The sequence below is a fragment of the Salarias fasciatus genome, chromosome 6 (assembly GCF_902148845.1).
Source record: "Salarias fasciatus chromosome 6, fSalaFa1.1, whole genome shotgun sequence".
In the NCBI taxonomy this organism is placed as follows: Eukaryota; Metazoa; Chordata; class Actinopteri; order Blenniiformes; family Blenniidae; genus Salarias; species Salarias fasciatus.
The window spans coordinates 28,125,311-28,197,399 of record NC_043750.1 but is presented as its reverse complement, the minus strand read 5'-3'; the positions used below and the strand labels follow the sequence as shown (position 1 = coordinate 28,197,399).

Here is a 72,089-nt window from a genome sequence, read left to right as displayed (position 1 = left end):
GCAGTCAAGCGTGTCGAAGTCACAGTTTGTGTGGCTGATACGCCCAAACTGTACACTTCATCTGTTGGCTAGAAATAACTGCAGTGTAACACCAAAGTAAGACAGCTTCCTAAAAATGTTCTTGACACAACTGATTTCTCTTCTCTTCATATTGTAGAATACAAGGACGTTGGCTCAGTAATATTTATTTAAAAGTAAATATCTTTTCAACAACTTAAACTTGTCTGATCTCATAGTAGCATGTACAGTAGGGCTAAAACTGATCACTAATCAATCATTTATGCTGAAAATATTGACACCTATCAGTTTTAACTTGTAAGAAACTAGAAATTTCTAAAGTTACCTGGTGAACTTCATTTTTAATTAAACAGATACAAATTGTACATATATTTATTTAAATAGTTAAAAAAGCAAAAAAAGGATACATTTCATATAACAGGATAGAAATAGAATACAAGTCAACAGCAGAAAAATCTTTTCATTTCTTTAAGTTACTTCTTTAAAATGAGGCATAACTGGAAATGAAAAGAAAATGACAGGCGTGTGAATAGCTAATTCCCTGAAAACACAGACAGTTGTTTTCCAATATGGATTTTGACAAGATGAAGATATGTATACTAAAACATAAAAAAAAAGAAAGCACTTGTGCAAATAAGTAATAGAAATAGGGACGTAACAATTACCGATATAATGATCATGACATGAGCATGCTGAGCGATGGTGGCCTCCGTTGTTGTCTGATCTGGAGAGCACATTGAGACTGCTGAAATGTATAAATCAGCTATTCACAGTAAGTGAGGTTGTTTTAAAATTGATTGGTGGACCTTCCAAAAACTGCTCTCCAGACATGGTTCTGTCAGATGATTGGATGTTTTGCTGCAGACAATTAAACAATTTTGGGTGCTCATCGCTCCTTCTGACGTGCATCCATTTTATTCTTATTTACATTAAAATATGATGAAACCTTAACTTTGTCTATTTCAAACATTCATGCTGTCTGTGAGAACTGAACCAGACTGTAGACACAATCATTTCCACGGTTTCCTGTTGGACTTATTTCATGTTGCTCTGCGTCCCGGGGAAACTGAGGAACACAATAGATCATGTCAAGATTTGTTGCTCTGCTCTCTGCACAAGAACCTTTTCTCCTGACTTTAGAGGGACGTGATGAAATTGAGGAATCATGTTTGTTTTTACAGTCGGCTTCTAATTCAGGATCTCGCAGATGAGAGTAATTTGCATAGAGACTGTTGGGGTTGGAGTTGGTGGAGAAGTGGGCTGCAGACTGGCACTCAGTTTGTTGATCCTCAAGTCTGATTTCACAGTATTCAGCACCCTTGAAAGTACAAACGATCAGAATAACAGAAGAAAAAAATATTAGAAAATACAAATGGAGAGGAAACAGTGAAAAAAAAAAGAACACATTTTAAAACAGAAAGCTTCGATTTGATCACATATGATGATTGAAGACAGCATCAAGATCAAAGACTTTTTTAAGAGTAACTGAGAAAGATCAATGTAATGGAAGTCATGTCCCATTTATATCACAGTTCTTTAAAAAAAACCTTATCTATGACTTTAATCATGAACCCAGGGATCTTTTTTAGTCAGAGATCATATTTCATAAGTACATAAGCATCAGGTAAGTCAGCTGCATGGACACATTTTTCCTTATAGACAAACATTTTACGGAGTTCTCACACTGTGCATTGTTTTTATCACGCCAAACTGTTACCGTTGAAAAGTGTTGGGCTCCACCAGCAATAAAAGACACAACTCTTCTTGAACAAATGTCTGACTTATCTTATTCCAGTTTGAGTCATAAGTCATGAGCATATTTTCCAATCGAATAATTACAAATCATAATTTTGAACACAAAATAAAACTCACGGTTTGTGCATCTACTTGTGGTTGGTGAGTAAGGTCGAGGTCAGCTTCTGAAAACATGAACAAGACTAACTTAAAAAAAAAACCAAAAAAAACCTCATATCCGTCCTGCGACAGACTGGCGACCTGTCCAGGGTCTGCCCCGCCTTCGCCCACAGCAGCTGGGATTGGCTCCAGCCACCCGCGACCCCGAAAGGGAGAAGCGGTAGAAAATGAATGAATGAATGAATGAATGAACACTCATATCCATTTATGGTTGTCTTCAGGTGTGTATGTGTAATGTGTCTTACTTTTCTTTCTCATCACAGTTCTCATAAACGTCAGCAGAAGCATCAGTGTGGTTATTGCAAAAATCAAACCAACAGTCAAATATGGTATCATCCCTGTTCAGAGAAAAAGACAGAGGAAGAGGGGGAAAAACAGGAAAGTTGAACACACCCCACTGTATGTAAAGAATTTACGTCCCACATTCCTAATGAAACTTCAAGGTGAATTTTTAGCAGATGGTTGAATAATAATTTTGTGTTTGTCAAATGTTTCCACGATTCTGACAGCATTAGAAACTGACACAATGACTTCTGTAGTCATTAAACGTTATTAATATATCGATGGCTGTATCATAATACTGCTGGTTGTGAAACTCAAGCTTTTTCGTTTTGTTAATTTAATCTCACAAAGCTAACACCTAACAAATCAAATCTTTATCTTTAATTTAATGATCAGAGATGTCCAACAAGTCGTAACACATTAGTCCTACAAATTATGTGAAATATTTTGATGTTATTGAACCTAGGAATAAACTAAACAACTTATTTTAAACTGAAGGCTTGTTTTTTTAAAAACAAATAATAAAAATAGTGAAGTGATCATGTACTACACAGGCACATTTCTGATGAATAAAATGCACATTACTGTTAAAATTAAAATAAATTAGGGTGAATTTAGAAATTTTAAGACATGATTGTTTAATTTTCTATTGAAATTGAAATTCTGACGAAAAAAAAAACATCCTAAAAACTTTATGATACAAACATTTCCAGGTCATTTTCTTTGGTTCAGATTCAACAGTTTAGGTCAAACTGGTTGTATTTCATACCTGCTCCTTGTGTTTCTGGTCTCTCTGTGGTAATGCAAAGGGTAGAGGAAGTGACAAAGAAGGTGTTAGCATCACCCAAGTCACTTTGGGACATGTTGGAGGAGTTGATGACAGCAGGAGACACAGTGGAGCCGACAGAGACTGTTTCAGCAGGTTTCTGCACAGCTGGAGAAAACAGGTTCTCTGTTTTATGGAGTCATTTTAAACAATTTTGAAAAAAGGAGGATGTTGTTAACAAAAAGAAGAGCTCACACTTACCTCGTATAACGGTGAGATTCACTTTTATGTAATCATCACGGAGGACAGTCCAAGAAACTCCACAGTAATATGTTTTGGAGTCTGACATCTTGAGATCAGTAAAAGTCACAAATAAACTTTCTCCTTTGTTAGAAATCTGTATTCTGTTTTTCTGTGCTGTCTTCTTAAATGCTGCTGTGAGGATGACGTCTTTGCCATATTTGCATGTATTTTCACAAAGGTACTTATCATGTGATGTTATGTCAAACCGAGTTTTCCAGTCTGAACATTGAAAGGTCACGTTTGACCCAACACGTCCCGTTACACTGATAGTCTTTGTCTTTATCACAATGCTCAACACTGGAAGCAAAAACAAAACAGATATTCTTATTGAGTTAAGTGATACATCAGTTTGAATGTGAGTGTTTCTATTAATATTTGATCATTTGAATGAATTACTTAGAAATCATTGCTTTGCAGAAGAAAATTTTGACTCATTGAAGAAAACCATCAAAAAGCTGCTGCAACAAAGATTCATTGGCAAATGATGAAAATGAAAGTCAACTCACCAGAAAGTAGACAAATCTGGACACGTATGTCTATCATTGTAAGAGTCGAGAAAATAAAACAAACTGAGAGCAGAGCAGACCTATAGAGAGAGTCAATTTAACTTCCCCTTCATGATGCTCTTGAGTGTTTCAAAGAAGGAAGCTCCTCCCTCATAGCATGCAAACACACACACACACACACACACACACACACACACACACACACACACAGCCCATTATTTCATAGATGAGACACTTGATTAAAAAATAAAATGTCATGGTACCATTGCGAAAACACATCTATTCGAAATACAACACACATTGGTTAACTGAAAATACCTAAAAATACTTCCAAAATTGAACACCAATCAGCCAGTTACAGGAAGGCATCGCTGAGCCATTTTGAGAACTTTGCAAGCTCATGTACTGTATGGCAGGGTGGCTCATGCTCCTTTCCGAACAGAAGTGGTTGTTTTGTGATAACATGTTTAGATATTTCAGTACTGTTTATGGTAAATACAGTAAAGTACACTATATACAGTACAGTATAAAAGAAGCCAACCATGTCAATTTGCAGTTGCATTTTCCTGTAGAATGGCTAGAAGACCTTCTGGGGGTGGACTCCAACTCGTGTTCACCTGACAGCAGGAAATTTCCACAGTGAACCTAGGGCCAATCCCATTTCTCTTTGTAGCCCTCCCCCTTAGCCCTACCCCTTTGAAACGGAGTGCTAAGGGGTAAGGCCGAAAGTAAACCCCTCCGAATTGGAACACCCCTTCGAAAATCGCGTACGTCATCAGTAGTCGCCGCTGCCAATGACGTAGGCAGATGCGACAATTGTTTGCCGAAGAAGAATGTTTTTCTTGCATTTTAAAACTTTATTAATTGCCAAAATACTTACATTTATGAACTTCTTTCATTGCGGACGCCGCCATCTCGCCGATCTTGGAAGGCTTTCTGAGAAATCTGTCAACCAGTGGCGGCCGGTGGCGAGGGGCGCTTGTTTTGTCCGCCTACACAATGACTGGCGGGCGGGGTTAATTCACTTCCGCATTGGCGGGAGTGCTCATTTCCGCGGGTGTGGAAACGATCGCTCCTGCCAATGCGGAAGTGAATTAACCCCGCCCACAGGTCACGATGTAGACTGACAAAACAAGCGCCTGAAGCATGAAGTGAATTGTACAGGGACCCATTTGAGAGGAACAGCATCAGGGTCAAAATATTTTTAGAATGAATATGTACAGTTAAGTTTTATAGTCATTTACATTTACATTACAGAATGGGTGCAGTCAAGGAAGAACTGAATGTGTACCACTGAGTCAGGAACATAGATCCTGTCAGAAAGCTTCACAGGTACCTGTGTGGTGGGGTGGGATGGTTCTGTTTGTGTAGTAGTGTAGTTGTATGCTATGAGTAAAACCATTTACAATATGTATATTGTGTTGCAGAGAATCTTGGACATGTATGGAGCTGCCCAGCCTCATCGATGTAGCCTGATCGGAAACAGACAAATGGGGGGCGTCATATAATTGGCCGGTAAGGGAAATATCACATTGTGTGCTGCAATAAGTCTTCAAGGGCTACTGCACTCTTATGTCAAACTGGGTCCCTGTAATGCGCAACATACAATCATATTTCTAGATGCGCCTCATGATGCAGTTGTACAGGAGGAAAAAGAGCAGCCCAGGCTTGCTGTTGTCTGGGATCATGTCAGCGTCCATCTGCTCTGATCCAGAAGTGGTTCACCAACATGATCAGTTCGAAGTTGTGTACTTGTTCCCTAACTCACCATTTCTAAATCCTTTGCAGGAATTTTTTTCCACTTGGAGATGGCACGGACGCCAACCACATGCCTCTTCTGCAGACAATGGAACAGACCTGTGGGGTCATTGAGGCAAGGTCAATCCAGGCATTGGCACACAAGGCGATATTTTTCCCGATGCTTACCCTGTATTTCCTCCGGACGTGACTTTAATTTTTTGTGCGATAAGTTAAAGTCAATGTAATTACGTGATTGTCACTCAAACTTGAGCAGCGAGCGGTGAACGTTTCCAGCGAAAATTCGCTCGAGTTGAAATAATTGAACTTTTCAAGCGAATTCGCAACAGGACAGCCTGTCAGCATGGAGGTCGTCACGGACGTCACGGCTTGGAGTGACGTGATGCTGTGGCGAGCAGCGAGCGGCGCGGGTTTTTTGCAGCGATAAAACTGAGCGTCTAGCGCGGCACGATTTCATTTTTCGTGCGAATGAATTTGCGTTCACCGTGTCCGGTGGAAATACGAGGTTCGTGAGAGAAGACATTATAATGTTGATTAGATGCTGTGGACAGAACGCAACAGATGGCAGGATCCATTAACTCACACCCTTGTTTTTTTGTGTTTGTTTGTATTGTTTGTCTATTTTTGCAGTATCTGCAGTATTTTATATAAAGTAGACTAATGTGTTGCTGCTTATCTGAAAGTTAATTCACAAGATGCCAAGTGGGTATGATTTTGTCATCGGAGTGACATTTTGACAAAGGATTGTTAGGTTTTGATGGCAGAGTTTCAATTTGACATAGATGACAACGTTTCATTTCCACATGTCGTGTCTTATTTGCTTCGTGGCGACTTTTCACACAAACTGAATTTTGCACAATATGTTCAAGCAATGGGCAAAAAGTGTAAAAGAAATGTCATGCAGCGTATACAGGGAGAACAGTGGAGGACCAAGAACTGACCCCTGGGAACCCCACAGGTCAGAGGGGCCACTGAGCAGGAAAACTACTGAAACTGCACAGAGAGAAATCTGTCAGTAAGGTGCGACTTGAGCTAGTCCAAAGCGGTGCCTTTAATACCCACACAATGCTCAAGCCACGATAGGAAAACAGTGTGATCCACTGTGTCAAACACTGCAGTGAGATCTCGAAAAATGAAAACGGCATCATTACCAGAATCATGGTTTAAAAGTGGATCATTAAAAATTTTTAAAAGAGCAGTTTCAGTGCTGTGAAGAGGCTTAAAACCAGACTCAAACAATTCACCAACAGTGGACTGTTTTAAACCTTGAGAATAAAAGGGGGTCTAGAAATAGCCTGAAATTAGACAGAACCAAGGGATCCAAATGTTTCCTATGCAAAGGAGACTGCATCATGGTGTGCCTAAAGGAGGATGGAACACACTGATGACAGATGGACAGTTAGAAGGACGTTGATGTTCAACGATTATAGTGAGTGTTGAAAGTGAAACAGACTCAAATGAGTGAAAGTCAGATGACCCTGCTGTAGGAATCGAGGGCTCCTGAACAGCCTGATGCAGTGGGGATCTAAGAACAGGGATCTTATTTAAAAAAAAAAAGCAAAATATTTTCACACAAAGAGGAAGAGGGTTTAACAGAGTCAGCATCACAAGCAGGAATGGGTGCAGAATCTGGCACTGATATAGCTACCTACCAAATTCCGTGAAATCAAACGTTACCATGTGTCAGTACCTAAACACATCCTTTGTGACTGTGAGGAAGTGGGAGAGTAGGCAATTTTCCATGCAGTATATGAGCACAGCATTGCATGCACAAAAGTAACGGTGCATTCAGTCAACAGAGCAGCATGGTGGACAGAAAGCGCTCCAAAGCATGGCTCCACTTTTCAAGATGCGATGCAGATTACATTCACTGCAATATTTGTTATGAAAAATGCAAGCCCAGTGGAAGGTATACTTCTAATCCTAGTGTGGCAAAGCGGGGGTTATAAATATTATGCATGTTGCCGGACAACGCCACCTGGGGAATTTCACCCCAGGAAATAAACTAAAACTGATAAGAGGCTACACAGGTTCGGATCACCACGAGGCAGGAGACAGTACTCAAGTTTAAAGGAACGAATTTATTAAACAATTGTTAAAATGAGGTTCCAAAATATGGTGAGGGCACCACACATAGATACAGCACTGAATGGAGTGGGGATGGACTGTGTTGGGTACCTTTGGACGACCGAATAAATTGAGGGAGGGGAATCAAAAAATATCACCTGTGTCACCGCGCGCACACACACAAACTGAAAAGTGAAAAAAACCGCCACCAGAGGGAGGGTCGCCGTCCGGAGCCCACAGCACCTGTCCACAAAGAAATATAATAAAATGACTGTATTATGCCAGTTGGTAAGTGGCACACCCGCACACATACACACACGCACACAAACACACACACAGGAAACAAAAGCAGAACACAGAAATCAGATTAAATGAAACAAAAGTACAAGTAGCTAATAATAAATTAACAATAAACCAAACAGCATCAATCGAACAGTGGAACCCGCAGGTTAAAACAAAATAACATAAAATCAAGCCAATAACCAAAAAACAGCAGTGTCGTCCAAAGAGCTGTTTCAGCCAATTACACTCTGCAAGGATCTCACTGCAGCGTCACAGCAGGTCAGGCCGTGGAAAGGCTTGGTCCAATCATATTATCTATTAGTCGGGAAGTGAGTGTAAGGAGAGGAGGGAGAACGGACAATGGCACTCGCAAACCACCCACGGTAGTCTCCAGCGGGGCAGCCCAGCCCCGAGGACGCATCACCCGCACGCGGGAATCAACAGCGGGGCAATCCAGCCCCGCAGCAGCAGCGGCCAGCAGCCTGTAGCAGGGAACGGGCTGTCAGGATGCGCAATATGGCACGCCAAGTGGTGGGGATACAGCCGTGCGCCTACCTTTCAGCTGCAGGAAGAACATGTGCCACAACAACTGACACGTTCACAGCACGGGCAATCAATGCCTCCGTCTCAGCTGATCACGCCACAAAACGTCACCGCGGACGAGTGATCCCAGAGGAGAGGAGAGAGAGATCCAGCGGCTGCAGCCCGACCCGCATATAAAGGTGTGTAGCGCTGCCCCGCAATCAGTGAAATGACAAACCCCTGTGCGGGAGTAGGAGGGGCGATGGGCAGCGCACCTGTTACACTGGGAAGCACCTGGTTGAGCACAAGACTTTTCTCAAGGCCGAGGAGGGCAGTATTTTTGACAGCTTCAGACCTCTGGCTGAAACTCTTGCATTCGGCACTATTAGTACACTAGTATCTGGCACCATGTTGGGATCCATTAGAGATTAGTCTGCAGCCAACAACAAATTGACATTTATTAAGACATAAACACTCACAAAAGTACCCAAAATTGGTCCTGATTCCCAGGTACTGGGCATTGGTACCATATCGGTTCAAATGTGATCGGTACTCATCGCTAATCTCAAGGATTCACTAGTGAGTCAGATACATTCAGAAGGACCCGAGGTTTGTGAATATTTTTGGAGACAATTGAGGAGATGCCCAGAATCATTGGTGCAATAGAGTCTTTTTCACAAACACATCCATACAGTCTTTGGGAATATGACATGACTTGACAGGATATGAGAGTGAGTCTATGCTGAGGTACTGGAAAGGAGACTCTAATGATAGTTGTATCTCTGATTGAAGAGTATCCTGTCCTCGCTGTGGAGCAACAGACCAACATGCCCCCCTGGAGCAGTTTATTGTTGAAGCTTGTGGTAATAGAGACAGTGCAGTACTGCATCAACTTCATCTGTGTGCCTTTTTGACATTCCCTTTGTACTGTTGAATAAAATTATGATATTGGACATAAGGAACTCCTAACAATCAAGCACTCTACAGTAATGGAAGATTTAGACAGCTGAAATATCACTTGTAGAGAGCACAACAACCTCCAATATGTCCAGACTGTGATCAGGTTAAATTGCCAGCAGACACAGATCTGTCCTGTTTAGCCATTTCAACTTGTCACTTTCCTATTGACTGGACTCAAACCTGCCTGACAGTAGTGTGTCTCCCCCATGTGGAGAGGAAGCAGTTACCAAGGAAATAGAAGTGCAACATGCCGAAAGCAAGCCCAAGTCACTGCCCATCTCACTGTTTCCGATACTGTTCACTTTTCTCTCTGGTGGAGCTCCAAGTGTGTAGCAGTACACTTTGTTCACCTTCCTTTCCTCTGGACATCTGGACACACATTCTGCCTGATTTATCCACCAGAATCTGTGCTTTGCTGATCAACAGACACCTGCACAGCCCTACCGTTTTAGAAATGGTAAATTGATTTATCTTATGCAGCACGTTTCAACAGCTTCAACAGCCTCAAAACACTTTATATTCACATTCACCCATTCACACACACACACTCACACACCAGTGGAGGCAGCTGCCATGCAAGTTGCTCATTCCATCCATTGGGAGCAGTTTTGAGGATCAGTGTCTTGCTCAAGTACACTTCGACATGTGGACAGACCGGGGGACCAAACCTGCAACCTTCCAATTGAGAGACGACCACTCTGCCAACTGAATCACGGCTACGATGAAAAGACAGTTTCAATTCCTTTGAGCACGTGTCTTGATTGCACCAATCCCGACCCTTCTGAACTGAGTCCTGTTGTAATTGGTTTTGTTATCATTTTCTCTCCTGTCAAGTTAAAGATTCTTTCCTCCATGACGACATCCCATTTTCATGTTAAATGTTTGACGTCAATGTTTTCAAGTGTCTTCATCCTGGTACATCTCTCATGTGTCACTAGATAACGGCCCTCATTTATCAAACAATCTTTCAAACGGGTGTATATCTGAGCGGTGAGCTCATCGTACGACGGGGCTTGCATGCATTACTGAAACTTACGTACCTCGCCGATCTCAGCGTTTGAATGATTGGTTGTTGATGAATGCCGCGGCTGAATTTCATCGTTATTAACAATGTTACGTGCAGAAATATGCATGGTTCTGAAGCTGCGCCCACTGAGGTCAAACCAAGCGCCAACCTCCGCTCATAAAACATGAAGATAATGCTGAAGTGCAAAAAAGCTGTAATTCCAGGGAAATTCCAGCAGGGGGCGATGATGCTGGTTTCAAAAAGTGTCCCTGTCTCATTGGAACCCATTCAAAAATGCCGATTTTCAGAGTGAAAATAAACATATAAAGCGCCCGGTTTCAGAACATGTTTTGGTCTCTATCACTAGTTTCTACAACCGTGCTAGCTTCACCAGACTCTGATTTTCACATATATCATCTGTTGATTTTATATTACAAGTTAAAGTTTTGCATAAATCGCCCTATCACAGTGCCTCCTCTGTCCCTGTGATGCGGTCACGTGACGGGCTGGACCAATCACATTTACATTCGGTTTCAAATGTTCAATATGGAGACGTCCTGCTGGACTCGCGAAAGTCTGCAGAACAGCATTTGGGAACGCAATGGCTGACGTCACGAAAGCTCTATCCATTATATTAACAATCTATGGGTCAAACACGGAAAAGGAGCGATTTTGGTGAAAAAAGAGCTTTTTCAGAGCTGGAAATCGGTCCTCTCAGGTCTGAGGTGGAGGTAAATCAGGATGAGCTCTGTGAAAGAATTAAAACTGGAATTAATGGAGAATAGAAAAACACTGTCTGGAGGACGATCATGGCAGCAGTGACCAGCATCGCCTGGACTAACGGGACACCGACTGAGGTCTGAAGAGAGGATGGTTATGTAGGTTATGTAATCACGTCGGTTTGTTGGTTTGGTTAGTTGGTTGGTTGGTTGGTTGGTTGGTTGGTTGGTTGGACTGGTAGCAACATTACAGAAAAAGCTATGGAGGGATTTCAATGAAAGTTTCTGGAAAGGTGGGTCTTGGGCTAACTTAGAATCCATTACATTTTGGTGATGATCCGGATCACTGTCTGGATCCAAGAATTTTTTAAAGGATTCTTTATCATTGAGAGATAGGGCAGTCTTTCACATAGTTGGGCAGGCCCGCCGACAGGGGGGGGAAAATGCCTGGTTTACACAAGACGCGCCGCGCACCGAGTTTCAGAGCGGTGCCCCTGTTAACCTATTTGACGGTTAATACAGGAGGCGCGGGGGAGCGCCATGTGTGCACCGTGGACCGCAGGCGCTCCGCTCCTCTCTATTTTCTCCACGAGCTGCGCGCGCCATGGACCCCCAGTTGTAAAGCTGGACAGAGCAGATCGCACCAGACAGGAAGTCAGAAACGGAAAATACGAGAGAATCCGGTCAATTTTCAAATTACAATGAAGTAAAATAACGTAAATTATCTTGCTTTTCGGTTTTCCTTTTCAGATAAACACACACACACACACACACACACACACAGGGAGAGAGGGCGAGAGAGAGAGGCACTGCACGCCGCAGCGCTTCGCTCCGATCACACCCCCAATCACAATGTTGTTTTATTACCTCTGCCAAGGAGGTTATGTAATCATGTCAGTTTGTTGGTTTGTTGGTTGGTTGGTTGGTTGTTTTGTTAGCAAGATTCTGGAAAAACTTATGGACGGATTGCAATGAAACTTTGTGGAAAAGTGGGTCTTGGGCTAACTTAGAATCCATTAAATTTTGGTGATGATCTGGATCACTGTCTGGATCCAGGCATTTTTTAAAGGATTCTTTACCATTGAGAGATAGGGCAGTCTTTCACATAGTTGGGCAGGCCTGCCGACAGGGGGCCTGTGCGGCATGTGCGCACCGCGCCGCATGCATAATGTTATTTATGTGATTCAATGTGCACCTCGCCGGGCCAGTGTTGATTGTTGCTTGAGCGCTGCAGCACGTATTGTGGTAAGAAACCTGGGAGTTGTGAGCGTTCACCAGTGTTAGCATTCGGCTAGCGGCGTTAGCATTCGGCTCGTGGTGCTAATGGCGGCCTGAACCTGTTTGTTGTTATTGCTCGGTGACTTACAACATTGGCAGCGGCGTGGTGCATGGTGTCGATCTATTTTCAAGTGATGTGCTTCAGAGATGACAGTTCATATTCACTTTATGAGCACGTGACGCTTTGTTTACGTTTGAGAAGACTTGTGGATGCGGGGCACAAACTACGCATGCCCAGTAGGCGCAAGGCATTCTGGGAAATGTACGTTTTCATTGATTTCAGACGTCTTTGTTATTTAGATAGATGTTGCAAGCTTTCTTTGCTTGAATAATGATTACATTCAAGTAATTGTATTGTGATGGTTTATTTTTTATTGTATTTCAGGTTTATGACCTGTGGTCATTTTGGTTGAATACACAAAACAATTGACAAACACGAGTCATAACATAGTGTGCGTCCTGTTATATATGGTGTTCTTATTGTTGTTGGTCACTGATTTGACCTGTGGCGGAGGTCTGCACTCTCTGAGTGCCAAATTCTAGTTATATATGGTTTTCTTATTGTTGTTGGTAACTGATTTGAGCTGTGGCGGTCTATGCATTCTGAGTGCCAATTTCTAGTTTAACCCTGATATTACAAATAATGAGGATGACTCATGTTACAGCTCAGATTTTTATTTTTTCATTTCATTATGTCTCAGAGTCAGACAGCAGCGGCACCGCGACCAGGTCTCCTCCCCACAGCGGTGACGGTCCCACCGAGACACACACCCAGCACCGGACCAAGCAGGACCCGGGACTCAGGCCACGAGGGCGGAGCATGCCATCCGCTGCCGGTGCTTCTTAAATGAAACACAATTTATAGAAGTCTTATAAAATGTTTGAATAAATGTCCTCTGTCTGTATTCGTGAGGAAGGAACTGGCTTCCGAGATGACATGTTGTTGGTTCGCTAATGTAGAGCACACAATGTCACTTCGGAAAAGAAAAAAAAAATCACTGCGGGAATTACTACGTAGCTCATAAGTGTTTATTATGAAGCTTATTGAACAACTTGCATGCTTTTTCTTGAATTTAAAGCTTTAAAGCAATGGGTTTGGATTCATAATGCGACTGTAAGTAAAACAATAAAATAGACATTACTTCAGGAAAGAAGGAAACTGATGGAGAGGTCAAAGGTGGAAATATCAGAACTCTGAACCCGACTTCCCTGAAAACACAGATCCACCAATATATCACCTGAAAAAATAACATTGAAGTAAATTCCATGTACAAACAAATATTTCTCGGAATTGGCATTTCAATCCCTGATGTGTTGCAGTCCAGATGTTTTATGACTCATATTCACATTAAAATAAGCTTTTTTGTTTTTCTATCATTTGTATTCAGATTTCACATGGTGCCTCAGGAGTGTGATCTCTGGAACATAAACAGTCATTGCCACTGTATTCAATCTGAGTTGTTTTAGGCTGTTTTGCATTTGCAGTATTGAACAGCAGAATAGATGCCGTCGTTTAAGAGATCAGAAACTGAGATCTCTTCACAGGCATCTCTTCGGACGACTTCAAAGCTGCATGTTGAAATCAAGGAAGCGTCGAGGTTGCCGGTGAGCACGTGGACAATCAAGTCGGCTGCAGTTCGGCACTCAGTTTGTTGATCTGCAGATCTGAGTTCAGAGTTTTCACCGTCCTTAACGATGCAAACAGAAACAGAGAGGGGAAATGAAAAACAACACAAAAATATGGACAGTGATCTAAAATTGAAAATAAAATTACTTGTTGACGGATATTGTTTCATCATCTCTTTGTTGAAGCTGCGATCAAAATAAAACAATTTGAATTTCCCATATTCTAATTTGTTGCTTTTAATCATGGATGGGAAGGACCATAGTGGGACAGCAGATGCCACATGTATTTAATGACCAGGAAAGTTCATTAAATAACTTTATGAGTTGATGAAATAGGCCCAGGTGTAAAAACTTGTTTTTCAGAAAGTTTTGCGACAATCGTCCTAATTTTTGAATTGGTTTATATAAATTTAATTCTGTTTTGTCCAACCGAGCATCATGAGACACTGGAGCTTATTCCAGCTTCTAACAGGTTAAATTCACACTCAACACTTTGCCAAAAACCAGTCTGAATAGAAAAATAGATTGAATGAGGTATGTGGGATTTTATTTAGTCTTCACTTGTCAGAGTTGTACTTTCATTGTTTTAGACTCATGCTAATGTTCCAAATTTCATTGATTTCTCTTCCACATTTTTTTCAACCATGTTTGTTTCACTAATTGCCAAGCTTCATGTAGTACATACTGTATCTCTTCAGTATATATATATTTTTTTCCAAAAATTAGAGGGAACTGATTCTGCTATGCATCCAATACCTCCAACTACGAGTTCAAATGGACCAGACGAGGTCAAGTGAAACATTTCTCACTTTCTTAAATCCACAGTTTTATTCAGATGAGGCTTATTCGTCAACACAAAATTATGAAATACAATTTGGAACACAATGAATCTCACAGCTTGTGTGTCTTCTTGTGCTGAGTCAGCACATCTCAAGTCAGGTTCTGAAAACACAAAGAGTCATATTTCTCTAACATATATAAATATACTTTACATATGATATATACAAAGATTGTGGATTTTATAAATTGCTGTGTGTGTATGTCGTGTGTGTGTATGTCCATGTGTGAGTGTGTCTTACTTTTCTTTCTCATCACAGTTCTCAGAAGAAGAAGCGGAAGCAGCAGTGTGGTTATTGCAAAAATTAAACCAGCAGTCACAGCTGCTGCAGTTCCTGGAAGCACAAAGATATGGTTTAAGCACAATTACACACAATATCTAAAGAGTATCAATGTTATATCCTGCTTCTCAAGAGTAACAATGTAGTGTTTCTTAAATTCTGAAATTAAAACTGACACATTGACTTTTGTGGTCATCAAATGTTACTGATGCCTGTATTTTGTTTAAAACTTCTCGTTGTGAAATTCCTGCTGTCTTCTTTATGTAAGGTCATTTTTCCTCATTGTGTATAATCATAATAATAATAAGAATGAGTATAGTAATAGTAATAGTTTCACCAGAAGAGAAAATGCAGTCCTTTTTAAAATGTTGGGAAAGAGTGAGCAGCCCGAGTTCTGACAGCAGTAGAGTCAGGATGGATCTCATAATCAAAGAATTAAAACTACGTTTTTGTGGTGATTCTGTTTCCACTGTATTGGATTGTTTTGCAGGTATTGAAAAAGGCACATAAAATCAATATAAGCATATAAAATCCTTGTAGATGAGTAAAATAAGAATAATGTCTGAGTTTCAAACAAATCTTCCAACAAAATCAACTAACAAATTAAAAATTTTCATTGTCCGTGATTCAGGGTTCATAGTTTCCATCAAGTTGCAACACTTTTATTCCCATAACATACAGTGACCTTCAAAACAATATGGTATTATTTGAATTATTTCACTGTTATTGAACCTATTAATAAATGTCATAGTTTCTTTTAAACTAAAGGTTTGTTTTTAAAGAAAAAAAAAAAGTGAAGTGGCCATGCAATAAAAACAAACATGTCTGATGGAAAAAAAATGCACATTTGTTAAAACTAACATTGAACTCAAAAGTTTCAAGAATGTCTTATTTAATTTTGTGAAGGAAAATAATAATTCAAAAACAATCAGCACTTAAGGTCAAACTAAGCATTTCACACCTGCTCCTTGTGTTTCTGGTCTCTCTGTGGTAATGTGAAGGGTAGAGGAAGTGACAAAGAAAGTGTTCGCACCACCCAAGTCACTTGGAGACATGTTGGAGGAGTTGATGACAGCAGGAGACACAATGGAGCCAACAGAGTCTGTTTCAGCAGGTTTCTGCACAGCTGGAGAAAACAGGCTCTCTGTTTTATGGAGTCATTTGAAATAACTTAAAAAAAAAAAAAGATTTGTTAATAAAATGAAGAGCTCACACTTACCTTGAAGAACTTTGAGATTCACTTTTATGTAATTATTGCGAAAAAACCTGTCAACTCCACAGTAATATGTTTTGGAGTCTGACATCTTGAGATCAGTAAAAATCACAAGCAAACTTTCTCCTTTGTTAGAAATCTGTATTTTGTTTTTCTGTGCTGTCTTCATAAATGATGCTGTGAGGATGACGTCTTTGCCAGATTTACATGGATCTTCACAAAAGTACTTGTCATATGATGTTATGTCAGTCTGAGTATCCCAGCCTGAACAATGAAAGCCCACGGCTGACCCAACACGTCCCGTTACACTGAGAATCTTCATCTCCACAATGCTCAACACTGCAAGTGAAAACAAAGCAGATATTCTTAATGTGTTTAAATAATACATCAGTTTGAATGAATATTTGTTCATTTCAATGAACTACTACTGCCTCACAGACGAAAGTTAGGACTCATTTAAGAAATCCATCAAAAAGCTCTTGCAACATTGATTCGTTTGCAAATGATGAGAATTAAAATGAAAGTCAACTCACCAGAAAGTAGACAAATCTGGACACGTATGTCTACCATTGTAGCAGAGTGGAGAAAATAACACATAAACTGAGTGTCAAGCGGATCACCACTGAGAGTCGGTTTAGCTTCATGATGTTCTTCAGTGTTTCAAAGAAGGAAGCTCCTCCCTCACAGCATGCATGCACACACACACACACACACACACACACACACACACACACACACACACACACACACACACTCAATGCAACAGTATGAAACTTCATTTTCCTCTCCAGCCAACAATTTAACCTAAACCAAACAAAGATAAAAAGACAAAGACTTACAGCTGCAAAAAATACAGCTACTTGCTCTGGCAAATGTGTGATTGTTTTACAGTAAACAAGTAAACGTAAAAGTACAATTCATTGTTGATTTTAGCGACACATAGCCACTAGAAGCAGAGGGATACAGCAGCCTGGCTCAACGGCCCACAGTGGTGGTATTTTCAGATTCAAACTCGCAACATTCTGTTCAGCAGCTCACTTCTCCAACCTCTGGACCAGTATGAAGCTGTGTATTTGTCAATTTTAAGAAATACTGCAGTGTTTGTTGTACAAGGATGTCAATGTCAATGTCTGCTTTATTGATATAGCACATTTTAAAAAGGCCTATGGCCAGCCAAAATGCTTTATAGTGCAATAAAACACTGAAAAAAACAATTAAAGCAAAGCAATAATGCAGAAAAATAAAACAAATAAAAACAAATGAAATATCCAGATGTGACTCTTCTCAGTCAAAGGCCAGGGTGAATAAGTTGTTCTTGAGACGAGTTTTAAAAATGAAGAGGCTATTCGCAGACTGCACCGAGAAAGCCAAAGCGTTCCACAGCGTCGGAGCCGTGACGACAAAGACTCGATTGATTGAGGAACATCCAAGGTTCTCTGATCAGCTGACCTCAAAGCTCTGGAGGGCATCAACAGACACCTGCACAGCCCTACCGGTTTAGAAGTGGTAAATTGATTCAACTTATATAGCACATTTCCACTGCTTCAGCAGCCTCAAAACACTTTATATTCACATTCACCCATTCACACACACACTCACACACCAGTGGAGGCAGCTGCCATGCAAGGCGCTCCTTCCATCCACTGGGAGCAGTTTTGAGAGCCAGTGTCCATATGTCAAAGCATTCTTCGACAAGTTTCAAGTGATAACACACCTGGATGGTAACATTTTGAAAGCAAAAGGCAGGAATGCTGAAAACAGTGTATTTCTCATGTTCGGCCACTATTTGATGCTGTTTTAAATGGAATAAATACACCCATGTATCCACACAGAGAACAGTATCTCTCTCAACAATGAAAGATATTTAAACGTTCTTTCTTCGTTGTTTTGCTGCCCTCAGTATCGGCCCTGCGAAAGAAAAAGACCTCCTATTGTGATCAAGACACAAGTGTAGCAAATGTACACTTTATTCTTATGCTAACAATTTCGTGTTCACACAAATCGACTTTCTTCCAATCAAAAGCTTTAAAATGTATGGCTCATGTCGCGCTGACAAGTATTCAAATGATTCACAGAGCAAACAATAACTTGTTACCGGTGAGTGCTGCAAAATTATTCTTTGAAAGAGAAAACGGTTAAGTTTGAAGCTGAGAGTTACAGTTTAAACCTCTTAAAGTCCGTGCCACCTTGAAAAATGTTTGGATTGTAATTTGTGGTGTGAAATTATGAAATAAACTTCATGTGGTGTGCAGAGGAGAAGATAGTAAAAAGAGATATGAAGGGTTGATTCTGATATTATTAAAACAAAATGCTTTATTAGAAAAGCATCATGAAATTCAAGATTGAACCGCACACACCACATTCAGAGTTATGAATGAAGCCTTGTCGAACCTGGGCAGAACTATTCACTCTGCAGTGCACATTTACAGTTTGTTTCAGGAAAGTTCCATTTAGAGTGAGGGACTGGAAGAGTTTTCAGTGACTCCAAACACCGCAGCGGTATAAAACGGACCCTGAAAACACAACAGAAATTTACTGTTTTTACTTGAAAATGATGTAAACGGGACATTATTCTTCTTTGTTCTTCTCTCACCTCTAAGGATCTGCGATCAGTTCACCTCGTTTATTCCTTACATGCTGTCTTCTTCTGCTATGCCACTTAGAAAAATCCTCAATACAACACTTTGTAGCTCATCAGTATTTATTTTGATGTTTATTACATCGTTTGCATGCTTTTTCATTGACTTTAAAGCTTTGAAGTAAATCTTTTCATCATCATGTAAATGTAATACAATAAAATGAAGACGTTACAATAGTAAAAAGTAAAGTCATGGAGAAGTCATAGGTGGAAATATCAGGACTCTGAATGCTTCTTTCCTGTAAAGACAAGTGGATGTATCGCCTGAGAAAACAATATTGAAAGAGCAGTTCTGGCAATCAACAGGTTGGTGGTTAAATTGATTCCCATATGTTGCCCTGAACATGTGTTTTAATGTCTGTAAGCAAGACACTAAAGCCTCCATTTATTACGGTGGTGTATAAACATTTTTCATGTCTTCTGCCATTATTTTTTGTGAGTATGTGTGAGTGGATCATGTCTACTCTGCCTCCAGCATTGTCCCGCCCACAGCACCATCTGATTGGTTCCACTCAGAGCTGGCAGAGGAAACAACCAATCAACAGTTAAAGCTGCATGCACATAGATATATGCAAAGCCATAGATATATGTGCATGGAGGAGAGGAGTGAAGAAGCTTTGTCAGTGAAATAAACTCTGGAGAGAAGAGATACGTCTCCTGACTGGCGGATTATTCATATAAAGGCTGAATTATGCTTTCCACTCAGACGTGCAGGCTGCAAAACACAGTTAATCACAACATGCATTAAGAAAAAAAAATCCTGCTAGCTCAATACTAACTTGTATGGGAAAACCCATTGATATGCTATCAGTTAGCATAATTAATGTGGAAGTTGCTGGAACAAATTATGCTGAGAAACATCTCTCTTATTAAATACAGAACACAAATGCTAATTATTTTAATACTAACAGGCATATATTTCCCTTACTCAGAAAAAGACGAACAATAATGAAAAACTGTCTAGTATAATCACTGTACAGCTCTATTTGTAGTATTAAAAATTTTGACAAAAAAATATTTCCACTTTTATTGCAAATGAATATTGGCTGTAAATATCAGTTATCAGTCTCCTTGACTACTGATAATCGGTATCAGTATCGGCAGTGAAAAAAACTATATTGATCTATCTCTGGTTTGCATGCAAGATATAAGAAAATTCCTTACACATATTTCTCATAACTTGCATTTACATCTTTGTTGTTGGGCTGTTAATTTTTTTCTTATTTATTTATTTTTAGATCATTTTAATTCATATTTACATTGAAATTTGTTTTTTGTAATCATTTGTGTTCAGAATTCACATTTCCTCAGGAGTGTAATCTTTGGGATATGAACAGTGATTGCCACTGCATTCAGTCTGAGTTGTTTTAGGCTGTTTTGCATTTGCAGTATTGAGCAGCAGAATAGATGCCGTCATTTAAGAGATCGGCAACTGAGATCTCTTCACAGGCACCTCTTCGGATGACTTCAAAGTTGCATGATGAATCAAGGAAGCGTCGAGGTTGCTGGTGAGCACGTGGACAAGCAAGTCGGCTGCAGTTCGATGCTCAGTTTGTTGATCTGCAGGTCTGAGTTCAGAGTTTTCAACCTATTTAACGATGCAATCAGAAAAATACGGGAAGAATGAAAAACAGCACAAAAATATGGAAAGTGATCTAAAATTGAAAATGAGATTACTTGTTGACTGATATTTTTCTTCAGCTCTTTTTATTGAAGCTGCAGTCAAAATGAAACAATTAGAATTTCCCATTATCTAGTTTGTTGGTTTTAATCATGGATGGGATGGACCTTAGTGAGACAGCTGATGCCACATTTATTTCATGACGAGGAAAGTTCTTTAAGCAACTTCCTCAGTTGACCTCTTGCATCTTTATCAAAAAATTCCAAATTGCTATCCATGTGGTCATCCTAGCCAATTCCACATCCCTAAATTTTACCGATGAAATAGGTGGAGGGGTTAAAGCTTTTCACGCTTTGTTGAACAACATTTTCAATCACAATTTGAACCCAAAATGTAACTCACAGCTTGTGTGTCTTCCTGCGGTGAGTCAATACATCTGAAGTCAACGTCTGAAAGCAAAGTGCCGTACATCGTCAATGCATGTCATGGAAAACACACTCAAGCTTTGACATACAGTATGCACATTTTAGAAGTTGCTGAATGTGTGTGTGTGTGTGTGTGTGTGTGTGTGTGTGTGTGTGTGTGTGTGTGTGTGTGTGTCTTACTTTTCTCTCTCATCACAGTTCTCAGAAACTTCAGTAGAAGCACCAGTGTGGGCAATGCAAACATAAAAAAACAGCAGCCACGGTTCCTGTGGCTGACAGAGTTCCTGGAAATCCAAAAATATGTGTTTAGCACACATCACAATACCTAAACAGTCTGACTTCCACATCCTGTTTCTCATGAGTGAGACTTTAAATTGAATTTGTAGCAGATCGATAATTTTGAGTTTCCTAAGCAGATCCACAAATTCTGACAGTATCAAAACAGACGCAGACAAGGATTTTGCACATAAATTTAGGAGCATTTAGTATGTACAACACTGAGATTCACTTAAATTATCATTGAGTTTGGCTTTTCGAATAAACCAAATATCAACCATGGAATTGATCAGCTGATCTCTCTACGCAATTGATATGAGTTTTTCAACAAAGAGCACAGGAGCGGGGAATCCTGCCTGTCAGGACGGGACTCGGCATGCTGGGTATGTGATGGACGCCCGGGAGAAGTGGAGGGGTGTCACATGCCTGGCTCCCCTGTCCGTTGAGGTCATTGTGGATGATTACATTTTCGGATTTATGATGATCGGCCTGCTGCTGATTGGCTTGTGCTGCGACCTGATCCTCTGGAGGATTAAGAAGACCGCCACCACAAAAGACGTCCAAGGGAGGACGGTCTTTTCAAATCAACGGGCAAAAGCTGAGACTGACCATTTGTGCGAACTCTTTCGAAAGGTGGACAATTTGGGTTATGGATGATTGAGACGCAAGTTGGATGTCACCATCGCTGAGAGGGTTAAGCCAGTTTCTGTCTGAAATGTGGAGATACCGAGCAAAGGAAGGTCAAATGGCTCCTTCCACCGAAACAAGATAACTTCTGATTATGTCTGGCGCCCCTGGAAAACTAAACATCTCCCTGAAAATTCAAGGACAAGATTGATTGCTCTCTCTACCTTCCCTCTCTCTCTCTCCCAGCTGGAACCCAGGTTCACCTTTGGACTGCTTCGTTCAAGGCCGTCACCGGCAACTACCATCCGAGTTGGAGCGCAAAGGGGAGGCGGGCCAAACCACACACACACGTACACGGACTGATGAACTGAAATGCCACATATATGCCACACACTCTCCCTCCCCCACTCACAACGTCTCCACCACACTTTTCTGCTGACGACTAGTGGTGATGACGTGTTGCGCTGATGTTATAGCTGCGACTGCTTGTCTGCTAGTCTGATAGCATCTTGTCTCATGTGTCTTGCTGTATATGTGCAAAGGTTGGCTTTTTTTTGGTCTCTCACTTGTAATCACGACTCCCTTTTGGAACCGTGATCTGAATTGATGTATCTTTTTTTTAACCACCGTCCCCTCCCCCCCTCCCCCAATTTCTGTCTGAGTTTCTTTAACTCTGTTTCTTTTTCAAGACGGAGCGCCGTAATTGGCTGCCTGTGCGTCTTTAAAACCCAAGTAATTTCGTTGTAACTTGTAACTTCGGTAACTTGCTGCGATGACAATAAAGGCTATTCTGATTCTGATTCTGAGTAAAATCATTTCAGTTTCACAGTTTGGAGTTTCACTTTTTGAGATGAAAGTCACAAGTAAACATTGTCCTGTTAGAAATCTGTTCTTCTGTTTTTCTGTGCTGTCTTGCACAATGCATGAATTTTCACAGAAGTGCTTCTCTTTCTTCAGTCATGGTTTCCTGGTTCAGACTGAACCGAAACTGAATGTGTTTCATACCAGGTTTTTCTGCTGCTGGTCTCTTGATGGTCGTCGCATGGAGGGATGTCTCAAACAAAGTGCTCACGCCCCTAAGTCAGGCAACACAGTGGAGCCAACAGAGTGTTTCAGCAGGTTTCTGTAAAGCTGGAGATAACAGGCTCTCTTCAAGGTGTCATTTTAAACACGTTTGAGAAATTGAGGATTTTGTTATTAAAATGAAGAGCTCACACTTACCATGTACAGCACTGAAATCCATTTTTATATAAACATCAAGCATGGGAGGCCCATCAACTCCACAGTAATATGTTTTGGAGTCTGACATCTTGAGATCAGTGAAAGTCACAAGTAAACTTTGTCCTTTGTTCGAAATCTCTATTCTGTTTTTCTGTGGTGTCTTCTAAAATGATGCTTTGAGGATGACGCCTTTGCCAGATTCCCACGGATCTTTACAAAAGTACTTATCATTTGATGTTATGTCAATCAGAGTATCCCATCCTGACAAATGAATGGTCACTGCTGACCCACCACATCCCGTTACGCGGATAATCTTCATCGCCACAATGCTCAACATTGAAAGTGTCTGTGCTTTGAGGATGATGTCTTTGTTGAATATGCATGGATTTTCACAAATGTACTTTTCATTTGATGTGATGTTAAACCAAGAATCCCAGCCTGAACATTCAAAGGTCATTTTAGACCCAATATGTCCTGTTAGAGTGTTCATCTCCACAATGCTCCACACTGCAAGTGATAATAAAGCAGATATTCTTAATGAGTATAATTGTTACATCATTTTGTGTGTGAGTATTTCTGTTTCTTTGTGTACATTTCAATGAACTACTTAGACATCATTGCCTTTCAAAAGTAAAGTCGGGCTGATTTAAGAAAACCACCAAAAAGCCGCTATGACACTGATTCATTGCAAATGATACAAATGAAAAGTAAAGTCAACTCACCAGAAAGCAGACAAACCTGGATATACATGTATATAATTATCATTTTGAAAATGTGCATAAAAACAAGAAAATCAAGCAAAAGCTATCAGGTCAAGACAGGTCATGTTTAACTTCCTTGCGAGGGTCTTCAGTGTCTCAAAGAAAGAAAAGCTCCTCTCTTTCTCTTTCTCTCTCACTCACTCACTCATGCACACACACACACACACACACACACACACACACACACACACACACACACGCACACGCTAACATAATTTCCTGTGTCTGGTGAATCATTTTAACCACATCCAAACTCTTCTGCTTCAGTCTGGCAATACTGAAAAAAAAAAATAGATGTACAGAAACCAAGAGCTGGAACAACACTAAAAAACAACATTCCAGCAGCAGGGTTCTGAACTTTTTTGGCCACTGGGTCCACTTTTCCTAGTACAAAGCAGGACTTAAAACTTTCATTTCAAATGATATCAGTCTCAGTTTTACTTGTTTTCAATAAATAAATCAAGTCCACTCACAGTTTAACAACCTAAAACCTTGTAAAAGGAATATGATAAACTGTGACCATCTTAAAGACATCATGTATGTAAACTTGCATTTTCACAGGCCTTCTCAGTCCTCGAGGTCTGCTGTCCTGCATCTTTTAGGTCTTTCCCATTTGCAGGTCTGGATAGGCTGACCTTGGCTGCAGCCTTGGGGCCCTGCTTGTGGAGGGGACCATTTTTGGAAATGTAAATATACTTCAGTAGCAACTTGGATTGGCTTAGACCTGATTGGTCATCATGAATCAGCTCTGTCCAATCACCAGCTGCTCTCTTAGAAGTGAGTCTGAGGGATAGACCTGAGCCACACACCAGCACGTTGTCTCCAGTAATCCAGGAATTAGCCATAATGAGCCTCCAGCAATCAACCACTGCTTTGTGCACATTTTATTTCAACAACTTTGCATCCTTCTGATACAAGATTTCTATTCAAGGAGCAGCTGATCTCCAGAGGAAATAAACAGGTGATCACATCAGTGATTCAGTGATTTTACAATGACAAAAATTTGAGTCTCTCAAGAAAAAGGTTGGGAATCGCTGATCAGAGGAAGATTTAGTGAATGAAATTGGACAATTCCCAAGAATTCATTCATAAGAACATCTCAGCAGGGTCACTAATCTTGTAAGAGGACTGAGGCAACACTCGGTGTTTCTAGATGTTGACATCACACTGAGACTATTTGACTTTACTGAATGCCACTGCTGAGCACTCAGTTTCAAACATTGGATTTATGAAAATTAAACTGAGATCCACAGTGGGCCAAAACTGACCGAATCACCTGATAGTCATTTAGAGAGATGCTGAATTGAATATTCTGAGTTGCCAAGTTAGTTCATCTGTTATTTATGTAAAGTTGTGAAGGAGTCATTGCACAGATCTTTTATGTTATGGGGTTTATAATGTTATTTAATTGTTTGTTATTTTTAATGCAAGTGGGCCTTCATTTTGTAATTATTTTTTATTTTTTTTAGCAGCTTGATAGACTTAACTGTCATTGCAGAGTTCAAATGTTTTCCTTAGAATTTTGAGGGTGTTCACTCAAAGATTTTAAAATTCTTAAATATTTTATTACTTGAATATATTGTTTTAATTAAGTAAGCAGTTTTTCTGTTATTTATGTAGCAGTCATCGCACAGACCTTTATGTTGTCATGGTGGTAATTTTATTTAATATATTTATGAGATTATCTGGCATTACTAATGCAATAGAGAGAGCTAACAAATGCAAAACATTTCCAATATCAGACGCATACCAACACAAAAATAGTGAGCAATCTAACAAATTAAGTTGCTACAAGAGCAAATGATACTATGAAAATACAATCAGTAATTGCAAAATAATTCCTTTTTGACACTCAAAAAACTAAAGAGAAATTTTGATAAATAAATAAAATTCTGCGTTAATAAAATTAATTAAAAATAGTTCAACTAAAATGAAAACATACCTGTAAACAAAATTTCAATGAAAGGAAATTTAAAATTATTGACAACAACAACAACAGCATCAATACTACTACTACTACTACTACTACTAGTCTAGAAGGAGTGTTGGACAGGCTCACTCTCAGTTCATCCTCTAGTGGTTCTTTTGTCACCATTGTGGCCACAATAGAGAATCCTGATTCTGCCGTGAGCATCACGTCATTCACGGCACCAACCAGGAAATAAAAAGTATTCAATCTTGTCAAATATACACTGCTTGGCTGCAGCACATTTAAAGGTGCGGGGGATTGTGCGCTAAAATCACAAAATGCGCCGGACAAACCCCATTGGAGAGGCACAAGGCAGGAGTGCTGCGCTTGTTCCTGGTCTACCAAAATAGAGCCATGGTGTTGACTTCTTTATATTGTTTAAGTAATTGGACGACATGCTTGGAATAAAAGCTCCGAATCTCATGGAAATATTTGCAGTTTGAAAAAAAAAATACATATTATCCCTCAGTCTTATACTTAGAGGACCATGTCTTCTCCTCTGAAAGTTTCTGTTCAGGATTATTCATCTCATCCTCCTGACAATATGGTGAAGTGTCTTTGAGCACAATAAACTTCTCTAAATGATGTGTGAGCACTTTGCGCAGCAGCTGCCTCCATTATTGTGCTTCTGTGTAAGGATGTATCAAATGGTTGGATGCGGCTGATGATAGAAAGCATATTGACACTGCAGAAATGCATAAATTGCCTATTTACAGAAAGAGAGGTTGCTCTGTATTTATTGATAGTCTTCCTTAAAATTGCTCTCCAGACATGGTTCTTACATGCATCCATTTTATTCTTAATTACCATTCACGTTGTCTGTGGGAACTGAGCCAGACTGTAGACACAATCATTTCCGCTGACTCCTGTTGGAGTTGTTTCATGTTGCTCTGCATCCCGGGGAAACTGAGGACCACAATAGATCAAGTCAAGATTTGTTGCTCTGCTCTCTGCACAAGAGCCTTTTCTTGTGACTTTAGAGGGACGTGATGAAACTGAGGAATCATGTTTGTTTTTGCAGTAAGCTTCTAATTCAGTATCTTGCAGATGAGAGTAATTTGCATAGAGACTGTTGGGGTCGGTGTTGGAGTTGGCGGAGAAGTGGACTGCAGACTGGTGCTCAGTTTGTTGATCCTCAAGTCTGATTTCACTGTATTCAGCACCCTTGAAAGTACAAAGAATCAGAATAACAGAGGAAGAAAAAAATATTAGAAAATCCACAATGATAGAAAACAGTACAAAAAAAAAAAAACATTTTAAAACAGAAAGCTTAGATCACAAATGCATCACATATGATGAATGAAGACAGCATCAAGGTGAAAGCCAACATAAAACACACCATACAATCTTCCTGCCAACTTTAAAATGGGAACCTGACCTGTCCAGTAACTTTGATCAAAATGCATGGACACAGCATCTGACCTCTAGGATAGCTGCCGGTTGTCGGGACCTTGAGGGCCTCTCTGGCCTGCCTATTGTCTTTTCAGGGGTCAGAGGTCATGATCACTGTCACATTTGCATGATCACGCTGATCTTTAATCACTCTTCATATTCTGCATGTGGATTTGGTCACCTTGTTGTCTTGTGATGGGTCAGAGTCTGAATCCAGTCTCTCCTGATGCTCTATAATTTGATACTGGATCCTCAGTTTGTACATCCGAGATCACTCCCAGCTATGCTCTCCAACAGCAGTCTGTAGGATGCCCTCTGCCATATCTTTATGCAGGTGTAGCAGTGGGTCATCTGGAGTGTCGTGATTAAATGAAAGATCGTTGTATCTTTGCACTCTCTTCCTTCTCTTCACTCTTTTTTTTGTTCACTTGTTTGTTTCCTTCACTCTCTGTCTCTCTTCCTGTCTTTCTGTCCCCCCCTGTCAGGTCCAGCAATATCATCAGTACTCAAAATAAATAAAATAAAGGCAGAAACCATGTTAACAAGAGGAGCTTTATTATTACAAGCTACTCTTGGAACAGCAAATCCGTCGGGCGCAAAACAGCAGCTAGATTTAGATTCTGCTGCTTCCATGCTGGACAGAGCAGTTTTAAATTAAAAAAAAAAAAAAAATGAAAGCCCTTTTTATATAGTAGTGTAATGGAACTAACATCACATTTATGACAGTTCTTCATCTATGACTTTAACTAATGAACTTAAGGATGTTAATCAGTCAAAGTCCATATTTCATACATGCTGCTGTGTGTTTGTGATCAGAATTTTTCTGAAAGATTTCTCACACTGCGCATTGTTTTTATCATGTTACCGTTGAAACGTGTTGAGCTCTGTCAGTAATAAAAGACACAGCTCTTCCTGACCAAATGTCTGGCTTATCTTATTTCAGTTTGAGTCATAAGTCATGAGCATGTTTACCAATAGAATAATTACAAATCATAATTTTGAAGACAAAGTAAAACTCACAGTTTGTGCGTCTACTTGTGGTTGGTCAGTAAGGTCGAGGTCAGCTTCTGCAAACATGAGCAAGAGTATTTCTTTTTAAAAAAAAATAATCAATCACTGATGGTTGTCTTGAAAAATATGTGCAAAGCTTGTGGGTTTTGTATGTGTGTTTCTGTGTATCTTACTTTTCTTTCTCTTCACAGTTCTCATAAACTTCAGCAGAAGTATCAGAGTGGTAATTGCAAAAATTAAACCAACAGTCAAATATGGTATCAACCCTTTTGAGAGAGAGAAAAAAAGATGTAAAATGTTAACTCCCACTTCCTGTTCCTGCTAAGTGATTTTGTAGCAAATAATTCCAAGTTTCTCAATTGTTTCCACAATTCGTATAAAAGTTCGTAAAAAAGTATAAAAAGTGACACAATGACTTCTGTAGTCATTAAAAATTAATATTTCAAATTAATATCAAAAATACTGATGGCTGTGTGTGTGTGTGTGTGTGTGTGTGTGTGTGTGTGTGTGTGTGTGTGTGTGTGTGTGTGTGTGTGTGTGTGTGTGTTAATGGAGAGGGGCACCAGTCTTTGAGGCATGTTCTCGCCAAAACTGTGTGATTGCATTTTACTGCCTCTGGTTTTGCAGTTGCTGCTTTTGTATGTAAGTACACTGGTTTCTCATTTTGAGTGATGTAGTTTCACCAGAAGACACAACCCGATCCTTTTTAAATTGTGAGGAAGGTGTGAGCAGTTCTGACAGCAGCAGAGTCAGGATGATTCTCATAACCACAAAAATAAAACCATGTTTTTCCGTGACCCTGTTTCCACTGTATTGGATGGTTTCAAAGGTTGAAAAAAAGCCCACAAGTTTCCATTAAATTCTCCCACGACATGCAGTGTCTTACAAAACAATATTATATTTGAAGACATATTTTGCTGTAATTAAATCTATTATTAAACTACATGGTTTCTGTTAAACTAAAGAAACAAGATAAATAGTGAAGTGACCTTGCAATCAATACAGACATGTCTGATGGAAAAAATACACATTATTGTTAAAACTGTAAAATTAAGTACAGTAAACTCAGAAATTTCAAGAATGTCTTATTTAATATTTTTGCAGGGAAATAATAATTCAAAAACAGTCTCAGGGTCAATTTTTTGGTTGAGACTGAACAGTTGATCAAATTAAGCATTTCACACCTGCTCCTTGTGTTTCTGGTCTCTCTGTGGTAATGTGAAGGGCAGAGGAAGTGACAAAGAAACTTCTTGCGCCACCCAAGTCACTTGGAGACATGTTGGAGGAGTTGATGACAGCAGGAGACACAGTGGAGCCAACAGAGTCTGTTTCAGCAGGTTTCTGCACAGCTGGAGAAAATAGGCTCTCAGTTTTATGGAGTCATTTTAAATAACTTTGAAAAAAAAAAGATTTGTTAATAAAATGAAGAGCTCACACTTACCTTGTAGAACTTTGAGATTCACTTTTATGTAATTATCGCGAAAAAACCTGTCAACTCCACAGTAATATGTTTTGGAGTCTGACATCTGGAGATCAGTAAAAGTCACAAGCAAACTTTCTCCTTTGTTAGAAATCTGTATTTTGTTTGTCTGATCTGTCTTCATAAATGATGCTGTGAGGATGACGTCTTTGCCAGATTTACATGGATCTTTACAAAAGTACTTATCATATGATGCTATGTCAGTCTGAGTATCCCAGCCTGAACAATGAAAGCTCACGGCTGACCCAACACGTCCCGTTACACTGACAATCTTCATCTCCACAATGCTCAACACTGCAAGTGAAAACAAAGCAGATATTCTTAATGTGTTTAAATAATACATCAGTTTGAATGAACATTTGTTCATTTCAATGAACTACTACTGCCTCACAGACGAAAGTTAGGATTCATTTAAGAAATCCATCAAAAAGCTCTTGCAACATTGATTCGTTTGCAAATTATGAGAATTAAAATTAAAGTCAACTCACCAGAAAGTAGACAAATCTGGACACGTATGTCTATCATTGTAGCAGAGTGGAGAAAATAAAACATAAACTGAGAGTAGAGCACATCAGTACAGATAATAGGTTTAACTTCCCCTTCATGATGTTCTTCAGTGTTTCAAGAAGGAAGCCGTTTCCTCACAGTTTTCAGAACACACACACGCACACGCGCGCGCACACGCACACGCACACGCTCACACACACACACACACACACACACACACACACACACACACACACACACACACACACACACACAATTACACATTGACACTCAATGTGTCTGACGCTACAGTTCCTCACTCTAGCTGACCATTTATTGTAACCACAACAAAACTGAGATCTTACTCACTCTCTACCTTGAAATGACTCTGATATCAGTGTTGTTTTCTGAGAAATTGATGCATGACACATTTTGCAGAAACTATCAGATATCCTCATTACAGCTGCAGTTTCAATTTAATATTTAAATTATTTTGTAAAGGTTAATATGGAAACTGAAGAAGTTAGAGTACATGTGTTATGTTGAAGATTAGACTCACTCCACAGCAGCACAGGATGAAGGTGTGTGGTTCTCTTGGCACCTATGAAAAGCGTAAAGGATCATCTCAACAAAAACACCACTTCATTGCTTTGCTATATTTCACAATGGTGTCTAACTAATAGACTACATGTCCAGAATTAGCTTCAGCTGTTCATGCAAAGCTGACTGACCGAAAGATCCGTCTCTCACTGCCACAAGCTTTTCATAGCAAACTGAAACTAACACTTCACCACTTCCTCAACCTATTTTGACGGTGCACAACGGTGATGTTGCTCTTCAGGTTAGAGAAGTGAGCTTGTGACTAAAATGATATTGTTTCAAATGCCTGCACTGGCAAGAGGTTTAGTTGAGGAAAGTCAATATCCTCCTCATCACTGCTGGAGACTCTCAAACCCCTGACTGCAGTAGCCTGTTGCTCCTAACAGCTGTTTGTATTTATAGGCAACTGTGAATGAGCTGGCTCAAAGGCAGAGGAAGATTTTCTGCTTTCCACAGTATATTTGTCTATTTGAATGTTCCAGATGTTATGTGCTGAATGCTGCAGTTTACAGTGTTACTGTGGCTCTTGGTTTCTACATATTTTTTTAAATAATTTTTTTTAAGCTGCACTGAAAATTTAAACCTCTTCATCAAAAACACTTCGAAACTCAACATCCTGCAAGAGTGAATGTTGTCAAATTATGTCAACGTTCAGCGTTGACAGATATACAGTTTGGGATCTATTTTGCACGGCGTCAACATGGTGTGTCCGGTACGTTTTGCAATTTCTGTGAACAGCACACTCGGGCACAGAGCGGCTCATCCAAATCTTCATCCCTTCCCCTGGCGCAAGTGGGAAAGAGGGATGAGAGAAGGAGTGACTGGGTTTGAACAGTCACGCCAGTCAGAAACTCTGAAAGCCTGGCTCGAGGGCGTGGAAACCCGGCTCTGTGACATGGATGTCCATCTCTCCTCTACTGGCTCCAGCCTTGTTCGACTGGCGGATGCAGCCGAATGCCCCCTCCCACAGACATCCGCGCCTCAAAAACAGCAGTCCAAGCATCAAACCCATGAGTTCAGGGGTAACATGAAGCTCAGTTTAACTCCAGATTAATTTCAAAACATAAATGCAACCTGCAATTTTTTGGTTACAGTTGTGTTGACAAATTGACTCCGCACAGCATGTCCTGACTTTTGGTACAAATTTTGTGGTCATGATCAAAATGGGCGAAAAAAAAAAAAAAAATCAGCACAATGATTTTCTTTGTATTAAATTTATTACAGCAGGGAACTGTGACCATATCTTGGATGAGGATGGTTAAAAACATGGTGCATTGTATGGTATACTGGAATTGGAGAAATAACAAGACACTGATGGAAACTGAAGACTAAGAGACTGAAAGCTTAAAGTGAGAGACTTAAAGTACAGCATAAGCAGGATACCTGACATGAGCAGAGAAGGGAGGAAACCAAAAGACCGTCGTTTCAACCCTATGGGCTCTAATTTGACGGCGCAACTTGGCGATGATCAGCGGCGGAGGCAGCGCATTCCTATTTTCGACAGGCGCAGAAGAGGGTGTCTGGCAGGTCCGCTGCACTTGCGCCGAGATGGGCGTGGCGGCGCACCAGGGGGAGGGGTCGACAGAATCAGCTGGGCGCAGTGATAGTTTCGTGCAGAAGGTGTGAGCAGGCTGGGGAGCGGAGGATCTAATGACACTGACAGCTTGTCAGTGTCATGAAAGATACACACAATCACTCATGAACCACATAATTGTTTTTATTATCTTCTTTAGCACTAGAACATCCAAGACAATCTGACAGACCATTTGGGTTTTTAGAATTCAAATAAATCTGTTAAAAATAATTCCCCTGTCCTCTAATTCTTTGACTTTTCCTAAATATGTGTCTTGTATGTTTTTCTGAAGCAAATAAGGTCCTAACAATAACACAGATAATATTACAAAGCATTTATACCTCCAAAGGCCAACAGTGGTCTGTGAGACTTATTATTTATTTATTTATTTATTTATTATTATTATTATTATTATTATTATTAGACTGATTAAAATGATGCACTTCACGGGGCTTTTTTTTCTTCTGTGATTGATTTGTTTTGGTTCATGCGCGCATCTGAACAGGGGGCTAGCTCTGACAGCAGACAATCAGACAGATGACCAAAAATATCAAGCAAATCCCAAAAGAAAGATAGTAAAAACAGGCATAAATAAGAGATATAAGGTGGAAGAAGCTTTAGCAATGATACAGGAGGTCAGTGAGGGGGAATCGGATGGCGGAGACGTGTCGGACATCAGCGATCTTGACTGGAGTGAAGAGAAAGAATGTTCTGAATCAGAGTCAGAACAGTCGCGGGACAAACAGCGAAACAAATATAATGCTGCTGCCCCAAAAATACCCGACCGACCTCCAGCTGCTGTACAGTCCAGCGTAGAACCTGCAGTGGCGCATGGAAGCGCTCACGCGTCACCTCCAGGTAGAGAATTACTGTAGGCTGCTGTCAGTTTACAACTAAATAATAATAACATAAAATGGTGTAAAATTATTATTATTATTATTATTATTATTATTTAAACTAATGTAATAAATCTGAGCACAACAGTGAACACGGTATTGACAGCAGGGGCACTGCAGCGTCTCCAGATGTGCCAGTTACAGATTCAGGTAAAATATTATATCCTCCATTAAAGTACAGCAAACCATGTATTTTTCGTTTCCAAAAATTAATTTTAGAACGAACATATTTTCTGAATAAATACCTTTGTCCTGTTGAGCCTGCAGTCCCAGAATAAAATGAGCAGGGTGAGGACGGGTCGGTGTGGGAAGGTGTCCGTCCTGGTGCGCAACCGGGGAGACTTATTTTACTAATTTTAATATGTTCTTGATTATTATTGACAGTTAATAATACAACTATTTTGTGTGTGTTGGCGTGTGTGTGCGTGTGTATCAGGGAAACGAGTGCGCGGAGTGTGAATGAGAGGTACGCTGCGCAAATGCGCACTGTAAAAAGTTCAATACATTTTAAAACCTGATTTGAGGCATTAATAAAGCAGATATGAGGCAGATGTTTTGCTGATCCACTTGATTTAATATTTTGTTTCTTTACCTTAATTTCTAATGCATTAGATTACAGAAAAGCAACCTGTTGGTGTGCTCCTGCGCAAAAACACTGCATATGACAGCCTGGCTGACCATAGTGGCCTTTGGAGGGGGGTAAGAATGCTGGCAACACGTGAAGCAGAGCGGAGGACGGAGCAGATAGCAGATGTCGCCACCATTCTCTCATAAATGATTATCCTTCGTCTGGGATGGCCGGAATGCCATGTGTGTGATAGGAATTACAGGGAATCATTTCAGAGGACATCGATCTGATGACAACTGAACCAGCAGTCCTAAGTAGACTCACCCAGCTCCGCTGTGCAGCTGCGCTGAGTGATTGGCACCTGTAATTCTTTGTGCTTTCCCAAATGTATCTTTAAGAGTTATGATGCACACAAATAAAAACAGATTTTCCCTTTCCCTACAAAGTCTGTATGTAGCCGCTAAATGCAGGGTGTCTGCATTTTTATTTCATTTGTCTGGCTCCCCAAGCTCTACAAGAGATTATTTATTTCAAAATGCAGTCATATACATTGTTGCTTCACTATGGTTTAGTATTGAGGCCAGGAAATAAAATGTATTTCATCATGTTAATGTAGCAGTGTCCTTCTTTGAAAAAAAGGAGAGGTGTTCATTTGATTGGTCAAATTGCGCTCAGCTGGGTTAAACCCACTTTCTCTCCTCTCTCTTACGCCACCTGCGCCGGTGGGCGGGATGGAGGCGTGACTGCGCCTGGTTCACGAAATTGGGACAATTTTCTGGACACGCCCCGTTGACTTTATCCGCCGACGGCGCACTCTGCCCTCCGCTGACAGCGGGCGGATTCGGCGCAGTCTGCGAAGTTAGAGCCCTATGTGTGAAAATGAAGACACAACACCCTAATTTTTAGAGGAAGTCTTGACCGGTGTATGCTGCTTCCTGTGATGTTATCAACAGAGGAAATGACAGGAGGAACATGTTTCATTTCTTGTCCGATGCGCTGAAAAAGCTGTATTACATTGTATTACTTCTTAATGAATATTATTACTGGCAGTTAATGTATATATATATATATATATATATATATATATATATATATATATATATATGTCACTTTAGATATGTATTTGAAGTAATGAATACTCATTTTCATGATTTTCATGATTATATTTTTTAGAAACAGAAGTCTCTAAAAACAAGTATTTAAAAAGGAGTTCTGTTGCTTTAAGAGGGAGATGGGAACTAGTGTGATCGTGGCCTGAAGGCAGCAAATACGCAACTAATGCATTTTGAGGGATGTTCCAATCTTAAAGTTGCAAAGCAAAGATGATGCATGCTACTCGAGGTTCACTTTGAGGGGGCAACACTTGATCAACATTCAATGACATCCATCATTACACAATTGCCCACACACACACATACACACACAAATGTTGCGAATATGACTGGGCCCATCGCACCTCTGACTCATTTCAGTTAAAATGACTGATTAACGCTGATCATCGACCTTCTCACCTCCTTTGTCCGAGCACCCACACTGCTCCACCAGCTGACTCACTTTTTTCTTTTTATCATCCTGGAATCAAAAGGTGAGTTTCACCCCTCAATCCATTTGATGCTATTTATTAAAAATTAACTTTTTTTTTCATTCAATATCCAATAATATGATATAAACTGATTATTTTCACTGTAATTTTCAGACATGGCATTGATAAGGCAATCTACTGCATCATCTTAAATCAAGCACTTTTTCAGACTCTCTAAACTATTTAAAAGGAAACAAATCTGAAAACAAACAACACCCACTTCATAGAGCCTCTTTCTATTGATTGAAGACAAACTGCAGTAAGAATTTGGTGTTTTTGTGTATCTTACGTAGCTCGGTGTTGTTGCCAACAAACCCTTTGTTTTACCTATTGAGGTTCATTCCTTAAAATTCCCTCCTTAAAGGTCATTCCTTTAAAAATCTCAAAATCAAAGTATTGTTTGCTAAACACATGACAAACATGTTTCTCGTCTTATAACTCAAAACTTTTTCTTTTTTATAGTTGCCTCATGTCCAGGCAGCCGCCTGGCTACAGCATGCTTTCTCCAGGAGAAGTTCTTCCTGTGAAGATAAAACCACTACGAAACAGATTTGAATTAACTTACAACTCATCCACACAACTCAATCAGCTTGCCGCTGTGTGGAAGGGACTTTAAAGTTTTTATATAACCAGTTTGGTTGATAAATGCATTGTGTTCTACTTACATTTACTTTTTAGATACTTCAAGTCATAATGCTTAGCTAATGAATTCTTGAAAATTTATTAGACTGTACATTGATAGTCATTTCAAGAAAAAAAGCATTTCAAATATATTTCCTCTACATCAAATATTCAGAACCAAAATATTTTTACTCTGCAGTCTCCATTTATTAGGGCAGATTTTGGGTCAAAGCAAACAGACAAAAAAAAAAAAAAAAAAAAAACAACAAAAAAAAAACATGTCAGTAATTCTTTTTTCTTATTCAAACTGAGATCAAAAATCAAAATTAGTCCCCAGTCATGTAAACACAATTATTTTAGGAAGTCATCAGTTTTTCTCATAAGTAGATAATTTGTCCTGATAAATCCTTTTTTCCTATTAATAATATGGTATTGGTATTTTTGCAGTTTTGTCAGCATATAATGCCAATCCTAATCAAACACACGCCAAAAAATCATCGACATGATCACAACTATACAGTATAAAACGGTAAGCATTTCATGCCTGACGTTACAGAAAGCAGTGGGGAAACTCAACAGCAGATAGTACACAGTGCAAAAGACCTGAAATGGATCTTTGTAGCATATTTGAGGAGCTGCATTATCTTTTTTGTTTTTTGTTTGTAATGTATTTCTGAAACCATAATCTTGCTATAATTCCTTCCATTTTATCTTCAAGGCTAACATTTGGTACTTTTTCTCCTTTATGACACCATCAGCATGCTTTGGCAGTCATATTTACAAAATGTGAAATAAGCTGAGTGAAGCAGCTGCAATTGATGCTAACTCTCATAATTTAATGTTCTCACTTCAGCCTGCCCTACTTGGGAGATGATGCCTTTTGTTATAAGAATATTCAAATGTCTGCTGCCCTTTCATGAAAACACAGCAGCTTATCTCACCTGTACGTCGTTCCTCTCTCACTCTTCTCTATGTAGTGATTGGACAAACCATCCGCCTCTCCTCATTAATGTGCCTCAAAGTGCACGAAGGAAATGAGAGAACATTATCTCTCTCTTCTGCGAGGGTTTAACAATGCCTGATATTCAAACCCTGGCAGAAGCTGCTCTGTCTTTTCTTTTTTTTTTCTGATTCATTTTATGTTTTTAATATATATTTTATTCTTTTATTGATGACAGGAGTGTCTCTGCCTCCCCTAATTCTGAAGTACAATCAAAAGCTTCCAGCCATTATTTTTAACCTGCTTGTCCTTTTCAGGGTTGCAGGGTCGCTGGACCAAATCCCAGCTGGATATGGGTGACGGCAGGGTACACCCTTTACACAGGGCCAACACAACTCACATTCACACCTCAGGGCCATTAAGAGCCAACAGTTAACCTCGCTTGCATATTTTTGGACTGTGTGAGGAAGCCGGAGCACCCAGAGGGAACCCGCACACACACAGGGGAGAACGCAAACTCCACACGATCAAAAGCTTAATAAAAGCAATCGTCAATGTCATCCATTAACAGTACTGTGCATACTATTAAAAGTACCGATGAACAAGCACTCCTTTTTCTGCACAGCTGCTTCCTCTTTTAGTAAGAGCATCACTTTGATATGCATTTGCTGCACCCCAGTCCAGGAGCCGCTGGGGCTGTTCTCTGTGGGTGGGAAAGGTGGTGTATTTATTTTTGTGCATGATTTTGTCCTTCTGGTCCCATGGGAAGTGCTTGGAATGAGGATCTGCACTCCAAGTCTGAGAGACCATGGCCCTCTTGTGAAAGAACAAGTTTTTGCCTCTCCACCGCAACTCCCTGTGGACGAACAAAGTAGATATATGGGTAGATCGTACCTCAGACCTCTTGTAGTGCTGAGTTACTGCTTTTTAATTTGTCTGAGTCCGAGTGATCTATCTTTTCATTTAATTTCTATATTTACTCTGGCCAGAGTACGGTTTGAAAGGGTTGACGAGTCTCCCACCTTATACTGTGTGTAAGAGAGGAACAACTTTGACTGGTTGCCAGTCGATCAGATCACACACACACACACACACACACACACACACACACACACACACACACACACACACACACACACACACACACACTTTCAAAGTTACAAATTAATCCAGCAAAAACATCTTGGGATGGTGGAAGGAAGCCTGACGACCTGGGAAAAATCCATCAAGCATCCAGGATGTCTTTGTAATTTCTATTGAAAATCAACCCATCCTCCAAAGTAACAATTCGAAATAAGGGTAACACTTTACTTGAAGCACCCGATATGACACATTGTAAGTAGTTATAAACACTCATAAATGATCAAAATGCTTTATTACCCCATATACAGCATAGGGTTAGGGTTAGGTCCTGATGTTCTAAAGCATTGTGATCATGAGTGTTTATAACTATAGTTATACAGTGCTTTAATGTACTTATAATGTGTTATACGGGGGCTTCAAGTAAAGTGTTACCGAAATAAGATTTTAGAAGAAATTCAATATGTTGACCTTTATTTATTTTGACCTCTTATTTAGAGGTCAATATCTAAATCCATTAATCACACAGTGGAGTTATAGTTCAAAGATTTAAAAGAGTGTCCTGTAAAGGATTAATACTATACTTTTTGGAAGATACACTTTAGATGACAGTTTTTTGATTATCTAGGTTCAGTATGCCTTTAGTTCATTTGTAAGTACTCTCTTTTCTTCTGTTCTGGCAAGAAGGTTTTTTTTCAACCTACCTTTTTGACATTTTTCAGCAGTGTTGTCCCATCTTCATCAGAAACGTCAAAACTTGAAGCTCTCACGATCAACAGGACGATTGGTACAATGGGCTCATTCAACTGACAGTCAAATGTGTTTGTGATTCAGCCGTCAGTATATTGTACAGTATCCTGGTAGAAAAGCATCCACTGTGTTTTAAGTGTAAAGGGGAATCTTTGCAATTTGTATGTGTAGAAATAAATTAAAAATCATATCTGCAGAGAAAATCGTTGATGTTGCATCATTTCTGGAAGGCATGAAGCCATAATGTGTGTGTGTGTGTGTGTGTGTGTGTGTGTGTGTGTGTGTGTGTGTGGGCGTTCTTGTATTTCTATCCTTGTCGGGGCCAAATGTCCCCACAAGGATAGCAAAACGTGGAACGACGTGCCTTGTGGGGACCTTTTTCCGGTCCTAAGTAGGAGAAACAGTGTTTTCTTGACCATGTTGTTGTTACTGAAAAAAGTAAAAGTGCAAAAACATTTCTTTAGGGTTAGGCTTTGTTGTGGTGTGGGTTAGGGTTAGGGTAAGGGTTAGGGTTAGGGGCTAGACATGAATGGGAGTCAATGGACGGTCCCCACAAGGATAGAAATACAAGACTGAGCGTGTGTGTGTGTGTGTGTGTGTGTGTGTGTGTGTGTGTGTGTCTTTTCATCATTCATTTCAAAACCAGAATTTTAAAAGAAATGTCGCAGTGGAGATGGATAACTATTGCAGGAGGACAATGGGAGTTAAAAAAAAGAGAAGAAGAAAACACATTGGAAACAATGAATTAAACAAAGAATCATCTGATTGAATCACATTCCTTGAACGGAATCACACAAAAGTGTTTGGATTGAAATCATTGCTTTTATGTAGAATACAATCCAAATAAAACAAATGACCATAGAGTATAGAGAACAAATGTGATGTGAGGAAGTACTGGGAGAGGAACAACACCATGTGATGTGAGGAAGTACTGGGAGAGGAACAACACCATGTGATTGTGGTTGCTGAGGTGAATCAACTTCATCAATCAGAGAAACAGCACCTCCTTTTGGTTAAATGTCACCTGTCATGAAACTGAAAACATGAAGACTGGACTTTCTAAATGAAACTTGCTAATGGTGCATGTGATGGAGCCTCTCCTGAGGTTTTAAATAGCAAGGAATGCAATCAAAAGTAACTCATCTCTTTCTGTTGCTTCAGTTTCACCTGTCTTTGTTAAGAGATAAAGAAAAGTCTGTCATACTGCAGGTTCAGATAACCTCAACATCTGACCAAAACACTGGTCAGAGGTGAACACTTAGTGCAACCAGAAGACAGAATGATATGTCTGATTCTTTAGGTTTTTTGAGGGCACTTTCATTGTGTTTTAGATTAATTTCTGTTATTTTTGACAGTCTGTCTCCTATATTTTCCTCTATTACATCATGTTATTGTAAGATAATATGTCAAAAAGTTTGATTTTAACAAGCTATTGTGACACACTGATTATATTCTAAAGGTGGCTGATGATTCATTTTGGTAACATTTGTGGAAAAAAGACAGGGGGGTGTCAAATTCTTCTGTTTAAACTTTTTTAAACTTTAACTTTTTAATAAATTTATGATGGTGTACACCTGTTACACTGAAGAGTGCACAGAAGTGCAGCCGAGGTAAAATGAATAAATCCACCATTCAGCTTTAGTGCCATTCACACAGACCATTGGGCAGAATAAAGGCGCAGCAGCCTTGAACCAAACAAGGTGTGAAAGGCGCTCAAGAATCAAAAGCAACCAAAAAGTTTCCTGAAGACGGACAGGTATTCCTACCATAAACACAATAACAGCGTGAACAGATGCAAAAGCTCATTGACACGACTGAAATGTTTACTGCTATACTCTGAACACGTATATTGGTTGCTATTGTTGTTGTCAGGGTCAGCCACTGTACCATCTGGAAAATATCAATAAATAAAGTGAGAGAAAAAATATTACACAATTAACTGAGACACTTTTTTTTCAGAGATTCTTTTTAAAAACAATATTATTTTATTTTGAATTTTATTGGTACTGTTATATACATGGCATAATTTGTGCTTTTCTTTTCTTCTTTTTTTTATTTTTATCAAGAATAAAACCATAAGGGAACACATCAGAAAATTAGGCTTTAAACCAGGATTGAATTGTTGTCTTTTCAGCTGGATACACTGAGAGAGTCCTACGAAACCAGGAGATAAGGGGAAGGAAAAAGACATCAAACTAAATAGATATATAATGATAGGTAGATTGATAAATAGTTCAGAGACACTTGCAGATGGTCCACTGAGGGTAGTGTGAATGTTCAGACTGTGATGTGCTTTTACCAACAGTAGCAAAGGCACCTGTGTATCGCTTTGTTGAAAAAGAAAGAAAAAGAAAGGAAGAAAAAGAAAAGAAAGTATGCCTCAGGGCCTTGTTTCACTTGTATCCACACAGATGCAACCAAATCCATCTTGAAGGTGAATTTCAACCACCACACATTGGCTGATTTCAAATGATTTTAAGCCATTGCAGAGGTCGGGTGTTTAGTTAGCCAGCTCGAGGCTATTTACATGGGTACCTCTTCTGAGACTGAAAATATAAAAAAAAATACCCCTCAAGATGACATTTTGGAGCTACCTGAACTTTCTTGGTGTTTCCAAATGCTCTGAAAAGGGGCACAGTGTGAAAATGGAGGGAGCGTTTCCCTGAAATTAGAGCTTGGGATGAAGAATAAAGTGTGAGAAAAAAAAAAAATAGGTAGATGGCGACGTATCAGGATGTGTGACTTCTTGAGTTATGGGTTAGGGAATAAAGACGAGATAAAAAAGGCAATGTGATATCTACTTAAGAAATGTTCAAGAGCCAATAGTCATGAGGTACACGAGAAGTAGTGAGAGGAAGACTACTGAAGTGAAACATGCTAGAGAGGAGTAAGAAAGGACAGTGAGCGCAAAAAGCAGGGATGTCTCAGTGATATTAACTTAGAAGGAAGTATAAGGGTTTGACTTGAAGAACAGAAGATCATGCAAAGAAAAAAAAAAGTCTCCCAAAAAAGTCTGACAGACAACAAACCCACGATGAAGATGTACTAAACCCCACAACACGACTGGAATTGGTCTGGCCGTCAGCCGACCACTTGCCATTTTCTGACTGGAGATTAAGCCTCATATCAGAAACACATCTATCTGCAGAGAGCATCATTTCAGACTTCTTCTTCGTGTTCACTTAGCTTTCTATGGCTAACAACTGTATGGCCAAAGAAAATGAAAGAAAATATGTTGTCAGAGTTAGGAAAACCTGGATCGGGTGCCTTGGTATCGGCCAGTAATAAGTCTTTTTTAACAAGGCCAGGGGAAGAATACAGATGTTTTGTGGATGTTTTCTATTCTAGTGGAAGTAAATGGCTGAAGAGCATTTTCTTACCAATCCAGTGTAAGTAGGTGCATAGACAGAACAAAAAACAAAAACAAGGAACATGTAGATAAGAGATCAGGAGCAGCAGCCAAATATGGGGAGTAAAAAAAACCAAAACAAAACAAAACCAAAAAACCCCCCGAAATAAACAGGGAACATTTAAAAAAAAAACCAACTGAAAGCAAACTAAAGGAAAAGTCATGAATCTGAAACTACACATGGGAGAAAATCTGGTTTAAGTACAATTATTTGCATTAGTTACTCTATGAAACAGGGGTTGAAATGCCATAACTATAGGCTGCAGAGTGTCACATGTCAATGTTTGGGTCGAAGACTGAAGGGGGAGGAGGGGGAAGGCCTTTCTGGTATAGATTGGTCCATTAGCTAGCCATAGCTTCCCACGAGACAAAAGCATTGTCTGATTTATTTGTTAGCTACCCATCGGACTAAACCAAAGTTCTCAGTGATGTGTGTTAGTCGGCTGATGGGCTCAGAAAGTCTGCGAGGATTTGCAGTCCATTAATAAAACTGTTTATCTTAACAAAAACAAGGGTGTGTTTTCCAGGACATTTTGGTCATAGTTGTTGTTCCAAAACAATGTTTTTATGTAATCCTCTTGGGGAAACCATCATGGCGACAATTAAAAAAATGGGAAAGACCAAGGCCAACAACAGCCCCACAATCAGAGTGTCCGCCTATGTCCATCAGGGGTCTGAGTACCAATTCCACCTGGTATCCTTGTTGGCTTTTGCATCCTGTCACATCATCCGATGTCTTGACGAGCCTCGGCCACTGACCAGTCCATACTGATTTGGTGGGAGAGCAGTAACATCCTCTCACAAGCTCAAGTCCATGTTGATTCAGTTCTTCAGTCTGCACTGGCATCACACCAAGACACAGTCCATGTTCATTTGGTCTGTTAGCAACCATGAGCTTCCTGCCAGGCTGAAATCCACATTAGTTGATTGGTTGAAAGGACACGATCATCTTGCCATGCTACAATCCATGTTGACTTAGTCTGTTAGCTGGCATTGGCTCTCCACTGGGCCATAATCCATGTTGATTCACTCCGTTGGCTAGCATTAGCTTCAAACTCTATGGTCCATATGTCCCGGGAGTTGGTCAACCTCCCACTTTCAGCTCCAGAGACAGAAGTTACTGGTGGTTTGGCAAGTAGACCCCTTCTCAGCGGGGGATAGGTAGAGCTTGCCGTTAGCGCAGGCGCAGAGCTCGTATACTGTCTGTTTGGTGTAGGTAGTTCCAGCAGGTGCCCCCTCCAGGGGGTCCACGGCGCTACCAAGGGGAACATTACCCAGCTTGATAGTATTGGCATCTAGTATGATCTGTGAACAGAAAAGAGAGAAAAATGAAAACACTTTGATTTGGCGTGCATAAAATATATACCAGTACACAGCAAAATGCTACAGCTGCAGCAGAGCTCACATGGACTCTCTGTGAACAAAATAATTTAGACACAGAAGGTGAGAAAGCTGTCCTTTAAGCTGTTGTTGGTACTGAGAACTAGAAAGCGCATAGCCGTCAGCCAAGACTATGCTCTCTGCGGATGGCTGGGGTTGTCATCGAGAAAGATCTACAGAGACAGAGAGAGATTTTCTATTTAGAACCGGTCGCCTTTGATGAAGGGGCAGTGTGGGAGTGAATGAGACAGAGGGCAGGGGAGGTGAAAAGAAAAGCAAGAGAATCACTGAGACAGAAATAAGGAGAGGAACCTGCGAGGGAAAGGGACAGCACAAGAGACGGCATGAAAACACAGAAACAATGCCAAATTCCACGACAGATTATTTGATGTGGTGTCGAGCTCGATTATATAAGCAAATCACAAACACGCCAAAGGGATGAGATCACGCAACATATTCCAAGAGGATCATTGAAATTGAGGATCATTTCCTCAAAAATAAAATCTTCTTAAGAAGAAGGCAAGAAGCCGACATCGTCCCGACAAACAAGGAACTAATTAGCATTAACATAAAATAACTATCAGGATAAAAATACTTAAAATTGATAAGTAAAGTCATCTCTTTGATGAATTTGAAGTATTTTGACTCATTTGACAGCTGTTTTTACTGCGTTGATGTTTAAACATTGAAAAAAAAAAAAAAGTCTTGCGAACTGTCTCCGACAAACTATTTCCAGCAAAACCGATTAAGGAATTGAGGACTATCTGCAGGTCATTTGCATTTTGATGAGGGCCTACGTTATATGCTTTGGGATGTGTGCGATTAGTCAGCTAAATCATTAAACTTTTGGCCCCTCGCATGTCGGCACAAGGAATATCAGTTGGTTAAACCAATTAGTATTTTATTCATGTACAAGGCAGCTTAACTGCTAAGGAGCCGCCAGCTGCTAGTTGGGGCTATAGAGCCATCAGACTGCAATCCCCCTTTCTACAGCACTGTTTGAATAGATGTCTTCAAAGATTCTCAGTACACATAAGATCTTTGAGGGGTTTTTTTTTCACCTAACAATACATTTTGGTATTTTTTTTCTTCTCATGCACCTGTTAAAAAAGAGCACCTGACCTTGATTTTGTAAGAATAACCAAAAAGGTTTATTTGTTCGTGATTTGCTGAACTTCAATTGAATTATGACCCTGAATAACGTCTACTGGCTTTACATACGCTCTCCTGTTTAGGTGATGAGGGAAGAGAAGAGCAATCACTGTGCAATTTACTGTTACAACTGTTTGCATTTCTGGCTTTAAACCAATGATCATCATCTAAATTACAAAACAAACATACAAAAAAATACTATTCAGCACCTCCCCATGCCCCGACCCAAAAAAAAAAAAAAAAGCAACAGCCTGCATGCTTTCCATTGCTCTTAATCTTCCAACCCCATTCAAATTGATACAAGCCAGGTTTCAGATGAGTATCATTCCTCACTCTCGTTGCATATTGACTGCTTCACCTCCTTATTTATTTTCTCTTCAACTATCAGGAAAGCTTTGGTTTCTCGCTTTGTTTCGCTCCCCCTGTCTCTCACATATTCCTGCACACCCCGAGGCGGGATGGTAATCTCAGCAGACATCCGTATCCCCATTATTCATGTTCTTCATTATAGAAAAGAGAAGAAGAGGAAGTGAAAATGAGTGGGGAAAATAGCGATGAGTGCAAAAAGACAGAAGGGAGAGGAAGGAGAGAGGCAGCCAGACAAAGAGATGAAGGAAGGATGGCAGAGAAAATGTCAAATCAGAAGGAGTTAGGAGAAGATGGACACATGCAGATAGGCAGACATGATGAATGTAAGAAAAACACGGTGAAGAGAAAAACGAGGGGTTCAGATACCTGAACGGTAAGGAACCAATTAATATAAGTAATGATTTCACATTGGCTGACAAGGCACATCTTCATCTGAACACACACACACACACACACACACACACACACACACACACGCACAATGCTGGAGTAGAGCAGAGGTGCTGCTCATGTTGTTTTTAAATAGCTGTTTAGCTGAAAGTTGATCGTCCATTATACATTACCATAAAGACATACAGACATGTAATGGGAGCCCTTAAAGGAGATTGAAGTAACTCTCCAGTTAGTGTCATTCTTAATTGCCCAAAGGTCTTTAGTTAGATACTCAAACTTTATGAGATTCTCTGAATTATCTTCCTTTCACCAATTACTTTCCATTCTCCAGGGCTGACTTAAATATATTAGCTGACACATTTAGACAATAAATGAGCCAGTAAATTGACATTTGAAAACTAATATTATTTTAATTTAATTAAAAAAAAGTCCTCAGATGAATATGCATATATTTTATTATACACGATTACTTATTTTTTTAGTGAAGGACAAGATGGTTACTGTTGTAAAAGTTCCACCTAGACATGAAAAGACTACGTAAAGTTCTCAAAAATCCCCTTTTTGAACATTTAATCTTTTATTGTTTCTTTAGCAGTGTTAAAACATCAAGGTTTTATTTTCTTCCCCTAATTCCTAATGAGGGATTACTTAGTCTCTGTAGCGGAGCCAGAGTAGGGGCAAGGGGGCGGTCGCCCCAGGGCCCACAAAGTCATAGGGCCCCGTTTCATGTGATGTGTTCACATTTACTCGTAAATAAATTATTATAATAAAATGTGCAGTGTGTGCGAGAAGGTATAGCATATGATTGTGGGCTCCAATTTGCCAATTCTTACATTACGACTGTCCATGAATGCATCAGGGCTGTAAGCCAGCGCTGATTGGCTATGTGGCATTAACGAGTTTTTTCTCTTGCACTTGATCTGAACTCTTTGGAGGGAAATTAAACAGTATGCTAAACACTATGATAGCCGCTAGCGGTACTACCCAAAACCTAACATCGGAGCCATTGGTGAGTCAGTGAAACCTTCAAAAATATTATCTTTATCAGAATGCTGTGGTCTTAAACACCTGGATATTTGAATGTGCCTTATGTTGCTCTCAACTATAAGAGACCACTGAGTCTTTTTTTTCCCCTAATATATGTGAATTCCAGAAATATAGCTGTGTCTATATCTATCTGAATAGATTGTGTAATTTTAGACCAGCTGTGTTCATTTTGTATTTAAGCTGTATCAAAGATGGTCCAGATTTAGCCAGTGAATTTTTATCTGTGTTTTCAGGACCATGGACAGCGGACGCTCTGAGATTGACACCTGTCAGGCTGCATTTGTGTGTGTGTGTGTGTGTGTGTGTGTGTGAGTGTGTGTGTGTGTGTGTGTGTGTGTGTGTGTGTGTGTGTATTTGTTCTTCAGAACAAGTTTGTGAACTGGTTTAAGACTTTATTCTGCTTTCTGAGGCATATAGGTTTGCTTGGCTCAATAAAAGTGAGCATTAGTGTGTTGTTTGATGGTAGCATGAGGTATTGTTTGAATGGTAAAATTACTATCATAAGGGCCCATCGAGAATGCTCCGCCCCCTCTGTACTGATACCCACGCTCCGCCTCTGCTTAGTCTCTATGTTAAACATGTTATTTTTAAGAATGCAAAGTCACCAAGTCAATTGAATTCAAGCTACAGCAACCACAGCTTCAAACTGTAGCCTTTGTGGAAATACTTGAGAAAAAAACATGCAACAAAAATCACAACATGACTTGTACGGCTTTAAAAAATCTCCGTCTCAGAAAAAATTCACAATGCATTAGATCTCTCATGAAATATGATCAAAATCGGTCCCACACTTAAGCAGATACGACTCCTCAAACATGATACGGGGTCATGACTTGTTTGACAGATGTGCCTTGTCTGGAGCGATGGACATTCATAGATCATATGACAGTGAACTGGAATTATTTGATATTTCAGCTGTTGCTTGGTAGGTACAGTTCCTAATGATTTTTTTTTTTTTTGGAAAGTCAGTGGTAAAATTGTATCACTGAGGTAAAATAATTGTTGTAAAGTTTTGGAAATGTCATGAGAAGTGTTAATATGCCTCCTATTAAGATGCAGCAGCATGAACTTACTATTTAATAACCTGCCAACAGACGATGGTAAAGCAAACAAAGAAAAAAAATCTACTTTTAGTTACTATTAAATAGTACAAAGCCACATTAAAGTCCTGTGGCAAAACAAGAAGCAGGAAAGAGGTTTTGTGTTTAGAGGATAAATAAAAATGGGCAGGGCGGCCTCTTTGAAGCAGCGATCTCATTAGGCCGCTATGCCCGTTGGTTTTAATGAGCCACAGTAACAACAGCAAGGAGACACTTTAAAGCTTGTGAAAAACGAATATGTGAACTTCTCTGCTCATGTGTCGAGCAAGGGAAAATACCACAGTACATCTCTAAATGTCAAGGTGTGCCTCTAACAGGTCCCTGGTGGCTCACCTGTCATCTACCCTTTGGCTCCCCAATAAAAACTGCCAGGCTGCAGTTACAACCTTACAGGGGAAAAGGATTCAGTCACGGTTGGCAACATAAACCAAATCCAATCCTAACTACTTGCCATAGCAATTGAGAAGTAAAATGAACTTGGCCATGCCGCTGGGATGTGGGGATGCAGGGAAACGGGGGCACATGTGACGACATGTCATGCTTTCTAAAATGACAACAAGCTGTAGGAAGGCCGGAACCACAAGAGGAAAGGAAAGAAAGTGGAAGTATGCCTTCACTGTGAGGAAAAGAAGAGAAGAAGATACTGATTATACAACTGGCCAGACGGAAATGTGACAGATGCATGGAGATGATGGGGGAATGGAGAGAGGAAGGGATCAATAAAAGAGAGGTGAGAGGTGGAGGGAAGGTGAATAACACTGCACCGCGATAGAGAGATGCACAACAGAGGAAAGATGAGAATGGGAAAAAAAAAAAAAAACGGATGAAGGAAAGTGGAAAGAGACCAGGAGGAAGGAGGCTGGAAGTCATTTGTTGAAGCTTAAGGTTGGATTAGTGCTGACATTCATCCTAAATGAAAGTGTCTGTAAATATTAGGTCAGTCTGTTGTTAGCTGAGCACATGAAAGTGTGCAAGAGGGAGAGCGAGCGTGTGCTTAAGATGAATGTGTCTCTGGTGGCGATGAAAAAATTAGAAAATGCTTGAGTGTTTGTTATGTGTTCCTTTGCATGCTTGTGTATATTGTTGTTTAGTTATGTCAAACTTATTTACAAAGCTGATATGTGCAAAAAGATTTCTCTGACCAAATCTTGTTTCTTGAAGATTTTAACTTTATTTTCTAAAATTAGGCAAGATGAACAGCTGTTGATGTCTTCATTGCACAGATCTGCTGCTTCACTGGTTGTCTAACAACTATCATTGCTCTCGTACGTTCTCTTTTCATACATAAACATCTTTGCTGCAATCCAAAGACTATGAGACACAAATTATAAATATAAAGTGGGTTGTTAAAAGAACCTCCAGCACCTGTAGCTGGTTTCTCATCCCCCAGGTAACTGGTTCAGTCGGGTCCAGTCAGACTGCATGGAGCATATTTGTGATGGTGTATCAGCAAGAACTGAATAAGAGACCTTTATTATGACACAACACCATTTTTCCTGAGTATTTCCAGGAGAAAAATCTTTAAAAACAGGTAAATAGTTGGATGGTAACATTCCTGCCGGCTGCTTCTTTTCATTTTGAGCATATCCACGCAAACCAAATTGATGTTTTGAGGACTGTCACAGAAGTTCAACCTTTTCTACATCATTAAATAATGGTGGGCCTTTGACAATTAGTTTTCTTGCAATATTTTCTATTTACAAATTCACCATCGATATTTTATGAGGTCAGTGAATAATTTCATATCAAAGCTTGATTTTATTGTCAAAGCCAGTGGTGTAATGGATGGATGTATGTATGGATGGAACACAGCAAGAAAAATGTTATGTGGCTTTGCCAAATCTGTGATGACTTCCTTAAGACCCTTATAGGGACACTGCAATGTAAACCTTCCTTTGCTCTTTGCCAACACACATTAAACTGGAGTGTATCCCTGAGTGTGTCTTCTATCCATGTGTTTCTATACATTAGCATAATTGTACAAGTCTGCGTGGGTGGCTGGGTGTGTGCACACAGTGTGAGTGGATGTGTGTCTGCACCCATCTCTCTCCAGTAGCAGTTTAGCGAGCACGTGGCTCCAGCATCAAGGAGATGGGAAACATGCGGGAAGCTGCAATTATGGAGGGTCAAAACATTTTTCATGGATGATTTCCTTTGGCGCAGCTAAGAAACACAGAAATGAGGTTGGGAGGCATGAGAGAGGAGCTAAAGTGGTGGTGAAAGGACGAAATTTTCCTGGAATGAAAGGAGGAAGGGGGGGAGGTGGGGGCAGAGAAGACAGCAGAGAAGATAAGAGGGTTAAAGTGTCTTTGGAAGGAGATCAGGAATGAGAACAAGTGTTCTGAGTGCACGAGGAGTCCTTTCAGAGGAGGAAGGAGTGTATGAATATGTTTCGGAGGGGACGAGCGGCGGGAGGAGGAAGTGTCGACAGTCAAATTGAAGAAGAAGATGGGACATTTGTGTGGAGGTTATAGAGGTTGCACAAATGTAGACGTAAAAGGAATGCAAAGACATGTTTCTCACGAAGCAAGAGTAGGTTTGACATTGCAAAAAAAAAAAAAAAAAAAAAATTCCTAAAGCAAAATTTGTGCACATGCATCTGTCAGTACATCATTAGGCACACTGTCCCAGTGTCACGATAGATCCACTGTGCCCATCAGAGTTTAATGGCTGCAGATCTGGTGGTTGTTCACTCATTAGCGGTGTTAGAACTGATAAAAGTGAAGTCCTTTCCAGGACAATGAATCAACTCATTGTCACATTCTGGAAACCAGTTGGACATGATTAAAAAAAAAAAAAAAAAAAAGGTGCTTTTTTCTTCTGGATTAAGCTATTTATGGCGGGGTTGCATGAGCATGAAACAAGCGGGCAACAGAACAATCAGTTGACGGAAAAGGAAGTAAACATTTACTGGAACATAAATATTTAAAACGGCATATATAACTGGCATGTATTAAATCTTAAAGGTGCAACAGCCACTGAAACTTTCAGTCACTTACTACTTTCAAAGTAAACTAATACTCATTAGCAGATTTCATTTGTAGCGGCCTACTACCTTATTTGCATAAAAAATTTCTGTTGGACCGTGAAGGAAACTTGGAACATGTGGTGCGAGTGAGTTCAGAGCTGATTGAGTTTCACTCTCAATACATGTGAAGTGAAGTATCTGGTTGATTAGATTGTAGAATATATTATCCGTTAGTTTTTCTCCAGTCTCACAATAAACTATATAAGTTGTTTAGCAGAAGGGTCACATGCAGACCAGAGGCAGATCCCACCCTGGACATGTTGTCTCTTGTATTTTCTTTGTCTTAATGTCTTTCAGCTCTTGTAACATTGTGTTCTCTGTATTCTCCTGCAGTCCCACAATAACAACCACACCACCTTCAAAGTCACCTTTTGTCCCAATTTTCCTGCTTGGTTAGAGCTTCAACAGGTTGTGCTGATTGTTTCTAGGGGCCTAAATGCTCCGGGGTACGGCCACAAATTGGTGGATATGATATTTAGCCTGACTAACAGTTTAGTCGGTGTAAGTGAATGATGAATGCTGAAAGTTTCAGAGAAAAACTATTGAATTTCTGGCAGCATGGAATAAGATCAGCTTATTTCACAATGTTGAAAAAACTAATGATTTAAAATGGACCAAGAGCTGCCCATAAAGTGGTGACTTTAAAGTCCTTCACTCCACAGGAAGGTGGAGGTCAGGTGAGAAATGTGATGGAGGCCGACAATGTGACAATACGAATGCCGCTGTGACGCACAAAATTGCGCCCACACAAACACGCAGAGATGAAGTTCTTCATTCTTCCAGCCGCATTTCACTTCTCCTCCCATTCTTTCTCTCACTTGCTTTCTGCATTCACACATGGGAACGCGCACACACCCGGCAACAACGCAAATAGGTGGGCGGCCGAGAAGCTATCCGAGTGTATTACACAGACCATTAGGCTTGTTGAATGGACAGACGCTGGAATGGGAGCTGACAATAGACTAAATGACAGAGGCAGGAGTATCCCAGATGTAGCAGGGACATAAAGCAATGTCAGTCCACTCTACTGTACCATAAACACACAAATACGCACACACACACACAGCATGCACAACACACATGAGTGAAAGTGCAGATAAATGAGTACATGCGCTGTTAGACAGGAATACAGAGAGTGATGCACACCAACATGCAATGAGGAATGGAGCTGCAGAATCCCATAAATCTAAACATATGACATGATAGACAGGAGCACAAATGAGACAGGGAGGCACAACTCCCACACACATCGAAAGCCAAAGATAGCATTACATCAGGCTGGCAAAATAATAAACAAACAAACATCCATGATGACTGCCTCAGGGGGTGTGAATTACAGGCTAATACATTTTCTGACATTAATCACACCTTTTGAAAAATATCCACTTCTCCCAGCTATTGGCAGGTATCTGTTAATCTGTTATCTCCCTTTGAGAACAGACACACCTAGACGAAGTCACTCAGCAGCAAAGTTGGATGATAAAAACAAGTTTTGGAAGTAAACAGAGAGACTCTGGAGAGAGAGAGGGAAAAAAGGGCACATCTGTGAAGGTATTCTTCACACTATGTGTGTGTATGCATGCATACATCTCTGCATACAAATGCATATTTGTATTTGTGTGGTTATGCATATTTATGTATTTGAGCTCATTTGCATGCACATTAGAATTCCATAAGTGATTGTGGGTAACCCGTGTGTGTGTGAGGTGTGTCCACACCTAAGTGGCCGTTTGCTTTGTGGGTATATATGGGATCCAGACCACCTGCATGTACGACAAGGAGTTACCCCCTGCCACTATTCTAATTCACTCACCATTCTGCCTTACCCGCAGGTAAAACAACAAGCAGCTGGGAACACGAGTCCCAGTGTACCAACCCAATAACACCTCCAGGCAAAAGTGTCTTAATAAACCCCAGCATTGTGTCAACAAACAATAAAACTCCATGGAAACCTAACTTTGTTAAAACTTTCTGTAGTTAACCTGAGCTAACCTCACTACAGTCAGCAGCCGTGGGGAGCGAGGGCAAAATGTGCACGGATGCAAATGTGGCATGCAGGACATTTAACGTGTCATTCAAGGAACCTTTATTTAAGAAACTGTCTTCTGTACTTTGAAAAGAGTTTAAGTGACGGTGACATTCCACAAACAAGCTGCTGGAGGCAACATTTGTTTAATAAAGCTTTTGATTTAATTGACATAAATCAGCAATGATGCTGACATTCAATTATGTTATCCTGGAAAATCTAAATGGTAGTCACTTACAATAGTGTCATCATCCTGAGTAGGGAACATCCTAATCATGCTATCCTCAAAAAATCGAGGCCTTCCTGTAAAGGGCTTTGGTGATCCTCGTTCAGTGCATTTAAGCATTTAGACATGGTCAAGAAGGCATGCTGAAGCAATTGAACATGGCAACGAGAAAATAAGTAATTTAAGTGATCTACTGTGATGTCAATGAATGCTCATCTCTAGGGTTTACAGAGAATGTTCTGGAAAAAGAAAGCCACAGGTCAGGGACAATGGCCAGGCTGGTATGGACAATGGAGCAGCAACAATGACTCGAAAAGCCATTCTTTATGACCAAGGTATGCAGAGGGCGATCTCTGACTGCACAACAAATCAACCTTGTAACAGCTTCAGCAGCTGAAGACCACACCATATACCACTCCTGTCAAGGTGGGAATGTTAAAATGAGACGATAATTTGCACAGGTACATCAAAATGGGATCATAGAAAATACTAGAGAAACAGCGTCTGATATGATGGCCGGGTCAGAATTAGGCTCAAACATGAAAGCATGGATCCATCCTGCCTCATGTCAGCAGTTCACACAGCTGTTGGTGGTGCTATGGTGTCAAACTGAGCTTTGTTTAAATGCCAAAGCCTATCTGAGTACTTCTGCTGACCATGTTCATCTCTTTATGACCACAGTGCACCTGATAACCCAGCCGGACAAGAGAAGCTCAAATAGTCTCAAACTGGCTGCTTGAACATGACAGTTAGTTTGTGATTAACCTTTCTTTTTTTTTTGAGGAAGTTGGTGTTTTACGTGCAGAAAACTGGGCATGCATGATGATTTGAGCAAATTTGACAAGGACCAACTGACTACGTCAAACCATCTTTGTCCTCAGTCTGCAGTGGTCAGATTCTGTCAAAAGTTGTCCAAGGAAGAAAACATTATGAACTGATGAACGGGTCACGGACAAATGAGACTCAATTAGGGACATAGAGAGTGAATTCCTGTGTGGTTCCATTCAACAGATAAGGTCATAATGCTGCAGTGAATGCTTGCTCTGATAGAAGGATATCAGACAATGCATCATGGTTGCATAAAAGGAGGAAAAAGAGGGTAAAGAAACCACACAATATTAGATAGGTGTGGTCAATCAATGCACATACAGTGCAGAACAGGCTCGACTACACCACTTTAAAAACAGTATAATATACTAGATATTCTTAATTTGGACTTTTCTCAAAACTCCACTCCAATACACATGACAGACTTTCAAATACATCTTTGCTGGGCTGCACAATATTAGGTAAACATGCAATAATGATAATGCTTTGTGACAGATACAAACACTCAGGTAAATAATGTTAGTATTTCAGATTTGTTCTTAATCCCTCTCAACCCTAACTTACATAACTTACATATTTATTTTCCGTCCACAATTTCTGTGATTTATTACAATTAATCAGGCTTTTTTTGCTGATTTGAAATATTGTCACTCACAATTTTCAGCGCAGGAATGGAGTGCATGAAAGCATGATTTATGGCAGTTCACTCAGCCTCATGTGAAGTACATTGTGCACAGAAATATAATAATATGAGGGGTTGTACAGGACTTAATTCAACCTGGCCTACTCACACAGATGTATTCACCTCTCACATACATATATTTTCTTTCTCACACACATACATTGTCTTTTTACACACATACATTCTCCATGTACATTTATATATTGCCACTCTTATACATATATTCTCCTTATACATACATACATTCTCCTCTCATATAAATACATTCTACTTTCACATGCATACATTCTCCTCATAATATTTGCTTTTAACTCAAACAATAATCAAAAATTCTGAGAAAACACACAGAAAGTAGGTATGGAAGCCCGAGGCTCAGAACGGAAATCGAAAATTCATTCAGAATTTTCATTTTTTGATTATTGTTTTTGTTTTTATGAAAATATATTCCTGTTATTATTTAAATAATTTGTTTACACTTTGTATTTGGTCAGTGAAAGTTTCAGTTTAAATTGTTCCAGCTAGTTTTGTTGTACTGTTAGCATGTCAACGGATTTTTCCATAGAAGTTAGCATCACGCTAGCATACATTTATTTTCATACTGCATGCTTATTACTGTCTTAAGGCGTCGTGTCTGTGCCAAAAACATGATTCACCCTTTACATGACGGCACAGTGGTTGAAAAACACTGCCCTAATCCCAGTTCAGCCTTGTGTAGTGTTAGCCTTAGCTGCTTATCCTGCTGAAGCAACTTGAAAGTTGGCATTAATTATAATTACAGCCGAGCCGTTAACGGCGATTGCGTGCTGCGTTACCGCGAGACTCTTATCGCGTGAGAAAAAAAATCTCGCCGTTAATCTATACTTTTCAAAGTTGGGTCTGGGAACTTTGTCTACACATGCAAGCTATGAAATTCACTTTGATATATTTTAGTGTGGATGTATGCCTGGCTGATTAATGCTGTGGGGGGGGCGTGAACAAGCCGAACCTGTCCTGCGCCCAACACTGTGCTCCTACTGAGCGTCAAAAAAAAGCACACACGCATTTTTTGCAGTGAAACACGGTCCATTCCTCATTATTTGCCATATTGAACTCGGTCGAATTATCCAAAAAATAACGAAGAAAAGGCTGATGTAATTCACAAACTGAAATAAGGATCTCAAAATTGAAAAAAAAAAAATGAAAATGAAACTTAAAGGTGCTGTAGGCAGGATTTTGCTAGTCAATGCTAATTTTTCTATGTTTTCTTTGGATTAAATGTGAGAGTATCCATTGATAATCCTTTAGGAGTGTAGCATAATTGCACTACCGCGAGGAAGCAGCGTTTCCATCTGTCTCTGGGGGGGGGGGGCATTTCTGTGCTGTCTGCTTCTCAGTAAACTATCACCAGGTCATCCTCAGCAGAGTTAATTTTGCTCAATTTCTGTCACCTGAACCTGTCGGCTCCTTCTACTCCCCTCATGCTTGAGAATTCTTCTGCCGGTCTCTGTCCAAGTCCTCAGGTTTTTGCCATCAGTCTCAGTAACCTGACTCGGACATCTACATGCTCACCTGCTCCTCATTTAGCAGATAACTCTGACGGAACAAATCCAAGATATACCCAAAGCAGGCAAAACGGTTGGTGGTACAGTCTTGAAATGGTCTTCAAATTTGCTTTTTTTTTTTTTTTTTTGTTAGATTGCGGCATTGTCTGTGTGACATCAGTGAGTTGGCAGCTGGGGAGCCTGTTGCGTTATTTAATCTCATATACCCTTTATGGCAGAACAACCACTGCTGCTGATGTAAAATGCATCACTAATTGCAAATCGCTTGTAATATTTCCGGGAATGTTGCCACAGACACCCAGCTAATTCAATTTATAATGCTTCAACAACAGGCTGCAGGCTCACTTATCATTGTGTTTCCTTAAACAGTGATCGAAAGAGACTGGCATTTCTTTAATTGAATATCTTTCAGATTAGAACCTTGATTGTTCACATTCTTTGTTGCCAACTGTTGACTTTGAAGGAAACATGGCACAGCTCTTATAAAACACAGGTTTCAAACTTTCACTTCGCAAAGTGGTTTGTTTCTAATGAGGCAATTTTTAAACTTTAATGAGGATTGGCGTACACAAGACAAATGATAAGACCAATACATGATTTAACAGATGGAAAGTTGAAAAGACTGAGCACTCGAGGCGGTTACAAAACTGCAAAATGTGAAGCTTAAACCAAACAAAGGGAAAAGTACGAAAAGTAAAACAAAACAAAGCATGGAAAGAGCATAGTAGTATCTCACTTTTTTCTTTTTTTTTTTTTTTAAGTCAAATGACAACCCCCTACAGATCACATTCAAGCTGTGTCATCTGGCTTTTCGGGGTAGTAAAAGGAGCTTTGAGACTGGAAATCTTACAAACTGCAGACAAAATACCTGTGGCCAATAGAGCTGAGACTTTTATAGGACAGTTTGTGTTCATTTATCAAGAAAAAGTGACTCTCATGCCAAATCATTTGTTAATCAATCAGAAAATAACACTTTCATGAACTTTGTTTGGATTCCTCTTGTTTGCTATCAGTGTGCACATTGCAGTGGAAGAGCACTGCCAACGATAAAGGCAACGACAGCAGAACATCAGCGCGTGATAACAACCGTGCGTCTTCGCTCAGAGCTTTTCCAGGAGCGTCGTTGATACTCATCTCATCAACAGTGTGATTTTAAGGGAGTGAAATTTTCTCAATGAGGGCAAAGCCGGAGTAATTCCTAGGCTGCAGAAGAACAAGAATGGAGAGAAGCATAAATTAAAAGAATGGAAAGTGCCTGGTGAGCGAATGGAAGGAGATAGAGGGGGACGTGGAGAGAGAAAGGGAGTGAGAGAAAGTAGGAAGGAGAGTAGATAATAAAAAAAGGAGGACTGCAGGAATCCTGAGAGGATCTGTCAGCTCTCGTTGGCTTTGATTTTAATGGAAGCCAGTGCTCCCCTACCTCTAACCCATTTGGCCTTAATTCCAGCGCTGCTTTCCAAACTTTTTAAACTTTAATGGCCCCTTCTTAAGTGCCAGATGCTGACAACATTGATTTGGCTTTAAGCCTTGCTGTCCTGCACGCCTTTATTTTCTCCTGCAAAATCGACAGAAACATCTATTTTCTGCCATCCTCCCCCACCTCCTACTCATCCGATCCTCCTTCTATCCTCCTTTCATCCGCTCTCCTCTGTTCGTTTGATGGTGTCAGCGGCTGCAGAAAGTTTATATGACACTGGATGAGCAGGAATACAATCTGGATAAAGTGCTGGATTTAATGAAATATGGTGGTATTATTCCACAATTTCAAAAGGCTGAGTAAATACTGACAGAAAATATTTTTGAAGGTCTTATTTATTTATTTATGTATTTATTTATTTATTTAGTTATTTATTTATTCATTCATTCATTCATTCATGTATTGTTGAGCAGATGCATGCCAGTTTGGTGTGGTTGCCTGGCAAGACACACAAAGACAGAGAGAAGAATTCAAAGATAGAGTGTCAACTACTGAGACGCTGCACTTCCACTATCGTATCTCAAGATTTGAAGGGACTTAAGGCAACTTTACAAAATTTACCTCAGCGCTGCCGCGATAGGTGCTGCGGGTAACTGCAGCCACCAGCCAAGGCGACACGGGAGCGCGCACAAACATTTTACAGAAAGTCCGTCTTCACAGCGCTGCACCAGGGATGCTCATGCTGTTTACTACGTCGCGGTTTACTGCAAGACCACAGTGCATATTATGTCATTTTTGTCAGCATCTGTTTTCACTCCCAAATGCAGCTGAAGTTCCCTCCATGAATCAAACGCATATCCAATATTTATTCGGGTGCCTGCCCGGCTTTGGTCATATTTTTTTTTGACTCACGAGATAACGCTGATAAAGTCCTTTTTGTCTTTGTGGTGTTTTTTGTGGGCTTTGAGTGGATGCAGTTATCCGATTGTATGAAGGGGGGGGGGGGGGGGGGGGGTCATGCTTCGATTCACAGACCGGGAGCAAATATATAATATACCGGGAGAGCGGACAAATGAAACTACAAATAGAACTACAAATGAAATTTCTTCTGTTGATTCTTGGTTTGTCAGCAAGTGAGCAGCGGCGTATTTGCGCACGCGCGATTCATTTGAAATGTGGACACGGAGTGGTGTGGGTCTCCTCTCTGCTCTGACTGCAGCAGGGAGCTCTGCGTGAGACCGACCGCCTGACCGCCTGTGAGTACTTTGGGACGGGGGAGGGGCTCACGCAGCACCCGCTGCTTGCTGAGGACAGCGGAGACGTCCGGTCACGTCTCCAGAGCACCAGAAAAAGTCGCTAAATTTGTCGCTAGTCACTTTTGACAAAAAAAAAGTCGCCAAGAGGCTTTGGAAACTCGCCAGATTTAGCAAGAAAGTCACCAAGTTGGCAACACCTGATCCCAGCAGTGTTTGAGTCCGTGTCCACGGCGGCCATGTTCTTCCTGTTCGGCAACGCGCATACAGCGTCAATTTACGTCACATCCCCACGATTGCGCGGGAAATTGGAACCCCGAACAGCAACAAATTATTTGGCACACAGCCTGTATAAGGCAACAGACAGATAAGCGGATTGGCCTGTTATTTAGGTTTTTAATGCTTCACGACCCATTAGCATTGAATAAACTGGAAATGCATGTGTAGTTTTTCACAAATCTTGCCTTAAGTCCCTTTAAACAACCAATCCAGTTTTCATCCCTGCTTTATCATTTTACAGATCAAGTATTTATAAATACCTCTACTGCACTTTTATGAGTGACACCAGGATAAAAAGGAAAAGAATTTCAGAATGTAAAGACAATAAACTTCTGTAATTTTAATTCAGAAGTGTGCATCTACCTCTCTGTGATTTCTCTGGATGGATTTTGCAGGTTGTAAAATATCAGTACATTTAACTGACTTGTGTCAGGGAAGTGATGAGAGATTCATGCAGCTCTGAACATTTTTTTCAACAAAGAATTTTGAGGTCGTGGACTGATGTAGAACTACATTTCCGCCTCTCATACCACACGATTTGTGAGTCACGCCAGGCAGTGAACGGCAGATTTCCTCATCTTTGTCATACTATACTACAGTATTGTTAACGATTGTTAGAATGCCAGTAATTTCCAATATTTAGAGAGTCTTTATAAATATTTAGCATCAGTCAGAATTGTTAAAGTCCTGATTTTATGTTGAAGCTTAGCATATAATTTGACTTGTCTCTGTCACTACGAAAATAAACGCAGATCCGCAGCTGCAGCTTCCACTTTTAGAATCCACTGCCTGAGCCCAATATATTCATTTTTTCTTAATATAATACGTATTCTTCTTTTTATTTTTTTCAGTGGATACAAGTCAGGATCGCTGTAGGAGGTTATGTGAGATAAACTTTAACTTAAAATAAATCTGTGTCACTTCAAACTGTGAAAGACATCAACATTACACACATTTATTTAGTCAGTTTAGTCAAAATGTATGTTGATTACAATAATTTTCATAAATGTCAGACAAATTGCTGTGGAGTTACATTTGTCACCAAGGTACCAATCACACTGCAGCCCCCTCCCATTCTTTGAAATTAAACATGTCTTTGTAATGAGCAATTTTATAATAGATGGACTAATAATGAGGTTGAGCAAGATACAGCAGTGGCCACCGTGAATTTCCTCTGAGGGACTTTCTGATCTTTATGGGACCGACAGCACACGAACACAGCAAATCCTATATCTGGCTTTAGTGACAGTTTGTTGGCTTCTTTACCTCCATATTTTGTATTCGTCCATCATAAGTTACTTTAGCTCCCCTCTCTACGTGTCACCTTTAAAGTACCTGCTCTCTTCTCTCTCCTTGTCTCAGTGGTGTTTCACAAATGGTGCAAAGCAGCGCACAGCACAGCACAAACGCCTTTGTTAGTCTCATAATGACGCACTTGTCATTTTCCCATCAGGCACCTGCTTTGCTTCAATAGCAGGTAGACTTGTGTGCATTCGAGCAGTCAAGGGAGCGCTGGTCAGGCACACCGCGGTATATTACTATGTTGGGGCGAAGAACAGCAGTTTGCACTTTTGCCCAATAATACACTGCCTTCAGCCGACGGTGCTGTGTTTTCTTGTTTTTTGTTACACACAAGGGTTTACAAGAGCATTATGAAGAGCTAAAGTTGTGTTTATTGGGCACACTGGAAAGCTTCGGTCGGTTGTGTATTACCCTCTTGTGGGGAAAAAAGCTCATATCGCTTGCTTATATGTTATGATGAAAAATATGGAATGGGAAAGTAATTGCAATGAAAGTGTACAACATCAATAGCAGATGTCTCCCATTCTATCAAATGACAAACTTATGGAGACTACATGGTGGTATATTTTATTGAGCTGGGTGGTCGTTTCCTGTAGTTATTGACTCGTAAATTTGAGGAAAACCACGGTGTGAGAGGAGATGCAGTTTAGATATTTGACGGTTTCAGATACAAAAATCATTCGGCCGTCAGTTTAGAAGAAAAGCTGCTGGTCTTAAATGGATTTTGCTGTTTTAATGATTTAAAATTTTATTTTGAAAACACAGTGTCTGATAGGAATTTCACTTCATCATTTTGATAGGTTCACTGTGGACAAAGCTCTTGCTTATCAGCTCTCAGCTGACATGCTCATCACTTCCCCTCAGTGAATCATAGTTTGCAATTCACGCTTTTCTGAAATGCATCAATATTAAGTAAGACTGGTTTCAGGACAAATTACCTTTTCAGAAATTTCAGCTTTCCTGATACATAACAAAAAGTTTACTTCCTATTTTAACTGCACTTTGTAGTTTCTTGTCAGACGCTGTCAGAAGCATGCTCGATCCTCCTCAGGTATCAAAATGTAATTTGATACCTGAACACATTCATCAGTTTTCAAGTTTTAGGTGATTGTTTGTCTGTGAATAAATCTGATGCTCAATCCATAAATGCCACAAATTGTGAAACCAGATACTCTGATGGATCCTTCAGTTTATCCTGTGAAAAAAATGTGCATGTCTGGCCTGTTTGCTGAAATAATTTGCTGAATTGTCTCCTGCTCTCCACTTCTTCCCTAAAAACAGATTACATTCTAATAACCATATTCTTTTTTTTCATATTTGACCTTGTTCAGTTCCATATTTGGACAGTTTGAATCTTTTTGAATACATTTTGACGTGCCGATAAGACCTCTTTTGACATTTATAAAACTGTTACATGGTGAAAGGGGGGGGCATTCTGTAGTGAAGGGTGACAAGGTTGAGAAGGGGAGCACCACAAATCCTTCATTTTCTCCAAACCTTTCATGATATCAAGCCTCGCCAAAAGGCCCACACCACAACCCTTGTTACACACTCCTTCATGCTAATGCTCGCCATCAATAGGGCGACGTCTATTTATGCAGGGATGACAGAGAGGGAGAGGGAGAAAGGAAGAGACAGAGAGAGATAATGGATGAACAAAGGCCAGAAAGAGACAAAAGAACACATGAAACAGAGGGAGGGAGAGAGGGAGAGAGAGATGACAGAAAAGAGGCAAAAATTATAATTCCCCTCCCCTTCTCTTGTGAAGTGACAGCTACAGTGATGTATAACCCTGGCAGTGGAAAGTTAATTAGATAGGCTGGGTTACTGAGAGATGAAGGACTGAGAGGCAGAGAAAGAGGAGGGTGGAGGATGGAGAGAAGATGTAGAGAGTGTTGAAAAAAGTCACATAGAAAAAAAAAAAAAACAACCGAGAAAAAGAAAGAAGCAAAATGGTGTAAGGCACAGCGAGTAAGACAAGTGAAACCAGAGAGGGAAATGAGAAGAGCGGTAATAATTCAATTAGAGAGAATAAGAGACGTGGTCAGAAGTAAAGCGGTTGAGAAAAAGTTTAAATAAGAGGAAAAGAGCATTGTTAGGAAGAAGAAAAAAAACTTTTACACTAAATCCAGCCATAAAAGAGATGAATCATGTCAAAGGAACTTAAAGCCTAACTTTAATAGGAAGCGGCCAGTTATCTCAGGAATTGGTGCATGAGTCACCTCGCACACAAAACGCTCAAAAGTGGACCTAAAATAATGAGAAAAGAATGCTTTCGGAGATTATTTGCAACATTTGATCCAGTGATGTTAAAATAGGGAGTTCTGCTGGGTTTGCTTGATAAATGAGATGTTCTCGGTTCATACAACACTCAATAGATGGGATGGATTGTGGCAATACACCGTGTGCGTATGTGGCCTATTCGTCTTTACAGGATGTGTTTTTTTAATGTAATTTTTAATTAAAATGCTCTAAACATCATCAGAAAAACATTATTACTTCGAAAGATATTTGAAAGGTTGTTTAAAACCTTGACTTGAGAGGCAAACTACCATGACATTCATGTGAACCCAGAAACTGCAAAAAATCTCCTCTTAATTATAAATTAGATGCTGAGACCACAAAAACTGCAACGGTAATGAGAAAGGTGGAACAACCATAATAACTGAGCCAATCGCTTACAGGTGGAAAAAAATAGCTGGACATGCTGTAACATCAGACACTGAGAGAAACACGGAGATCCTCTGGCAGGTGGAAGGACTCACGGCTCGGACGCCGACTAAGGTCATAAGGAGCTTGAGGCAAATCCTGCTGACAATGGGCAACAGGCAGAGAATTTCCTGCACAGTTCTTCAGTCCATCACAAGGCTGACGCGGAGAGATAATCACCCAGACCGACAGCAGCTTAAATGCTACTAGCTACCCAAACCTATGTGCCTTTGGACTGAGGGGGGGGGGATCGGAATATCCAGGATATCGGTTGAAACCCATCACAGCTTAAAACCTCATTTAAAAAAAAAAGAAAAGAGAGAAACTCCAGATGATAGTGCTAACCACAGCATGAATACACTGATGGAGATTCTGCTAGCATTTCTAACAGGCAGCTCAGCCTAACGATGTGCGTCATCTCAATAAAAAAAAAGAGAGATCAAATACTTCTCAACAGTCTTGATGAAAGTTCTATATCTCATAGTCTTCATATGATATAAGCAACTATTCTGAATTTCATTACACTTCTGTGCTTCTCAGAAATAGAGACAATAAACAATAACTAATACGGTTTATTGCAGCCCTGTAAGAACACTTTTTTTTTTCTGCATCTCATCGAGTCTGCGGATCTATTAAATGCACAGTGTCAAGTTAGCTTGATGAAATAAGACAAGCTGAAAAAAGTCTTTAATTATTCAGACATATCAGCGATAACTTTTCCAGTTGGATTCTATTAATAATTTTGCAGTAGCATCATTTTAGCTGTAAAATTTTGCAAACCGAGTAGCACAAACAAGCGTATAGCCGTGCAGTTAAAAACTTGACAGCATTCTAGTTTTCACACTCCATTAAACATTAATTCAAACCTAGCAGCGCAATAAAAAAAGGACCTACTATGGAAAAAACTTCTGTATAATCTGTCAAGGCCTGGTGTTTAGTTAGTGCCGTAGTAAGTGTCTAAACACAAAAAACACTAAGTATGTCTACAAAACAGATGCTTGTGTTCATTGGGCCATATATTTCACGTTTATAATGCCATTTTTAATCGCTTTACCAGACAGCGCACTTAACTTTTTCATGCTCTCCGCACAGTGTGGTATATTGACTCTGTCTGCTTGCACAGAGTGAATAAATATTAGAGGAGCCAACCACATCCGTAATGTAGTCACAGCTCCCCATTATTATTTTGTTATGACGTGTCAGAGCTGTCTGAAATGTTTGTTGACCTGGATGCATAATTTAAGTGGGACACTGACATAAGGATGAAGTTGTTGCCTTTTTATTGAAAGACCCAAAATAAAGATAAGAAACAAGGAGGTAAGTAAACCTAAAAAAAAAAAAAAAAAAAAAAAAGTTTATCCTGACAACCACTATATATCTATGTAACAATTTACTGCAGTTTAAGAACTTTTAAAATCTTACTGCCTCTGCTGATGACTACATTATTTTTCATTTTTCATAATTGATCTTTTATTGTAATCTCATTTTACTTGACTTTTAAAGGGTATTTGGGGGTTTTAGTGCCTCTCATAAAAAGCAGTCAATTTGTTTGTTTGGTTGAAAGGTAGTTATGGTACTTATCTAAGCAGTAAGAGAGCAAAAGAATGGATAAAAAAGGGAGTTTTTGTGAATCTGAGTCGTGGTTCATAAGCAGCCATGCGAATGCCAAGACTGGTTAAAGAGTGATTTGTAAGTCATCTAAAAACTTCTTACAATAAAGCCAAGTGAAAAGAACAGCATTTCAAGGGGAACATGTATTGGTTTTGCACTTCGTTTCAGAAAAAATTTTGCGTTTACAGAGGTCTTTTTAAGTGGCCAAAACACTGAAAATGATTTAGGCGACAGCAATAGAGCAACACACTGAGTGCTGTTCCTATTTTTCAAGAACAGACACAAAATGATTCTATGAGTCACACAACCAATCCACACTGGAACATATACTGTCTGTTTAGATACAGCTTGAATATGTTGCAACAATTCAATAGCAGGATCAGAGATTTGTTCCACCTTGTATAAATAATCCCGACTGCTGGGGGATGGGGGGAAGCTATTTTTGGTGGTATCTTGAAAGATGGTCGTTTTGATAAAAACTGAAAATACCAAAGATTTAAGTGCATAAAAATGTGGGAAAAAGAAAAAAAAGTTTGACAGTTCTATATGAAGCTTCCATGTTGGCTTCTGATGTGATTGATGTGATTTACTGTGATTAACAATGTCTGAAAACGTTTCACTGTGTATGACTGCGTCTGTCTCCAAGGTATTTGAAGAGATTTGTGCAGAGCCTGTAGCAGAGATGCGGCTGTTATTCTGTCTGGAGGCATTTAATCAGCTGGCTCACCTCAACTTTTATTTACAGACTTTATTAAGCGATATTTTCTGTATTTTGTGGTGGCTCATCTGTTCAATCACTGCAAGGCAAACTCAAGCAAAGAAAAAAAAAGGAGAGACACAGTTTCCAGCCAATCGATCCTGTGTAAACAGGGCCTATGCACACAATCCATTATCTGAATCAGTGTTTGTGTGCGAATTCCATCACAGCATTATGATTGCAAACCAAAAGAACATCCATTGAGCCTGCTTTATGTAGGATCATAGTTAATCATTGTTCCTCAAATGCTTCATACTCCTCCACAAACAGCCTCAGAGTCATCCAATAACATCTAATGAAGCTAGATTGAGATGTGGTGGAACAGAAATCAGAGATATTAATAAATGATCAGTCATAAACGAAAAATGTTTGAGGAATTTTTCCAGCATCTTGTCGAATCTCTGCCATGAAAAAGAGAAGCTCTTGACAGAAAAATAGGGTTCAACTCAGAGCAAGAAAGTTATGTTGTGATTGATCAGAGTAAATAAAAACCATAGACTGAAAAAGTAAAAAAGCTAAGAGGAAAGAAGAGAGCGGACTGTGATACAACAGAGGAAATGGGAAATGGAGACGACCTCTCAACTTCAGCTGTTGTTTTCTAAAACCTCTATTATGTGAGTAAGTGAGTGAGTGCCGGTGTGAGTACGTGTGTGTGTGTGTGTGTGTGGGTGTGTGTGTGTGTGTGTGTGTGTGGTGTCACAGGTTTGAGATTGACTGTGTACACAAGACAGTTTGTGTGTGTGACTGACAATGGCAGTCAGCACAACGAGAGGGGGTCATTCTTCTGTTAATTACTAAGTTAATGGCACGCTATGCTCCAGCGGACATGCAATATGGCAGGCTGACGCACACACACACACGCACACACACTCTCTCAGGCACACACACAGGGATAATGGCTGAGTCTGCTCCGGTGCTCACGCAACGTGGCAGGCTGCTATGCAAAGAGCTTGACAGTAAGATAGCGGGCTAACAATGACACACACAAAGGCTTGAACAAGTACACGCACACACACACACAGCAACGGCAACAACTGACAGGGAACCTCATCAAACCAGCTTTAATGAAGTCACTTCTCCCAAATAGGAGAGGGGAAGAAAGATGAGATGAGGGGGGAGAAAAGGAGGACAAGGTCGCCTGGATTGATGACGCTCATTAGCCTAATAAGGTACTTTAATGAAGCGGGCCCAACACTATAGAGTGTCTCTCTCTCACACACACACACACACACACCACACACACACACACACACACACACACACACACACACACACACACACACACACTTACTTAGTTTGTGTTGTCCTTTGTATTTACACATGATCATGGCTATTTTTGTCAGGTTGTCTCTTCTGACTGTTCTAACGGACGCCCACGTGGACACAATAACAGAACGGTCAAAGACTGCGCACGTACGGACGCACGCATGCGTGCACGCATACACACACCTCTCCGTCTGAGGACTGCAAGAGCAGATCTTTCCGACAAGATGCAGAGAAATCTCCCACTCCAGCATTGATCTCCACGCCCCTCGGGGCCTCCAAGGTCAGGGTCCGTGTTGGCGACTCCAGCCTGCGAAACACAAACACGCTGTCGTCAGGCCAAAACAGTGAAACCGGCCGAAAGACACAGGCGTGAAGTACAAAGAGGATAGAGAATAGAGTCGGCTTGCCAGGATTCTTCAGCAACCAATGGATCATTACTGCAGGATCAAAAATAAGCTAACAGTAAGCAATGCTCTCAATCCTCCGGCCGATCAATCAGAGGCAACAGTCAGCAGTGCGAGCGCCAGTAAAGCTGACAGAACAATTCGGCGTTGCTGGAGTGCCATGCTCTCCAGCAACACAAGATAAAACATTCTGATTTTTGACATCGCTGCCGGAAAACTGAAGGAGGTGGAAAATAGAAGAAAACCTATGGAAGTTCAAGGAGAACATGCAAATTCAACGTTTGTGAGACGTCACTACGGCTGTCTGCTTCTGTGCCTTAACAGGTTTTTATTCATTAAACTTTGAAACTCTTTAATGATATCTTGTGTGGTTAGTTTTCTAGTAACATACTGAATAGTTTGGTGCAGCAGCCTTGAAATACTTTCTGCATTTACCTCTGAGGAAGCTTGCAATATTTTATTTCAAACAATAATTCAAAAGATACGGTTAATGTATAAGAATGACCAGGTACCATGTTTGTAATATCAGAGCCAATTTCAGTAAATCCACGAGGCAGACGTCAGTGAAATGCTTATTGATGCAGTAATAACTGTTTAACTAACTGCACTGAAGGTAAACTGCCTCATTGAGGCAATCTCAAGGTCTCCTATGCTGCTTTCTTTCTCAGAAAAACTTGGATGATGTCTAATGTTTGAGGTCAAGAGGCTGGGCAGGAGCTGCAGATTCAATCAACTTTAAAGCGTGAGAGTTGCACAGACATTCAATTTCAAATCGATAACTTGCGTAATCCCGGCTGTTCTTTACATCAGTGCATCATCAGAAATAAGGAGGACTATAGGTGGACACATCAATCCAAAGTCATTTTACTGTAATGTGTGGTAATGATTTCCTTTTCTTTACATGAATGAAATATTAGCAGTTTTTCACTGCGCTGCTCTCAGCGAGTCCCTCCGGAAGGGTCAGCGGCGCAGTCGGTGACTCAAAGTTGAAAACAATATGAGATGATTAAACCACTCGGCGGTGTTAGATAAGCGCGGTGCGGCGCTCAAGGGCACGGCGGCGAGTGAAATTAAATAAAGAGCGCTTTCAGAAAAGCACACAGAATTGCAATTTATGAAGTGGGAGTCCAGCAAATTAAACAGCACACTCAAAACAATGATTAAATAACAACAACAACAACAACAACAACACAAAAGCTTTACTGTAAGGGCATTTTTTTCAGAAACACTTTGCTCAAGGGCACTTCGGAGTGTGGTTTCCTCGTCTCTGCTGAGGCTGAGGGGATAAAGAAGTCAAGCCAGTGCTCAAAGTTAAAAAAAAAAAACAGACCAACATAAATAAACATTAGTGCATTAAAAAAACAATAAACAATAACACCAAAAACATGTTTAATAAATGACTGTGAAAAACATACATATATATCCTTCACTGTATTAAAATAGTCAATAATTTAGCTGTTTGGGATTTAATTTGGTTTCATTCATTGACATGGAGCGATCTGTGTTTCAACGTTACTTCTTTTCTGTTTTGTTTCCAGAATAGAGTTTTATTTCCTGATTGTTTTTTTTTTTTTTTTTGCTTTTTTGTCACAAGAATGGCTAAATTTGCAATGCTCCCTCTTAGAATGCACTGTTCTAGAAGAAACAAAGCACCTAATGGTGGTGATTTCATTAATTTCCAATGCTGATGCACCGGGTTTTAGATGGCTGGTTCGCATCAGAATTCACTAATTTCACCTGAATTCCCCCCTCTTCTTTTCAAGGAAATTAGGGATGATTAGTCCTATTCAGATTAAATGACTCACTGTGTGCTTTGTCCTTTATAAGGTCCAACCGTAAACAGAAGGAAATGTCACTGCTTTAATTTTATCGACTTGTAAGATTCTTGCTAATGTGTCTGACTTTCACTTTATTATCATCATTGTTGTTGTGATTATTATCATCTAAAATTGTAACACGATCAAAAATTTGACAAAGGAAAGCAGTTCTCCAGTCTGCGTTTGCTGTTTCTCAGACTTGGTATTTGTTCTGGGTCGAAGGTAGAGGCACTGGAGGTGTAGAGGAGTGGTGAGGTGGATTAAAGGTGATGGAAGGTTTGCTGCTGTGCAGTGCTGAGCATCCAAGTGATATAATAAGTGTTGGAAGAAGACACTTCACAACCGGTCTGACTTATTGATCTGTAAAAAAAAAAAAAAAAAAAACAGAGTTTGCTGCTGCATCTAGAGGTTAGGAAAAAGAGAAACAAAGGGAGAGTCAGAAAACCAAACAGATCAACAGACAGATAGACGGGGATATACGGTGCGGCTTTGCATGTGCAATATTATGAGAGAGAGAGAGAGAGAGAGGAGAGAGAGAGAGAGGAGAGAGAGAGAGAGAGAGGGAGCTTTCCAGCCTCGTCAACAGCAGTGATGTGAGGATCCCGGGCTGGTTTGACAGGTGAGGCAATTACAGTGACGCTGCTCAATGCTGAAACCAGCTCTGATGGACAAGCACACACATGCATACTGACTCTCGATCACTCTGTGTCTCTTGCTCTCCTCACTCTCCCTTTGCTTTCGCTTCCTTGTCTGCTCCCTTCAAGCTATGCCATCCTCTGCTGTCTTTACCTCAGTTTTTCCCCTCGTGTCAAATCCCTATATAGCGAGCGAATCTGTGCATTGCAGGTGGGGGAACTTGTACCTCTCCCATGTCAATTACGTTACATCGTCTTTTTTTCTGTTTCACATGACATATAGAGGTTTAGGGATCTTGACAGCGGAGGCAAAATGTAAAGTAATGCATTCACTACGAGGAGCCTACGGTAAATGGATGAGCGTCTGAGTGAAAAATACTGCAACTCCTAGCATAATGCATCAAACTATTATATATATAAACTACTAAACAAGTCAATTCTGTCACAGGCTCTGGCTGACAGCAAAACTCGAGAAACGACCAGAAAAGGCCAGAAAAGCCACAGTGTGACGCACGACTGTAACTATGATCAGGGATGGATTTCATAATAAAATTGCCAGGGACATCAATTAACAGCTGAAAAATTGGCTTTGAGATTCCATAGAAGTTTCAACTTGATTAACCTTGGATAATTATGTAATAAAGGGTAGCCTAGAGGCAGGATATTCTTTAAATAATGCTTTACTTAATTATAAGTGTGTCACGTGCTTTGTGTACACAAGCTTTGTATGAGATTCACAAGTATTTCTTTAAAAGCTGGTAACACCAGGTAGCATCAGTCTTAAAATAAATTATTACTACACTTACTGTATGATCACACAGTCATTTCTTAGAGGGAACCTCCTGCCATCATACTGGGTTAACAGGGAGCTACGGAGAACGAGATGAACACCCAATTCAGTAGTTATAGACGTCAATGTGATCGATGTTACTGAACCTGACTGATAGGAAACAATCAGTGTGGATGCCTGAAACCACCAGCTCTCTATTACTGCGTCTGTATCATAACAAAATGAGCCCATTTGATCCCATACATTTGAGAAAACCTAAATAAGGAGACCTTGTTGTCGATCCTGACACCAGGACAGCCTGTGCCCGTGTTTCAGGTCCATTGAACTGCCATGACCGAGAGATACACTGAAGGTAACTGCTAGCTTTCATTGTGGTCACTGGGACCATTTCATGTGTCTCATCACCAATTCCTTTCAAACAGGGTTGAAAATACTTGGAATATTAAAGCTGTTTTGCAGCCTAATTTAACATAGTTGACATTTTGTTTATGCAGCTGAACAATTAATTCCAAAGTGTAATGCAATATTGTAATCTGTTTACATTTACATTGTGGTTACTTCAGCCACACTGCTTTCAAAGAGGTGTGTTAAAGGCTTTAAGAGAAACATTTCCTTGTCAAACGTTAAATTCACCAATATTATCATTTCATTGCTGTTTTTCTCCATTTGTAATCTGGAACAATCTTATGCGTTGTCAGTGTTGCTGGAGTCCTGAACTGAAACTGAAACTTCTTTTAGATGTCTCCAAAACAAAATTCCGAATACATTTATGTCATACATGTTTGACAAATGATCTCCTAACTACGACTAGCATTTCTCTCACTGTTGCACTATGTAGTCTCTTTAGTACCCAGGCCACTTCTCCCTCCAGAAAATGAAAGTGGTTACTTTTTAATCAACCTGGCAAAGGGAAAAAAAAAGGTTTAAAATAGAATACTTTGTCTTTTGACTTTGTTCTATTATATAAGAGCATGGTTGCTCACAAGTTGGCTAAAATCATTCAGAAACAACAGATGCATGCACACACACGCAACGCAGGCCTATAAAGTTTCTGGTCAGGTCCCTGAATGACTGTGTTTTTTCATCATGCAGATAACAGCAGCGTGCAGCCAAACTCTTATCTCTGCAATTCATTATTATTAAAGAAAACTGTCTGTGGTCCCTCTCTGCCTCCACTCCTTACATTATCCCTCTTTCTCTCTCGGCCCCCACAAGGCTGTCATAGATCCATTCTGACCTTCAGTCTCGACAAGGCCATTTTAAACAGCGTGTATATTTGTCCACCCTGACAAGATAAGCAGGACAGAATATATCAACGGAGAATGGGTTTTATCTTAATGCTTTTCTTGGAGGGAAACAGAGAATGAGGGGGTGGTTCTTGGTCCCAGATATGCAAAGAGAAAGAATCTATGAGAAAGCAAAATTAATGTGCTTTCCAAAAAGTACAATATCTCAATTGTCTTTAAACGTGCAGTTTTTAATTCATAAGCTCAGCACTCACATTTGTATATTTTTAAAGTTTTCCCTACTCTGTAACTCATTTCCATTGAGGTGGACTACAGAATTTTAGAATGCTGACGCTGCTCTTTTCCCCCCCAAAAAAAATCCTTTGTTCCTCAAGTAATTACACCTCACGACTGACAGATAACTTTAATAGAGAAAAAGAATTGATCAAATTAAAATGTTTTGATGGCGGTGAAGGCGTGCTTCTATAAAGCGCAGCTATACAGAAACGGAGAGACCTAGAAACTGAATGTAATCTCAGGTAAACCAATTTAAACTTTGTCAGTCACTGCAACCTCAGCGTGAATTA

At 40.0% G+C, this 72,089-nt stretch overlaps 3 protein-coding genes across 4 annotated transcripts; all 3 read right to left on the bottom strand.

Annotated features, from left to right (window-relative positions):
• Positions 1 to 403: 403 nt before the first annotated feature.
• Positions 404 to 3,863, bottom strand: LOC115391011 (CMRF35-like molecule 5). The gene is made up of 6 exons (XM_030095096.1): positions 3,790 to 3,863; positions 3,242 to 3,580; positions 2,984 to 3,148; positions 2,178 to 2,270; positions 1,891 to 1,937; positions 404 to 1,336 (listed from the first exon to the last, which is right to left on the bottom strand). Exons 1-6 carry the CDS (start codon positions 3,824 to 3,826, stop codon positions 989 to 991), a joined length of 1,029 nt encoding a protein of 342 aa, XP_029950956.1. The 5' UTR covers positions 3,827 to 3,863; the 3' UTR covers positions 404 to 988.
• A 9,246-nt stretch (positions 3,864 to 13,109) lies between these two features.
• LOC115391010 (CMRF35-like molecule 5) lies at positions 13,110 to 30,926 on the bottom strand. Of its 2 annotated transcripts, none has more exons than XM_030095095.1 (7): positions 30,805 to 30,926; positions 30,248 to 30,392; positions 29,721 to 30,053; positions 16,087 to 16,251; positions 15,087 to 15,179; positions 14,903 to 14,949; positions 13,110 to 14,069 (listed from the first exon to the last, which is right to left on the bottom strand). In XM_030095095.1, the coding sequence occupies exons 2-7, from the start codon at positions 30,309 to 30,311 to the stop codon at positions 13,845 to 13,847; spliced, it is 927 nt and encodes a 308-aa protein (XP_029950955.1). In that variant the 5' UTR covers positions 30,312 to 30,392; positions 30,805 to 30,926; the 3' UTR covers positions 13,110 to 13,844. The 2 variants fall into 2 exon arrangements, with proteins under 2 accessions (XP_029950955.1, XP_029950954.1); XM_030095094.1 differs by lacking the exons at positions 13,110 to 14,069; positions 14,903 to 14,949; positions 15,087 to 15,179; positions 16,087 to 16,251 and adding exons at positions 24,846 to 27,040; positions 28,289 to 28,335; positions 28,453 to 28,545; positions 29,464 to 29,628 and having other exon boundaries at positions 30,805 to 30,906.
• An 11,472-nt stretch (positions 30,927 to 42,398) lies between these two features.
• Positions 42,399 to 67,065, bottom strand: LOC115389799 (zeta-sarcoglycan-like). Its single transcript, XM_030093372.1, has 2 exons — positions 66,814 to 67,065; positions 42,399 to 43,569 (listed from the first exon to the last, which is right to left on the bottom strand). Exons 1-2 carry the CDS (start codon positions 67,063 to 67,065, stop codon positions 43,363 to 43,365), a joined length of 459 nt encoding a protein of 152 aa, XP_029949232.1. The 3' UTR covers positions 42,399 to 43,362.
• Between the last annotated feature and the right edge of the window lie 5,024 nt (positions 67,066 to 72,089).

Excerpts from the sequence above, each read along its gene's own strand:
- LOC115391010 (XM_030095094.1), bottom strand. The coding sequence starts at position 30,311 with ATGTTTTATTTTCTCCACTCTGCTACAATGATAGACATACGTGTCCAG. Across the intron at positions 29,629-29,720 it reads GAATCTCAAAGTTCTACAAG|CTGTGCAGAAACCTGCTGAA; the intron begins GTAAGTGTGAGC and ends TATTTTCTCCAG. Across the intron at positions 27,041-28,288 it reads CACAAGTAGACGCACAAACT|GGTGCTGAATACAGTGAAAT; the intron begins GTGAGTTTTACT and ends TGTACTTTCAAG.
- LOC115389799 (XM_030093372.1), bottom strand. The coding sequence starts at position 67,065 with ATGATCCATTGGTTGCTGAAGAATCCTGGCAAGCCGACTCTATTCTCT. Across the intron at positions 43,570-66,813 it reads TGCAGTCCTCAGACGGAGAG|ATCATACTAGATGCCAATAC; the intron begins GTGTGTGTATGC and ends TTCTGTTCACAG.
- LOC115391011 (XM_030095096.1), bottom strand. The coding sequence starts at position 3,826 with ATGATAGACATACGTGTCCAGATTTGTCTACTTTCTG. Across the intron at positions 2,271-2,983 it reads ACCAGAAACACAAGGAGCAG|GGATGATACCATATTTGACT; the intron begins GTATGAAATACA and ends TTCTCTGAACAG. Across the intron at positions 1,337-1,890 it reads CACAAGTAGATGCACAAACC|GGTGCTGAATACTGTGAAAT; the intron begins GTGAGTTTTATT and ends TGTACTTTCAAG.